Genomic DNA, 72,089 nt, shown 5'->3' with positions numbered 1-72,089 from the left:
AGTCCAAGACCCCGGTGGTCTCTCGAGTAGCACACGCACACGCGAATCTTCGCGACATCATTTGGTGAACCCGACATGAAGAGCAGCAAGGGAGGACGAAGATGGATGGCGAATATCTCATGGAGGCAATGTCAAAAAGGATGATGGAGTTTCTAAGAGAAGGGAAAAGAAGAAATGAAGCCCAACAAGCCGTCGATAGGGTAGTCGAGCGAGTGAGCTATTTCAATGGTGCCGAAGTCCAAAGTTTCCTAAAAGTCTACAATGCGGAGATGGATTCAAGAGGTGTGGACAAAGCTATGAGGCTAGAGTACTTTTGTCAGGTGGTGTCTCAACCGATCTTCTAAGATGTAAAAGAGCTTCTAGAAGCTCATGATTCGTGGGCGACTTTCGAGAAGGCTCTATTGGAGGAATATGGCTATGAGAGACTGAAGGGATGAGATCGACGCAACTTCGACCAATGGGTGACATCGGCGAAGACCCACGAAGGCGCGACACAAGCATTCGTAGACTTCGAGCATCGTTTTTCTCAACTCTCAGAGCGGGAACAAAGATTAGTGGGGGTTGATAAGGTCCTTATGTTCGTGAAGTCAATCGATCGAATGGAAAGGATGTCCATCGGCCTCAAACTCGAAGAAGATGATGGTGCAAATGGCCTCATCGAGGATTGGAGCAAAGTGGAAAGTGTATGCCGACTAGACGATAAGGGGCGAGCGAGAATATCGACGACAACAAGACGGCCCATGAGGGACGATCGAAGAGGGGCGAGATGCAGCAACGCGCCACCAACAAAAGAAATAAAGCTTAAAAGGGAGACAAAACCGAGGCGAATGGTGATCGAGGAAGAAGAGACCTCCCAACAAATGCGGGTTAATGAAGTGGCCGATACAAAGGCTCAAGTTCGGTATGACGGTACCGAGAGAGAAGGTGCAAAACAAGTCACCTTCTTGTCTTACGAAGAAACGACGGCCAAGGAGGAGGCCGATGACTCGAGGACGACGAACACCACTTCGAGGGAGGATAAAAGTTTCGGAACACACATTCTGTACGAAACATTGGGTGATGAAGGTGCAAGCATGAGAAAAACTTGCATGATCGAGGGAGATAAAGTGTTTGAGTCTGAAGAGATTGAGGAGGTAGCCATGACAAACGACTGTTATAGGTTTTAGGGTTAGGGTTAATGGTAATGATGATTATCGATGACGAAGATAGAAATGGTGGAATAGTGAAGATGGTGGAGAGTATGATGGTGAGAGAGATTGAGATGAAGATGTTGACAAGTGATTGAGAAGCATTACGGGGTGGGGGGTGGTGCCTAGAATGGCTCCACCCCCCTCCCAAGGGGGTTCAACGTTAAGGGGAGATAGAAGAGAGAGATGACAAGAGAGAGATTGAGAGAGAGAAAAATGGTTATTCATCATTCATTCCCCATAAGGGGGTTAAATAGTACAAGAGGGGGTAGATACAAAGGGGTGTAAGCCCCCTAGAGCATTCATACTGGACACTCACTCATACCTCCTCGTATCCATCCACATGCACACACGTGTGCATGTGTTCACATACGTATCGACTCACGATTACATTTATGCCCCCTACAAACACACAACAATCATCATGATAACATTTTACCCTCGCTCATCACATTGACTCTCCGTACATCTCGTACGGGGTAACACAATATGGCACGCCCGTGGGAAAGTGCCTTGCACGTCGATCCCACATGCCATGATGATGATATTTCTTCGACCGGAACTTCCATCGGTCCTTTCAACGATCGACTCCCTCGATCGGAATGCTTGACTCGAACATCTTTGTCGGTCAGCAAATCGTCCGCGACACAAACATTCTCGTTTTGTCGACTTACGAACTTCGTCATGGGTCCAAAATCATGTCGTATGTATGTGTGTTCTTCCTTTGTTTTGAGTGTGTGTGAGTAGTCTTGGGGATTTTCAAAATTCTAATGGTGCCCTCGTATTTTTTAAAATTTTGATATGTACCCTTGAGGTTTCACAATTTCATTCAGCACCCTCAAGGTTTCAATATTTGTTACATGCCCCCCCCTTTTTTTTCTTCTTTTTCTCTCTGTTTTCAATTTTATTCTAGGTTTTTCTCTTTATTTCTTCTTCTTGCTCTTGTATCTCTGTCTCTCTCGTGCTCACGTCTGTCTCTGTATACCTTTCTCTTCTTCGATTTTCTTCTTTCTCTTCTTTTTCTCTCTTTCTTCTTCTTTTTCTCTCTTTCTTCTCCGTCTCTCCATGTCTTCCATGACTTCTTCCATTTTTCCTCTCTTTCTTTCTCTTCTTCTCTGTTTGTGCTGCTCCATCCTTTCTTCTCCTTCATTCTTTTTTCTTCCTTTTGCACTATTTCTCCTCGTTCTATGCCTGTTTTTGCTTCCTCTCCTTCTGAAGCTCCATAGTATCCATCCCTCGGCGCCAGTCGCCGTCTGTCTCTGCCTCTGCAACCGTCTCTGTGCGGCCACTGTCCGGCGTCATCGTCTTTATTAGCCCTATCCGGCCTATCTCTATTCCGGCCGTCGATCCGGCCGTTGTTCACCCTTCTATTCGTCCAATGTCTCTGTCCAGCCCTTTCGGTTGCCTCTCCGTCACTTTGGCCATCTCCTAGCTGTTGTTGTCCGTTGTCCGGCCGTTGTTTGGTCGTTATCATCAGACATGTTCGTCGTCCTGCCGGCTCTGTCTGACTCCCGCCACCATTTCCGTTTTCTTCTCCGTCTCCAGCCACCAGTTTCGCCGTCTTTGTCTAGCACTGTCATTCATCTTCCGGTTCATTTGTTTGTCTGGTCCGGTCTGTTTTAGTCCATCCCGCCGTTCTTACTGGCTGTTTCTGGTTATGCGCCCGCCCGCTGCTGCTCTGGCCGACGATCTGTCGTCATCCATCATTCCGGTCGTTTCCGACTCTGTTGTCCTTCCACTCCGGCCGTCGTCAATTTCTGTTGCCTCTTTTGGCCTTCCATCTTTGTCACGGTTTCGGCCTTCCTCCAGTTGTCGGTGTCTTGCGTCGTCGCCATCTGGATGTCGTCATTGTCTTCCCGTCCGCGTCTGCATTTCTATCTCCGTCTCCGGCCATCATTGTTCGGCCGCCTATCCATCTTTGTTACGCTTCTGCCGTTGTTCGGGCGCCTCCGTTCCTACGCCGTTCGGCCACTCCGACTGCTCTTCGGTTGCTCTTCGGCCCGTTCAAGTTCGATCAGGCTGGTTTTCCGGTAGTCAGTTCGGCTGTTATCCGGCTACTCCCATCTCTGGCCATTCCAGTCGGCTCCCGCTCCGGTCACTATTGCTTTTCTCAAGCTTTCCATTGGTTGGTCTCTGTTTGGCCGACTCCATCTTCGTCCAGTGTCTCTCCGATCTTATTTCGGCGTCATCATTGTTCCTGTCGTCGGTTGTCGAGCCGTCGCCATCGCTCCAGTCCCTATTTGGCCATTCCCGCCGTTCTGGATGTTGTCCAACTACTCCAGTCTCTTTACAGCCGTTGTCTGGCTATTCTAGCCGCTTTGACAGTTAGTGTCGTCCTTGTCTTTTTGGTTGTCTCTCGCACCACACTTTCCTGCACACGCACATTGTCGTTAACCACACACTTGAACATACGTTTGTTGCGTATCCTTGTGCGACGTCCTCTCGCACAACATCACTGTGTTGCATTGTGTTGCATTCCTCGACCTCGACGGCTTCTAATCAACATCACCATTTCCCGCACATCATCCATTTGATTTCTCGCACATTTCATCGTTGCCATGTCTTTGCCGCATCCTAGTCTTCGACTTCGTCTCCAAAGGGGGGTCGCCTTAGTGGTCGCCAAAAGGTGTTATAGGTTTTAGGGTTAGGGTTAATGGTAATGATGATTATCGATGACGAAGATAGAAATGGTGGAATAGTGAAGATGGTGGAGAGTATGATGGTGAGAGAGATTGAGATGAAGATGTTGACAAGTGATTGAGAAGCATTACGGGGTGGGGGGTGGTGCCTAGAATGGCTCCACCCCCCTCCCAAGGGGGTTCAACGTTAAGGGGAGATAGAAGAGAGAGATGACAAGAGAGAGATTGAGAGAGAGAAAAATGGTTATTCATCATTCATTCCCCATAAGGGGGTTAAATAGTACAAGAGGGGGTAGATACAAAGGGGTGTAAGCCCCCTAGAGCATTCATACTGGACACTCACTCATACCTCCTCGTATCCATCCACATGCACACACGTGTGCATGTGTTCACATACGTATCGACTCACGATTACATTTATGCCCCCTACAAACACACAACAATCATCATGATAACATTTTACCCTCGCTCATCACATTGACTCTCCGTACATCTCGTACGGGGTAACACAATATGGCACGCCTGTGGGAAAGTGCCTTGCACGTCGATCCCACATGCCATGATGATGATATTTCTTCGACCGGAACTTCCATCGGTCCTTTCAACGATCGACTCCCTCGATCGGAATGCTTGACTCGAACATCTTTGTCGGTCAGCAAATCGTCCGCGACACAAACATTCTCGTTTTGTCGACTTACGAACTTCGTCATGGGTCCAAAATCATGTCGTATGTATGTGTGTTCTTCCTTTGTTTTGAGTGTGTGTGAGTAGTCTTGGGGATTTTCAAAATTCTAATGGTGCCCTCGTATTTTTTAAAATTTTGATATGTACCCTTGAGGTTTCACAATTTCATTCAGCACCCTCAAGGTTTCAATATTTGTTACATGCCCCCCCCTTTTTTTTCTTCTTTTTCTCTCTGTTTTCAATTTTATTCTAGGTTTTTCTCTTTATTTCTTCTTCTTGCTCTTGTATCTCTGTCTCTCTCGTGCTCACGTCTGTCTCTGTATACCTTTCTCTTCTTCGATTTTCTTCTTTCTCTTCTTTTTCTCTCTTTCTTCTTCTTTTTCTCTCTTTCTTCTCCGTCTCTCCATGTCTTCCATGACTTCTTCCATTTTTCCTCTCTTTCTTTCTCTTCTTCTCTGTTTGTGCTGCTCCATCCTTTCTTCTCCTTCATTCTTTTTTCTTCCTTTTGCACTATTTCTCCTCGTTCTATGCCTGTTTTTGCTTCCTCTCCTTCTGAAGCTCCATAGTATCCATCCCTCGGCGCCAGTCGCCGTCTGTCTCTGCCTCTGCAACCGTCTCTGTGCGGCCACTGTCCGGCGTCATCGTCTTTATTAGCCCTATCCGGCCTATCTCTATTTCGGCCGTCGATCCGGCCGTTGTTCACCCTTCTATTCGTCCAATGTCTCTGTCCAGCCCTTTCGGTTGCCTCTCCGTCACTTTGGCCATCTCCTAGCTGTTGTTGTCCGTTGTCCGGCCGTTGTTTGGTCGTTATCGTCAGACATGTTCGTCGTCCTGCCGGCTCTGTCTGACTCCCGCCACCATTTCCGTTTTCTTCTCCGTCTCCAGCCACCAGTTTCGCCGTCTTTGTCTAGCACTGTCATTCATCTTCCGGTTCATTTGTTTGTCTGGTCCGGTCTGTTTTAGTCCATCCCGCCGTTCTTACTGGCTGTTTCTGGTTATGCGCCCGCCCGCTGCTGCTCTGGCCGACGATCTGTCGTCATCCATCATTCCGGTCGTTTCCGACTCTGTTGTCCTTCCACTCCGGCCGTCGTCAATTTCTGTTGCCTCTTTTGGCCTTCCATCTTTGTCACGGTTTCGGCCTTCCTCCAGTTGTCGGTGTCTTGCGTCGTCGCCATCTGGATGTCGTCATTGTCTTCCCGTCCGCGTCTGCATTTCTATCTCCGTCTCCGGCCATCATTGTTCGGCCGCCTATCCATCTTTGTTACGCTTCTGCCGTTGTTCGGGCGCCTCCGTTCCTACGCCGTTCGGCCACTCCGACTGCTCTTCGGTTGCTCTTCGGCCCGTTCAAGTTCGATCAGGCTGGTTTTCCGGTAGTCAGTTCGGCTGTTATCCGGCTACTCCCATCTCTGGCCATTCCAGTCGGCTCCCGCTCCGGTCACTATTGCTTTTCTCAAGCTTTCCATTGGTTGGTCTCTGTTTGGCCGACTCCATCTTCGTCCAGTGTCTCTCCGATCTTATTTCGGCGTCATCATTGTTCCTGTCGTCGGTTGTCGAGCCGTCGCCATCGCTCCAGTCCCTATTTGGCCATTCCCGCCGTTCTGGATGTTGTCCAACTACTCCAGTCTCTTTACAGCCGTTGTCTGGCTATTCTAGCCGCTTTGACAGTTAGTGTCGTCCTTGTCTTTTTGGTTGTCTCTCGCACCACACTTTCCTGCACACGCACATTGTCGTTAACCACACACTTGAACATACGTTTGTTGCGTATCCTTGTGCGACGTCCTCTCGCACAACATCACTGTGTTGCATTGTGTTGCATTCCTCGACCTCGACGGCTTCTAATCAACATCACCATTTCCCGCACATCATCCATTTGATTTCTCGCACATTTCATCGTTGCCATGTCTTTGCCGCATCCTAGTCTTCGACTTCGTCTCCAAAGGGGGGTCGCCTTAGTGGTCGCCAAAAGGTGTTATAGGTTTTAGGGTTAGGGTTAATGGTAATGATGATTATCGATGACGAAGATAGAAATGGTGGAATAGTGAAGATGGTGGAGAGTATGATGGTGAGAGAGATTGAGATGAAGATGTTGACAAGTGATTGAGAAGCATTACGGGGTGGGGGGTGGTGCCTAGAATGGCTCCACCCCCCTCCCAAGGGGGTTCAACGTTAAGGGGAGATAGAAGAGAGAGATGACAAGAGAGAGATTGAGAGAGAGAAAAATGGTTATTCATCATTCATTCCCCATAAGGGGGTTAAATAGTACAAGAGGGGGTAGATACAAAGGGGTGTAAGCCCCCTAGAGCATTCATACTGGACACTCACTCATACCTCCTCGTATCCATCCACATGCACACACGTGTGCATGTGTTCACATACGTATCGACTCACGATTACATTTATGCCCCCTACAAACACACAACAATCATCATGATAACATTTTACCCTCGCTCATCACATTGACTCTCCGTACATCTCGTACGGGGTAACACAATATGGCACGCCCGTGGGAAAGTGCCTTGCACGTCGATCCCACATGCCATGATGATGATATTTCTTCGACCGGAACTTCCATCGGTCCTTTCAACGATCGACTCCCTCGATCGGAATGCTTGACTCGAACATCTTTGTCGGTCAGCAAATCGTCCGCGACACAAACATTCTCGTTTTGTCGACTTACGAACTTCGTCATGGGTCCAAAATCATGTCGTATGTATGTGTGTTCTTCCTTTGTTTTGAGTGTGTGTGAGTAGTCTTGGGGATTTTCAAAATTCTAATGGTGCCCTCGTATTTTTTAAAATTTTGATATGTACCCTTGAGGTTTCACAATTTCATTCAGCACCCTCAAGGTTTCAATATTTGTTACATGCCCCCCCCTTTTTTTTCTTCTTTTTCTCTCTGTTTTCAATTTTATTCTAGGTTTTTCTCTTTATTTCTTCTTCTTGCTCTTGTATCTCTGTCTCTCTCGTGCTCACGTCTGTCTCTGTATACCTTTCTCTTCTTCGATTTTCTTCTTTCTCTTCTTTTTCTCTCTTTCTTCTTCTTTTTCTCTCTTTCTTCTCCGTCTCTCCATGTCTTCCATGACTTCTTCCATTTTTCCTCTCTTTCTTTCTCTTCTTCTCTGTTTGTGCTGCTCCATCCTTTCTTCTCCTTCATTCTTTTTTCTTCCTTTTGCACTATTTCTCCTCGTTCTATGCCTGTTTTTGCTTCCTCTCCTTCTGAAGCTCCATAGTATCCATCCCTCGGCGCCAGTCGCCGTCTGTCTCTGCCTCTGCAACCGTCTCTGTGCGGCCACTGTCCGGCGTCATCGTCTTTATTAGCCCTATCCGGCCTATCTCTATTTCGGCCGTCGATCCGGCCGTTGTTCACCCTTCTATTCGTCCAATGTCTCTGTCCAGCCCTTTCGGTTGCCTCTCCGTCACTTTGGCCATCTCCTAGCTGTTGTTGTCCGTTGTCCGGCCGTTGTTTGGTCGTTATCGTCAGACATGTTCGTCGTCCTGCCGGCTCTGTCTGACTCCCGCCACCATTTCCGTTTTCTTCTCCGTCTCCAGCCACCAGTTTCGCCGTCTTTGTCTAGCACTGTCATTCATCTTCCGGTTCATTTGTTTGTCTGGTCCGGTCTGTTTTAGTCCATCCCGCCGTTCTTACTGGCTGTTTCTGGTTATGCGCCCGCCCGCTGCTGCTCTGGCCGACGATCTGTCGTCATCCATCATTCCGGTCGTTTCCGACTCTGTTGTCCTTCCACTCCGGCCGTCGTCAATTTCTGTTGCCTCTTTTGGCCTTCCATCTTTGTCACGGTTTCGGCCTTCCTCCAGTTGTCGGTGTCTTGCGTCGTCGCCATCTGGATGTCGTCATTGTCTTCCCGTCCGCGTCTGCATTTCTATCTCCGTCTCCGGCCATCATTGTTCGGCCGCCTATCCATCTTTGTTACGCTTCTGCCGTTGTTCGGGCGCCTCCGTTCCTACGCCGTTCGGCCACTCCGACTGCTCTTCGGTTGCTCTTCGGCCCGTTCAAGTTCGATCAGGCTGGTTTTCCGGTAGTCAGTTCGGCTGTTATCCGGCTACTCCCATCTCTGGCCATTCCAGTCGGCTCCCGCTCCGGTCACTATTGCTTTTCTCAAGCTTTCCATTGGTTGGTCTCTGTTTGGCCGACTCCATCTTCGTCCAGTGTCTCTCCGATCTTATTTCGGCGTCATCATTGTTCCTGTCGTCGGTTGTCGAGCCGTCGCCATCGCTCCAGTCCCTATTTGGCCATTCCCGCCGTTCTGGATGTTGTCCAACTACTCCAGTCTCTTTACAGCCGTTGTCTGGCTATTCTAGCCGCTTTGACAGTTAGTGTCGTCCTTGTCTTTTTGGTTGTCTCTCGCACCACACTTTCCTGCACACGCACATTGTCGTTAACCACACACTTGAACATACGTTTGTTGCGTATCCTTGTGCGACGTCCTCTCGCACAACATCACTGTGTTGCATTGTGTTGCATTCCTCGACCTCGACGGCTTCTAATCAACATCACCATTTCCCGCACATCATCCATTTGATTTCTCGCACATTTCATCGTTGCCATGTCTTTGCCGCATCCTAGTCTTCGACTTCGTCTCCAAAGGGGGGTCGCCTTAGTGGTCGCCAAAAGGTGTTATAGGTTTTAGGGTTAGGGTTAATGGTAATGATGATTATCGATGACGAAGATAGAAATGGTGGAATAGTGAAGATGGTGGAGAGTATGATGGTGAGAGAGATTGAGATGAAGATGTTGACAAGTGATTGAGAAGCATTACGGGGTGGGGGGTGGTGCCTAGAATGGCTCCACCCCCCTCCCAAGGGGGTTCAACGTTAAGGGGAGATAGAAGAGAGAGATGACAAGAGAGAGATTGAGAGAGAGAAAAATGGTTATTCATCATTCATTCCCCATAAGGGGGTTAAATAGTACAAGAGGGGGTAGATACAAAGGGGTGTAAGCCCCCTAGAGCATTCATACTGGACACTCACTCATACCTCCTCGTATCCATCCACATGCACACACGTGTGCATGTGTTCACATACGTATCGACTCACGATTACATTTATGCCCCCTACAAACACACAACAATCATCATGATAACATTTTACCCTCGCTCATCACATTGACTCTCCATACATCTCGTACGGGGTAACAACGACATCGAGTCGAAGGTGGCTATGGACGAGTCGACAACAAATAGCCATGTCAAGACTTTCTCCACACTTGTTCCAGAGACTTCGGCGGTTGCGCCTATGTGCCAAAGTGAGACCGGAGAGACAGAAGGTGGTGACGGGAAGACGAAGGCCCAACACAAGGAGGAAGAAGATCGAGGAAGAAAGGATATCCCCACATCTATTCTAGAGACTTCGGCAGTTGTGCACGTGCGCCAACGTGAGACCAGAGAGACGGAATGTGTGGAAGGAAAAGCGGACGACCAGAAGGGCAATGAGGAAGACAAGGTAAATGTGCATGAACGAAGGGATTCCTTCACACTGGTTCCGAAGACTTCGCCAGTCGAGACTGTGTGTCGACATAAGACCGAAGATAAAGGAGGTGGCGGAGAGGAGACAATATGGCTCGAGGCGAGCATACACGGAGGGAAGGATGTGGCCGACGAGGAGGCCAAGGATGAAGTCGTGGTTGAGTTCGATGGAGAGGCAGCATACAGGAAGGAAGGAAGAGTTGAGAACCAGTCGAACCAGAAGACGATCCGGCTGGGATTCCGACCCGAACGAAGGAAGATCCACATGGGAGATGATCGACAAAGGCCGACCCGGCTGAAACTTGATTCAGAGGAAAGCGATCGGATGATCCCGATCCAAAAGGGGCCCGACCTGGCCAGAATCAATCGGTCAAGCCCAACTCGGCGAAATACAAATGCAGACGAAGGCCAACCGAGCCAAGAAGCGATCGGCGGAGACCGATCCGGACAAGGGCAAACCTGGCATAATCGGAGATCGACACGAATGATCCACAACACCCAGTTGAAGACGGTGAGCGCGAGGAGTGGCCAAGAGTCCAATCGAAGGACGAAGGAAGAGCAGTCGGATCGACGACATCGTTTGGTAGATCTACTACAACCGATCGGGGAAGAAGGTGTGAGCGCCGGATATGGTGGATCGGGCGGCTACAGTGGTTTGGTTGGAAAGATTGCGCATACTCGAAGTGGAAGACGAAGTCAGACGAGGTCGACGAGCATGCGGAGGAACTCGGTTGATCACCATTGCCAAAGATCTCACCTCTTTACCTTTCTCGGCACATACCGGAGGATGTGCAGGTTTGGTGGGGGTGGATGTCGTGACGATTTTCAGCTACGGTGTGAAACCGAGTGAGACGAATAAACCAAGGATGTGCAACATTGCACATACACTTAGCAAATGAGCCTCCTAAGGCCTAGTGGCACTTGAGTTCATATAGAGGGGTGCAAGCAAGGTTTGAACCTTGCACCTCTACGATACAAGATAATTGCCTTACCACTAGGACAACTATCATATAATGTAGATTTTATGTATTTACTTTTCATATATGAATTATAGATGAAACAACCATTAGAAAACCATGTGCACAAAACCATGGTTCTAAACCCATGGTTTGTCCATGACATAAGCAAAACCGTGTGCACAAAACCATGGTTTTAGCCCAAGGTTTTGTGCATGTTACAAGCATGGAAAGTACAAGGTCCTATTTAAAGTGTTATAGTCAACACTTCTAACAAGATTCTATCTAGGTAACTACGAAGTTACATGGTTGACTAACTAACTAAACTAAGTTGAGCTTGATCTCTCAACATTTACATAAATACTTATGTAGAAAATGTGGAGTTCCATGTAATGAATCTTCATACCACAGATGTAATACTGGGTTATCCATGGTTCTTTAATAAAAACTCTTCTTTATATACTGATTGGGATCACTATTCAATAACATTTACACTAAACGATTACAGTACCCATTTTATTCAATGTGTTAACAACAATCCCCTTAGATTGTTTCCTCTCCATCACTATCCAAGTTGTCTTTTTATACTTTATGTTATTGTGTACCTGAACCAGACACTCAACTCTATAATATCTTACTTTGAACAAAAACTACTTGATGAAATCTTAAACTATTTTCATGATGTTTTTCCAAGTGAAGTACCACATGAACTACCTCCTAAACATAATATAGAACATCATATAGATCTTTTACTTGGGGTTCACCAATAAGTATACCTCTGTATCGATTGAGCCAATTTGAAGAGGATGAGATCTCTAAGCAACTCAAGGAATATTTATGAATGGGTTATATATGTTATAGTAAATCACCATGGGGTGCACTAGTTCTCTTGCTAAAACCGAATGAGGGCACATGGTGTATGTGTATTAATTACCGATGTTGAATAAAGTGACGATCAAGAATTCATATCCATTGCCTTTTGGTTATAACTTGGAAATTTTGTCGTTATTTTCTTGGATGATATTTTAGCTTATAGTTGTACATTAGAAGAACATGGTAAACATGTCTGCTTTGTTCTACACACATTGAGTGACAAAGAGTTCTATGCGAAGATCTTAAAATGAGAGTTCTTCAAGAAATCAATTACATATCTTGGACATCTCATAACTGAATGAGGTGTCAAAATTGATACTTCTCCCATTGAGAAAGTCAAACTTTGGCCCACGCTTTGGAATATTCGAGAAGTTTGATCATTCATTAGTTTTGTCAGGTTTTTACGAAAATCATTTCACAATTATTCCTAGTTGATGATACGGTTTATTGATTTTCTCAAATGTCACATACGTAAGTCTACAAACCCGATAGTATGGAATGCTACATTAGACCTCACCTTCAAGGAACTCATGGAACATGTCTACAAGTTTCCTTTGCTTCTTTGACCATATCCTTCAAAACCATTCCATGTTGAAACTGATGTTGTTCTATATCAAGATGGTAAACCAATAACATTTAAGAGTAAGAAACTTGATTCTACCTAGTGTCAATATACAGTTCAAGAAAAGCAATTATTCATATTTATCCATGAATTAAACTCATGGCGTTGACCGACCACCTTAAGGGTCATAAAAGACAATGGTTGTATCTTATCCAGGACTTCGATTTTACCATATGATATCGTAAGGGTTCCATGAACACTATCGCTAATGCACTTAATCACATCCATGAAGTTAACATGCTTAGCTGCATTGAAATAACATCATATCTTTATGATTACCATTGAGAAAGTATCCTAATGAAAATACATTGGGCAACTGTTGAGTCTAGAAGAAACATCACCACATTCTCAAAGGGCTCCTTCTACATTGCTAACGGTCTATTCTACCATAACAGATTGTTTGAGGTCGAAAAGGGAATTCTTTTTGAAAGCCACAATGCACCCTCAACAGGGCAACCTGGAATACATCGCACACTCGGTCTCATCTCCACTCAATTCTATTGTCCTAAGATACTTCCTAACATACATAACTATGTGACTGAATGTCACCAATGTCAGGTTAACAAAGTCGCGTGACTCAAGGCCTCTAAACTTTACATTCCTAGTAGTAAATGGGAAAGTAAATCCATGGATTTTATTGTTAGCCTTCCTCGCACCCGAAAAGGCCATGATGCCATTTGAATTATAGTTTATAGACTAACTAAAATGGCCAAGTTTATTGCTACTAAAACCACACAAATCGTTTTTGAATTGGCTTAAGTCATTCTATTGATGAGTTATTTCGCTTTTATGAGTTCTACATGGATATTGTGAGTAATCGAGATTCAAAGTTTACTAGCGACTTTTGGACGCAAATCTTTAAGAAGTTAGAAATTATCTTCAACATGAGCTCCATGGATCATCCTCAAATCCAATGGGCATATGGAACAGGTAAAATCAAATTAATCAAGACATGCTTCGAGTATACATTGCTATGAAGCCAAGAAAATTGGAACGTTATCTCCCAATTTTAGAGTTTGCTTATAATAGTTCCAAGCATATATCGATGTGATATAGTCCTTTTATGTTGATGCATGACTTTTAGCCACGAGCCTCGATTGGTGCTAATATACATCATGATGAGTTGAGAAGTACACAAAAAATTCTAAGGGATATGTTATGTTGCATATTGCATGAGATAAAGTAAATGAGGTTAAGATAGACCTTGTTTTTATGCTGACCATAAAGGCAACCTCGTGCATTCAACCCTAGGTAGAAGGTATTTCTATGTGTGCCTCACGATTCTAAGACATTGTCTACATGTAAATGCACTAAATTAGCCCCACTGTTTTGTGGACCTTTCATAGTCCTCAAAGACCTATCATTGCATTCTCCCTTATCGTGTCGAAATCCATCTAGGTTTTCATGTAAGTCGTTTAAAAGAACTTCTTGATTTTGGCAATCATCACTTGCTGTTACCGGCTGGCAAGAAGGCTTAAGGAGGTCCAAATGAGAGTGTGAAAAGGAATAGCTATTCGGGAACTGTTGTAATTAGTAATCTTATTAATATATGAGAAGATGTGGACGGACGGACCGGAATCGGTATGCCGATCTGGATCCGAACCGATCCCGTAAAGGTGCCGGTTGGCACCGTTTTGTATTTCGCACCAGAGACCTATATAAAGGCCTGGTTATAATGTAATCAAAAGCGGATAATTAATAGAGCTTATTGTCTTAATCTTCCAGTGTTGATTACCGTTCTGTATTCATTGTTATATCTTATGCGTGTTAATTACAGATTGCTAAGTAGCCAATTAAGGTCTAATTAAACGTTGTGCCGTAAGTCATTCTGTCGTACCACCCCATCTCATACCCCTTCTATCCTCTCTACTTTTTATCTCTCCTCTGTCGTACTTTTTACACGAGCTTCTATACCTCCTTTCCACCCTTTCTTTTCCCTTTTCTTCTGCATGTGCACTATTAATTGCCTTTGTGTGCACACACATTGCACATGCACATTTTGACCCCCCCTTTCGCCGGTTTTTCCCACACTCGAGCACGCCACATCATGGCACCGGGACACCTAATCTCCAAGCGGTCAAGGTCAATGAACACAAGGAAGAGGCCACACAAGCGCACAACCATGGATGGAAGACAAGGGGCAAGAAGATTTGAAGGGTGTTACCGAGGATAACATCTCGACAAAGAAGGACTCTAATGTGAGGATTGTCAACTCTAACACAAGATTATACAACGAGAGTGAACGAAGAATATGGTGGATCGGATGGCAATGCTGGTTCGGGTGGAATGAATGGGTGTGCTCAAAATGGAGAGACAAAGTTGACATAGTGAGAGAAACAGAGGGACTACGGGCAAAGGAGAATTATGAGCACCTGCAATTTCGGCACATACCGGAGGATGTGCGAGTTCCGAGGGGGTGAATCTTGTAGTGTATTTCGTATGTTACGTGAAAAACCTATAAAGTACCTAATTCGATAAATATGAAAATATATATTACATGCATAGGGCAAGATTCAAACCTTATACCTCCATGTTAATAATTTATAGCTTTACCATTATACTAACACATCATAAGTGTTAGAAAAGTTGATATCCCACATACAAAGGTTATTTCACATATATTTTTTAGGAGAAGCTACTTTTACATGTCGAGTGCATAAAACTTTAGTTAGAAGAAAAAACACATGATCGAAAAAGCTATCCATGCACATCTCACGTGCATGAACACTATTATTAAAACAAAAAGCATAATAGAAAAAACTAGTCATGCACATCTAGCGTGCATGAACACTTCAAAAAAAGCATGATGCTTTCCATGTGGTTGTCACGAATGGGTGGACTGAGGCTAAGTACTAAGACAGAGCGAGAGCATAAGCAAAATCACAAGATTTTCAAGGACAAGTACATGAGGCTCAATATTAAGAAATAGCAGGAGAGAGAGCATAGACAAGAGAACAAGCAAGAGAGAGGATAGACAAATAAACAAGAATTGTATATGCTTTCGTAACTGGTGTTGTTCACCTTGATTGTAATCAAGGTGCACCCCAGTATTTATACAAGAATGTGGAGGTATGCATGAAAGCTAGAAGACTTCTAGAGAGTGCATGAAGATGCATTCTCTAGAAGGTTCTTGAAAGTTCTAGTGATCAACCTATAATGAAATAAGTTGAGTCCTACACAATACAATAATGTATAGATGAATACGGCTCAATTGGTAAGGTTGCCCAATAAGACCAGAAGTCCATGGGTTCAACCCTCACCATTCCATGTGGCATCCTGTCTATGACATTAGCCTCCCTCTAAGGCCACCTCCTTGGACCCGTGGCCGGTTTTTATGGATAACATTCATGAAATGCTCGAACTATGTCTGGGGCATGCTTGAGATGATGTGCCGGCTCCCATGTTGCTTCGGAGATCGGGTACCCTTTCCAGAGGACAAGGTATTGAAGCTGGCGACGGAAGAGGCGAGAGTCGAGAATTTGGTTGACCTCATATTCTTCTCTAGTTGAGAGCTGGATTGGTGGTGGAGGAGATGGGTGTCGACCAGGGATTTCAGATATATGGCGAGGTTCTAGAAGGGAGACATGGAATACATTATGAATACGAAAGTGGGATGGTAGCTCTAAGCGGATAACCATGGAACCAATTTTCTCAATGATTTGGATAGGGCCTAACTTCTTGTAATCAAGCTTCAGACAAGGACGAGTGGTGTCAATATTGTGATGGAGAAGCCAAACAAAGTCTCCTACCTCAAACTGGGGAGCATCTAAGCGATGATGGTTAGCTTGCTCCTTGTAGCGTTTGCCAGCGAGGGTGAGCTTCAAGGAAAGCTCACAATGTATATCCTCCAAGAGACATGCCCAGTCCTCCGCAAAAGGATTGACAGAGTCAGAGGGAAGCGAAATGTTGAAGCGGGCGCGGAGACCGTAGTTGGCGAAAAATGGAGTAACTCCCGTAGATGCATGCAGAGAGTTGTTGTAGGCAAACTCGGCAAGTGGGAGAAGGTCAACTCAGTTGTCTTGTTGGTAACTAAGAGAACACAGCAAGTATTGTTCCAAGATTTGGTTAACCCACTCTGTTTGTCCATCGGTTTGCGGATGATAAGTGGAAGATAGATTCACAGTACAACCAAAGGTTTGCAGAAGGCGCCGCCAAAAATTGGAAAACAATTGTGGTCCTCGATCAGAAGTGATATCGTTCAAGAGGCCATGTAGTCGAACCACATTTTTGAAAAACAAATCGGTTGTCTCCTCTCCGGTAATTGTTTTGGCACATGGAGCAAAATGAGCCATCTTGGTGAAGCGATCGATCATGACGAATACCAAGCCATAACCACCAACAAAGGGAAGGTCAGTGATGAAGTCCATGGAAAGAGAGGCCCAAGGCCGTTTGGGGATTGGGAGAGGGTGAAGGAGACCATATGGTCGATGATGAGATGCTTTAGAGCGAGCACAAACATCGCATGACTTAACGAACTTGTTGTATATGGGGTAGTTGATTTCTGGGGCCGTGAATTTCCAAGAGTAGTAAGCCACCAGGTGAAGCACATCGACCTCATCTGGCTGGGAGAGGATCGCCCCAATGGCGAAATCGGAAGCATCCATTTTGACTTGGAAAGACTTAGTTGGGTCGGGATGTAAAAGGACTTTCTATGTGTCCATTGTGATTCCCTGTGTCGAAATGACATACCCAAGAAACTCTACAGAAGTACGATCAAATTTACATTTTTCACTTTTAGCATAGAGTCTGTGCTCGCGAAGTTTGGCGAGGACTAACCTGACATGTCTCCTTGATGTTTGACGAGAAGACCAAGATATCATCTAGATAGAGCACAACAAAATGATCTAGATATTCTCGGAATATGTCATTCATCATATGCTGAAATACTACAGGAATATTAGTGAGGCCGAAAGGCATTGCATATAGTCAAAATGTTTGTAGCGCATTTTAAAGGTGGTGTAGGTCAATCTTGGAAAAGATCTTCCCAGTCCGGAGTCGATCCAACAGCTCTAGGATGAGAGGCAGTGGTTAGCGGTTGCGAACAATAATCTTGTTTAGACCTCGATAGTCAACGCAGAGGCATAAGGATCCATCTTTCTTTTTCACGAACAAAATAGCAGCTCCTGCTGGTGATTTTGAGGGTTGAATAAAACCCTTTTCAAGGTTCTCGTCGAGATACATTCGGAGTGCCTAGAGTTCTGGTTCCGACAACCCATAAATTGGGCCAAAGGGAGGACTGGCACCTTCTTGCAGATCAATCAGACAGTCATAGCGTCGATGCTCAAACAAGTGATCAGCATTCTTTTTCTCAAATACGTTGTTAGAGACATAGAATAATGTAAGCATTAGATAAGGATAGAATATAGATAGATAGATAGATAGATAGATAGATAGATAGATAAAAAGGAGAGAGAGAAAGAAGGGTGTCGATCCACCCGACCACCCCCAAGCGAAGGGATCGAGACGGACTCGAGCCTCAATCAGCGTCCCATACCACCGTCGTGGCGTCGAGTCGTACCTGGTGCTAGCGTGCTCGCTACAAGAGTTGACCCACCACAAGACAGAGTCTCGACGTAGTCAACAACAAGATGATGAAATGAGGGTAGCTAGGCCTCTTATTTATAGTGATACCCAAGGCCCCCAGGCAAGTTCACACTTAGCCTAATGGGTTGTCTCAATCCTGAGGATTAAAAGTAATCCTCCCCTTCTTTACACTCTCGATTAAGCCTCACACTTATCCACGTGTATAGAATACTACGGTAAATTCTGACCACGGGATATTATATGGTCATGCCCGTAACATACGTCCTTGAAGTCTTCATACTTGGACGGTAGTGAGTCAGTAGTTGTCCTCATTGGATTGCTCGTTGAGGCACTATGCACTATTTTCCTTGTTGTGACTGGGATGTGAGCATCCTCTTTGAAGTTGATTCCTACATTAATGGGAGGGTGAGCGCCTGCAACAACATGAGATATTTGCTTGCACCTCCGAGTTGGTTTGGGAGAAAGTAATCGAGTGATTGTGCCAATCAAAAAGTAGATTTTGTGCCTTCAGCCAAGACAAACTAAGGATGATTGGATGTCACGGTGAAGTGATAACATAAAATGTTAAGGCCTCCTGGTGGTCCCCGAGCTATAAGATAAGTGGGATAGTGGCTTCAGTGACTGCTCCCGAAGAAAGCATGCGTCCATCGATAGCTTCCACTGGGATTGGCTTGGACAATCGAACAACCGGGAATTTGTGTTTATGAACGAACCTTTCGTCCGTAAAACACGTTTTTGCCCAGGAATCTAGAAGTGCTAAGGATCTAATTCAAATCGGCTTGAAATGGATGCTTACCAAAAAGGAGAAATCTTCTGTCGATGTAGCCGAACTATGGGGGCGACACGAATGCAGATTGTCCAACCACATGCCTCCTACTGTAGTTGGACACCGTTGTTTCCCCGTTGTTGGGGCCATCTTGTCGTATTGTTTGTAGATATTTGTCATTGATTATTCTTGATTGGGAAAAAACGAATGAGATGGGTGGATGCACCACAATATAAACATAGTCTGTTGGTTCGGTGATACCTCTGTTCACCCTCAGTGAGTGGTAGGGTGTGAGCTCGATCAATTTCCATCGGCACGGAGTCATCGTACGATGACGATGGAGAAGATCTCGAAGAGGGTTTCCACCTTGAATTTGCTCGTTCCTCTTGAGGAAGCTCAAACAACCGATTGTCACAACTAACTGCTTGCGTGATGGCTTGCGGCAATTACGTAGGCTCCGGAAAGTTGAGTAGTAAATTTTTAATCTCGCTTTGAAGGCCCCGACGAAAATGGTCGCAAAGAACTTGGCCATCCCACTGAACATCACATGCTAATTGTCTAAATTCAGAGGCATAAACGGATACCAGACGCATATCTTGATGTAATGAATAGAGTTTGGTGATGGCAGTTCGGCATTATTCCGTATCCCCAAATGTTGCCTCAAACTCTGCCAGAAAGGCAGGAAAATTTTGTAGAAGTGGTGATGAAGTTTCGACCAACTGCGCAAACCAGGCTTGTGCAGCTCCGGACAGAAGGGTCCCGATGAGACCAACTTGACGAAAATCATCCACATACTGTTGAGGTTGTAGTTGGATAATAAGCTTGATCTGATTTATGAACCCTCAGAAGTGCTTCCTCATGCCATCGAACTTGTCAGGTAAACTAATATTGGGCTCCAAACTTGTAGTGGGATGGGAAGGAGTTGGAGAAAGCATAGACAAGGAACCATGCTCGATAGGTAGAACATTTGTTGATGTAGGAGGAGAGTTGTTTTCTTCTTCGAGTTCCATCAGTGTTCCAACTTGAAGCTTCCGTAACGATTCCCGAAGGTTGTCATTCTCAAGTTAAAGTTGATGCATGGCTTCCATCAGGTGATTTATTCTCTCGGTAAGATCCGACATGTTGAGGCTTAGAAAATGGAAAGGTTAACAAACTGTCACGAACAGGTGGAATGAGGCTAAGTACTAAGAGAGAGCGAGAGCATAAGCAAGATCACATGATTGTCAAGGACAAGTACACGAGGCTCAATATTAAGAGATAGCGGGAGAGAGAGCATAGACAAGAGAACAAGCAAGAGAGAGGATAGACAAATAAACAAGAATTGTATATGCTTTCGTAATTGGTGTTGTTCACCTTGATTGTAATCAAGGTGCACCCCAGTATTTATACAAGAATGTGAAGGTATGCATGAAAGCTAGAAGACTTCTAGAGAGTGCATGAAGATGCATTCTCTAGAAGGTTCTTGAAAGTTCTAGTGATCAATCTATAGTGAATAAGTTGAGTCTTACACAATACAATAATACATAGATGGATCTAGCTCAATTGGTAAGGTTGCCCAATAAGACCAGAAGATCATGGGTTCAACCCTCACCATTCCATGTGGCATCTTGTCTCTGACAGTGGTAAGATATACTTAGCCTCTTCTGTTACGATATGAAGGGAAGAGAAAGATGTATTGAGATGATGGATTCTTGGGTTTTTTATTACGATCTAAATATTGAGTAATATAATACTTGTGGGATTCACAACTGTTGATCTCTTTTCTCAATCTACTCTAATCTATTCTAAACTATTTCAATTTATTACTGTGATTTTAAATATTAAGTTCAACTAATTCATTATATTTGTGGGATTCACGAATTTCTATCTCTTTCTTAATATCTATTCACATTCGTATCTGTTTTAGAATTCTTTGCCTCCTAGTAGAAAACCCCAACGGTTCCCACCCGACTCATGCAACGATCTGGTGTCGATAGGCACGACAACATAACACAAGATGAGCTCAAAGAATATGTGATTAGGAATAGATTTCACAATATTAAACCTGAAACTATTAGATTAAGAAAGAAATTCCTTTTATAAAATAGGGATTACAAGTTTTTGGGGTAAATGATTACAATAGTGCTAACCTCTCAGAAATAAATCATAAACGAAGAACCCTAAATTTCGTGAAGAAGAAGAAAATAAAACCCTAAGTCAACAAGTATGTTGTAGAGAAGAAGAAGATGATGAAGAAGAAAAGAATAATTCGAGAAGTTAAGTTCGCAATTAGAGCTTCAAGGGGAGATCCTTGAGTTTTGGTGCAACATCCCAACAACAACGGTGACATCACCTCTTGTCGATGTTGGTCTTACACACCCTCTTGATTCGTAACCCTAGCTTCCTCACTTCTTAATCTTGGTAGAGCTTCTATGTCTTTCACTTTCCTTCCACCTTAACAATGAGCTCTCATTTTCCTTTTATAGGATTCAAGAGACTCTCCCCCGAATAAAGTTAGTGGATGTTTCTTTATTTTAGCATGCACCATGCTTTTTCTTTCCCAATTACACGCTCTATTTTTTGACCTATCACTCATATTACGCAATTGAGCTAAGACTTTTTTATCAATTGAGCTTAGACTTTTTTATCAATTGAGCTTAGACTTTTTTTCCCAAACTCTTATCAATTGAGTTAAGACTTTTATTGTTTTTAAATGCAACACGTTACTTTTCCTACATACCACAACCTCAACTTATCATTCAGTCTCTTTGATATTCCTATTTTAACTTATTTCCTTTTATGCATTTCCCACATTATGACATCCACCCCACCGAACGTGCATATCCTTTGATATGTGCAAAGTGTGGTACCAACATTCACTCTTCACCTCCATTTACCACGTCCAGTTCTTCATCACTATCGTTGATCTTAATGTTGGGAGATCGGTCCCTCCGAATCGGATCCGGTTATGAATGAAGTGGACCCGGTGAGAACCGGAAGAAGAAATATTTGTAAATATGTTTTTTGAGTAAGCCTATTGTGTCTATATTTGTAAATAGCCCTAAGTTCATATAAGTATAAATATAACTTAGGGAAATCACTTAATGTGTGTGGTTGTCATATTGTTGTTGATATAACTATTGTATAGTTAGAGAGGACATATAGAGTTATACTTTGTTGTAATCGCCGGTTGGCAAGGATACAAAGCTCGAGGTTGTTGCCTCCAAGTCTCTGATTGTATCTTTCCTATATATAGTGATAGCTTGGAGTATGTGGGCTCCCGTGGTTTTTTCCCATTAGGGTTTTCCACGTCGTCCTCTCTAATGCGCGATGCCTTTCTCATTCCTCTCCCTCTCTTTTATAGCCCAAGGAGGGAGGCCGTTATCACCCATTACATCAACTAGACATCAAGACGGCATTCCTACATGGCGACCTTAAAGATGAGATCTACATGCATCAACCAAAAGGATTTGAAAAGAACGGGAAGGTACTGGAGAAGAGCTTATACGGATTGAAGCAAGACCCCCGGCAATGGTACTGGAAATTTGACTCATTCATGACCAACCAAGGGTACCACAAGACGCAGGCCGATCATTGCGTGTTTGTGAAGAAATTTGACGAAGGAGATTTCCTGATAGTCCTCCTATATGTGGATGATATGTTGATCGTCAGACGAGACCAAGGCAAGATTCAGATGCTGAAGAAGGCTCTGAACCGAACATTCTCAATGAAAGACTTGGGTCCAGCAAGACAGATATTGGGAATGCACATCATTCGGGTCCAGTTGAAGAAGTTGTTGTGGTTGTCACAGGAGAAGTACGTGACAAAGGTGCTCCAATGGTTCAATATGTCGGAGGCGAAACCGGTCGGATCGACACTTTCAACAAATTGCAAGCTATCCGGAAAACAAAGCCCGAGGACAAAGGCGGAGAAGACGGATATGATGAAGATACTATATGCCTCTGCCATCGGGAGCTTGATGTGAGCAATAGTATGTACCCGGCCGGATATCGGATATGCAATCGGACTGGTGAGCGGGTTCATGAGCAATCCCCGAAGAGAGCACTAGAACGCGGTCAAGTGGATACTCTGGTATTTGAAAGGCACCTCGAGTATGATAGGAACTATGTGCTCCCGATGAACAACGCTCGGCCACAACCAAGCTTAGAATCAAACACAGAAAAAAGGATAATGAAATGCACGACACAAAGGAGAGAAGAGTACACAGGATGTTTAACGTGGAAAACCCTGAGAGGGAAAAAACCACGAGAGTCCACAGACTCCAAACTATCACTATATCACAATGATTACAACAGTGAGCTCACGGAGGCAACGACCTCGTGCTCACGATCTTCGCCACAGACGGCGGTTACAATAGAGGCAACGACCTCTTCCTCCCTCTCTCTCTCTCTCTCTCTCTATACACTGTTACGCTCTCTCTAGTCTTGCACCAACAAGAATGACAACAACATTTTCATAAGTTTGCCCTAAGTCTAATTTATACTAATATGACTTTTGGGCTATTTACAAATATAGTCCCGATGGACTCTCAGAAACATATTTACGAATATGTCCCTTCATCCGGTGAGCACTCCTCACCGGGCCTGCATCATCCGGCGCTTGCCGGGCACACGTCATCCGGTTCTCACCGGGTCTTCCATTGCCGGGTACTCCACATCCGGTTCTCACCGAGTCTTCACCATCCGGCTCTTGCCGGGTACTCGTCATCCGGTTCTCACCGGGTCTTCCGTTGCCGGGTACTCCACATCTGGTTTCCTAACAGAGTATATGCCTTACAGAGTTTGCTCATCAGTACTGTTCTTCTCACTTCCCATCCGGAGGGACCTGTTTACTAACAGATTATATGCCTCCGGTTCGGCTCCGGTAATCCCCAACTTGACGGATTCACGCATTCGGATATGTCGGCTTATGCGGATACCAGCTGGTTTACATTCGGATATGTCATGACTTGTGCAGGGGGGGTTGTTTCATGACAGTCGAGGCTGCAGGAGATGGTTGCATTGTCAACCAGAGAGGCGGAGTACATGCCAGAGCTGTAGAAGCCGGCAAGGAGATAATCTGGATGAAGGACTTCATCGGAGAGCTAGGGATCCAACAGGAGAAATATCGGCTCTACTGCGGCAGTCAAAGTGCCATCCACCTTGCAAAGAACGCAACCTACCATTCCCGGACGAAACATATCCAACAGAGATACCACTGGATCCGGGAGAGAGTAGAAGATCAAGAGTTCGTGTTGACGAAGATCCACACAGAGGAGAACGGGTCGGATATGCTGACCAAGGTGTTGACAACCAACAAGTTGGACGTGTGCTAAAAGCGGATCGGGTTGGCAAGACATCCCATGCGGAGTAAAGGCGGCGATTGTCAGGAAATTGGTCCCTCCGAATGGGATCCGGTTATGAATGAAGTGGACCCGGTGAGAACCGGAAGAAGAGTTACCACTGGATCCGGGAGAGAGTAGAAGATCAAGAGTTCGTGTTGACGAAGATCCACACAGAGGAGAACGGGTCGGATATGCTGACCAAGGTGTTGACAACCAACAAGTTGGACGTGTGCTAAAAGAGGATCGGGTTGGCAAGACATCCCATGCGGAGTAAAGGCGGCGATTGTCAGGAAATTGGTCCCTCCGAATGGGATCCGGTTATGAATGAAGTGGACCCGGTGAGAACCGGAAGAAGAAATATTTGTAAATATGTTTTTTGAGTAAGCCTATTGTGGCTATATTTGTAAATAGTCCTAAGTTCATATAAGTATAAATATGACTTAGGGCAATCACTTAATGTGTGTGGTTGTCATATTGTTGTTGATATAACTATTGTATAGTGAGAGAGGAGATATAGAGTTATACTCTGTTGTAACCACCGGTTGGTGAGGATACAGAGCTCGAGGTTGTTGCCTCCGAGTCTCTGATTGTATCTTTCCTATATATAGTAATAGCTTGGAGTCTGTGGGCTCCCATGGTTTTCTCCCATTAGGGTTTTCCACGTAAACATCTTGAGTACTCTCTATTGTGTGTGCGTGTACGTGTGTTCACTCTCTATTTCCCATTTTTGTGTTTCATTCTCATTCAAGTGATTCATTACTCGTTTGTGGCCGAGCTATATTCCGCGCTATTCTCTTCACTTAAGACCTTCAATTTATGGTTCTTTGTCCTCTCGTTCTAGCATGTCTTAATTCTCTTCCCATCTATTCGTATTGTTAACCTCATTCCCTCCAACTTAGTGAGGTGGTAGATAACATTATCATTAACTTTGATTAACATGTACGGCCCAAAGCATTGTTTCACAAACCTCCTCGTTGTACTTTGTTGGTTGTCCAAAATAATGTCAAACGTAGACGATGTGTTCGATCAAACCTCCCCTTATTACGGAGCCTAGCTTCCTTTAGTTTGTTCAATGCCAACGTTAAGTCCTCTAGGCATCTTCCAATTTGTTCACCGGTAGTGTCGGAAGCAACGTTCACTTCTTCTTCCCAGCATACCCAGACGTTCATCAGGTAGAATGTGTTGACTTTCCGGGCCCGAGCCACTATTAGGCTCCCCTTACTAAACTTCATGACTTCGTTCCGGATGCTACCTTTGTTGCCTTCATCATCTAGCCGACCGGCTGATATTAGGTTCAATCGAACCTCCGAAACGTGTCGGACATCCTTCAGTAGCAACTTGCATCCGTTTGGTGTTGTCAACCACACGTCTCCTATGCCGACAATTCGGAATGTACCTTCATTCCCCATTCGGACACAGTCGTGTTCACTGGCTGTGTAGGATGAGAAGCATTTCCGGTCCGGGTTAAGGTGGAACGACGCTCCGGAATCGACAACCCACGTTGTCTCGTCGCCGGCAAGGTTCAACTCACTCTCCTCGGTGATGAGCATTAGTTCCTCTTCACTTGCCGTGATCGTCGTCGTTCCCTTCCGGTTTGGGCCTCGCCAATCCGAACCGTTTCGGTCTTGTGACTTCTTCGAATCGGTACTGTCGGTTCCCTTGTCTTTCCGGAAATGCCGACAGTTCTTCTAGAAGTGCCCCGGCTTGCCGCAATAGAAGCAAGTGGTCCTCCCCCTTGACTTTGACCGTGTCCCCAATTTTCCCAGTTCGGGGCACTCTGATACCTTTGTCTTCCGCGTTCCGATTGGGTAAGGAGGGCTTTGGTGTCGGAGATCACCTCCTTGTCTTTCCGACACGTCTCCTCATCTAGTAAGCTTGACTTGACCCTTGCTAGGGATCGTTGTTTTCCTTCCGGCCCGGCGTTGCCCAACGTGACAACTAACGTCTCCCAACTATCCGGGAGGGAACCGAGCAGGAGTAGAGCAAGTACCTCCTCGGCGAGTGGTACTTCCAACGTGGTTGCCTGATGTATCAGTCCCTGGAAGGCATTCATTTGCTTCGCCATACAGGCTCATGTCAATGAAGCACCGGATGTATGTCATCGTCTTCATGTGCATCACCTCCCACACTGTGGCGTCAATCTTATCCGGTCTCTTGTCCCCGAACTGAACCGGCAACCAAAGATCTTTGACCATCAACATATCCCTCATCTTCGACTTCCACACTGAGTAGTTGGAGCCGATGAGCTTGAACATGTCGTCGAACGATTCTTCCATTTCCTGTGTTGTTCGCTCTGATACCACATTGATGAGAATCGCAGAATGTTACTCGACCACAACCGAGTCTAGAATCACATAAAATTAGGATGGAGAACATAGAAATGGGAACTCAAAAGTGAACACAGGATGTTTTCGTGGAAAACCCAGAATGGGAAAAACCACGGGAGCCCACAGACTCCGAACTATCACTATGGAGAGAAGGGGGTGCAATCAGAGACTCGGAGGCAACGACCTCGAGCTCTGTTTCTTCGCCAACCGGCGGTTACAACAGAGTATTTCTCTGTACCTCACTCTCTCTCTTTGTCGCTCTCTCTATCGCTCTCTCTATACAACAATATGACAACAACTACACTAATAAGTGTTTGCCCTAGGTCATATTTATACTAATATTCCTTTAGGACTATTTACAAATATAGCCTCCATGGGCTTACTTAAAAACATATTTACAAATATGTCTTCTACATCCGGTTCTGAAGATCCCATCCGGAGGGACCGAAATCCCAACATTTTTTCCATGGTGGTTCCCCAAGGATCAACCACTTTTGTATGGTGAGTTGTTCAGGAGCAACGATTCATTAACCTACCACTTTCTATGGTGTACCCTCCATAGTTTCTGATTTTACATTATTTGCTTCATCCCCCTATTATCATCTTTACAAACTCATCATTTTTGCTTTCCACCATCTCTCCTTACGACTCTTTGACATTGTGTTCACGAAAGATTTCGTGAAAATTTGCAAGAAGGGTGTGAAAATTGTGCACATGACAACTAGGAATGAGGGATTTGGTGGTGTTGTTGTAAAGAATTATGTGTGGAAGCGTAAACAACTGGCTCGTCCAGATAACAACAAACAACACAGAAATAGAGATGAAGGTTTAATGGAAACCTTAAACACACCTACACAGGAGAGACAAAGAGAGCAGAACTCAATTCAAAATAATAAAACTCTCTGTTTATATGAATGTCCTACAGAACACTTTTTATACAAGTTCTTAAAACGACTAACTGAAGTACTGACATGTACTTCAATGCTCATACGTAGCAATGGGCCCGGTTTCGGCTCAAACCGAACCGAACCGAACCGTTAAACCGTGGCTTAACGGTTTATTGGTTCAAAAATAAATAAACCATTTGGTTTCAAATGTTATGATCCGGTTTGGTTTTGGTTCGGTTCAGTTTTGAATTTCATGGTTTAGCGGTTTAGCAGTTTCGGTTTTTGTGGTTTGGTTTAAAGGTTTATAGGTTTATAGGTTTATAGGTTAAAAAATATTCCTAAATTTTCACCTCTAGGCTAACTTTTAACTTTTATATACATTATAAGTAGAGTGTCCTTTTGATGTATGATTATCAAATTTATGATAAGTATAATGACCAAATTTATAATATGTATGATGACTAAATTTATGAAAGGTATGATGACCAAATTTATAATAAGTGTGATAACTAAATTTATGATAAGTATGATAACCAAATTTATGATGATTTTCTCACATAAATTCATAATATGTATGATAATCAATATCTCAAAAAAATGATTTGGTTTGGTTTTGATTTATGATAAACCGGTTTGGTTTGGTTCTAAAATTTCCGTAAACAATTTGGTTTCGTTTTTATTATAAATAAATGGTTTGGTTTGGTTTGGTTTCAAGGCCAAGAAACCGAACTGAACCGGGCCCATTGCTACTCATACGGGCGACTGACATTGACTCTGAGGAATATGCCTACGTACTAGGCTCAAACCGTAGGCCTCCAACGGCCTACCGGTTCTCACTATTCCGGAGTACGATCCGGTTCTCCAGTCCGGCTCTAGGTTCTGCATACCGATCTATTCGGACACTGATCCAGGTATCTATTTGGTTCTCCGTTCCGGATACCGATCCGGTTTTGGCTTATTGAGCGGATCCGGATTTGGTTGAGCTTGTCCGCTCAACACTCTCCCTCAAGCTCAACTTGAGGTCGAATCGTTGTGTGTGTGTCCACTGGTCTTTTCCTCCGGCTCCTCCTGGCATCTTCCCACATGGCTCGCGCTCCTCAGTCGGTCTGGTTCCTCTTCTCACGACCCGTCCAGTTCCGCGCACCTCGACCTTCTCGGTCGGTTTGTCTGCTCCTTTGGCCCAAGTCAACTCCCTCGTTGTCGCAACTCTGATGCTTCTCGACCCATCATCGCCTCTGTGTCAATGTCGACTTCCCCTATCCTCTCGATGGCTTGGCCAAATGATTTGGCTCCTCCGAATCGAATATTTTGATTGAATCGGTTGATTCCGATTCGCTTCGACTCATGACCGAATCAGCCATCCCTAATTCATTCCTGTTCTTGTCTGAGTTGGCTATGTCCAACTCTTCCTCAATCTTCAGACCCTTCACGACATCAGACCATGTCCATGGCTTGCTCTTCTTGGCCTTGTTGGCTTTAACTCCCCCTTTTTCGGTTGGCTTTGGCTCTAGCTTCCCTTTGTGGTCGCTCCCCCTGCATCTGACAAGTCTCCACTTGTTCGTTCTATCTACACATGTCTATCCGTCCTTAACTTCTTCAGCCGACTCGAACATTCCGACTTCTTCAGTTGATCCGAAATCGAATTCTTCATCCGATTCGGCTTTCCAGACATCATCATCTCTCTCCTCCTTTTCGGTGTCACCTCTCCCCCTCAAGTTCGGCATATCAAGGTGCTCGAGACCAAGCAGGCCCGAAAATTGCCGCAACTTCTCTAGGCCGAGAGGTTTGGTGAAGATGTCGACAATATGCCGATCTGTCGAAACATATATTAGTTCGACTTCACCGTAGAGGACTCGCTCTCAGACAAAATGGTAATGCACCTCAATGTGCTTAGTCCGGGCGTGGAAGACGGGGTTCTTCTTTAGCTGGATGTTGCTGAGGTTGTCATAGTAGATCGTCATCGGATCAAACACCTCCACCTACAGATCCTTCAATAACCATTTGAGCCAAATGACCTTGCATGTCACGACGGCCACTCCTCTATACTCGGCCTTGGTGCTTGACAGTGCGGCTATCGACTACTTTTTGCTGCTCCAGGCGACCACGACGCTTAGGAAGTGAAAATGCGAATCCAAATGTTGACCTGCAGTTGCCGACATTTCCGGCCCAATCGACATCCGTGTAGCCGACTAATTGTCCGGCTACACTGGCCCGATATCGCAACCCTCTGTCCTTAGTGTCATTGACATACCAGAGTATTCGGTGCGCGCACGGAAGATGCTCCACAATCAGATGTGCCATGAACTAACTAATCAAGCCGACTCGATAGCTGAGGTCCGGCCAGGTGATGGTCAAGTAGATAAGGCTTCCGACAGTCTGTGAGAACCATTTCAGATCGCATGCCATTCCGGAGTCGGGGTGAAGCTTCACATTCCTATCCAACGAAGTCGAGACAAATTTGCATTTTGTCATACCAAATGTGAAGAGCATACTCAACACATAATGACGTTGACTAATTAGTATGCCTTCCGGGGTGCGGATCACTTCAATCCAATGGAAGTAATGAAGGTCCCCAAGATCCTTCATTTCAAATGATGCCGAGTGTTTGGACTTGACGCAGTTGATTCCTTCCTGGTCGGCGTCAGCGATGACTAGATCATCCACATAGAGCAAAATGCTTTCCGGCCCGTTATGACCCTATCAGATGGAGAGTGAAGAATCTGATTTCGACAATGGAAACCCCATCCGACGCAATTGTTGCATGATCTTTGCGTTCCAAGCATGTGGGGCCTACTTCAGTCCGTGTTCATACCGGACTAAAATTCGGGGGGTTGAACCATATATACATGTTCCTCAAGATCACCTTGCAAGAATGCGTTTTTCACATCCATTTTATGTATTCGTCATTGCCACTACAAGCAGGACACGGACAGTCGTCATCTTCGTGACCATCACGAAGGTCTCATCATAATCGAGTGTGTTGTTGCGCGTAGCCCTTCGCCACTAACCGGGCCTTGTACCAATTGATGGAGCCATCGGCATTGTATTTCACTTTATACACCCATCGGAAACCGATCGGCTTCACTCCTTTCAGTACGTCCACCAAGTCCCACGTCTCATTTTCCATGAGCGCGTGGATCTCTTCCTCCATGGCTTGCTGCTAGTTCGGATCCTTAGCCGCCTTGGCGTAGCTCTCCGGCTCACGCATGACTGCCACCTTCACCATGTATGCATAATGATGCGCCATATACTGGTTATATCCGTATCAAACTATGGGGTGCTTTTGGCAGGTAGGTCAGCGCAACTTTTCGCTACCGATTTGATGGCCCTCTTGGCCGACTCTGGCCTCTCCTCCAGAGATCCTTCTTCGTGCTTCCCAAAGTCGGATTCACTACGATCTGATTCATCCCTACCGATGTCATATTCCGGCATCTTCTTCTTCCATTTCTCCTTTCGCGTGAACCGCCTCCTCAATTCCTTGCACAGGGAGAGCACGGTCGAGTCTCCACTACTCGCTGGTTCGTCATCCGGTTGATCGCTCCGACTCAACCAATTCGGAATCAGTCCACTGATCTGGATGGAAGTCGGACTATCTGGTTGCTCGGATTCCACTATGCCTCCCTCTATTCCGGAATCTGTTGCAACATCTTCAGTAATCAGTTCGGGTTCGGGTGATGAGAAGTACAAAGATGTTGATTCATCGAAGACGACATCGCGGCTAACTCGGACTTGCTTTGACCGGGGGTTGTAGCAATTGTACCCCTTCTGCTCATCGGAGTAGCCAACCAAGATACACTTCTCAGCCTTGGCATTTAGCTTCTTTCGCTTCTCATCTAGCACATGCACATATGCAATGCTTCCGAATACCCGTAGGTGCACCAAATTCAGCTTTTGCTCGAAGTACAATTCATGGGACAACACCTTTGTCCCGGAGGCAGATGTTCGATTCTATATGTAGACGACAATCCGAATTGTCTCGGCCCAATAGTTCCAAGGCATGCACTTCTCTTCTAGCATTGCCCTTTCTGCTTCTCCCAACGTCCAATTCCAACATTCGGCCACGCCATTTTGCTCCGACATGTACTTGCAAGAGGACTCTCAATGAATTCCCTTGGTCTGTAGATAACTCGTGAACTAGCCAGAAAAGTATTATTTTCTGTCATCCGAATTCAAGCACTTGACCTTTCTTCCGATTTCTCATTCCACATGAGTCTTTAGGTCCCGGAAGCACGAGAAGACTTTGTTCTTCTTCTTGATCAGATAGATCCAAGTGTGTCGGCTGAAATCATCGATGAAGGAAATGAAATATCAATTCCCGCTGATGCTCACGTTTTGTGTCAGTCCCCACACATCCAAATGAATAAGATCGAGCCGATTCTAGCTCCGATTCTTCTCGTTGGGGAATGGAAGCCTATGCTGCTTCCCGAGCTATCAAGCTTCACATATTTGGTCTTTCCGGCCACTGAATTTTGCCCCAAAAACCACATGTTTCGACTGCATCTCCTGAAGCTTCCAGAAGTTGATGTGGCCTATCCGCTTATGCCACAGGTCGATGTCTGACTCGACCTTCTGCCCTTTTGCGGACATAACGGTGCCCACATCATTGGTTTTGAGGATGAACATTATTCCATCCCGGCACCCTAGCACGATGATACGACCTTCCTCCTCAATGACGCATCCGTGGTGAGTGAATTGGACCTACATTCCTTGATCTACGATCTAGCCGACCAACATTAAGTTCTTGGTGATCGTCAGAATATGCAAGACGTTCCTCATTATTCCTTTTTGGTCAACATGGCTCAGATGGACATCTCCGATGTGCTTGATGGAATCGATTGTGTCGTCTCCGATTTCAACTACCCTCAGCTTCTCCGGCTTCTTGAGAATATAGAACCACTCTTTGTGGTTCGTCATCTGGTTTGAAGCTCCGGAGTCCACATACCAAACTTCTTCTAACTTAGAGTCGCATACTCCCATCCGATTGACCTTATGCTTCATTACGAGGGTTGGTCCTTACCCGACTCTCTCCGGGGCCCCAATGAACTGCGATCGGTGACGCATGTCTGCGTCTTTCTAGGTCGATCCGGCTTTGTCCGAGTCGACTCTTTTCTTCCAGCACTCGCTTTCGTTGTGGCCCTTTCGACCACAATACCAGCATTTTGCGTTAGCCTTTCCTTGTCGATTTCCGGCGCTTTGACTCACCCAATTTCCAGAGGGTCCGGAATTGTTGTCGGCACCATCTTTGTGCCTCCGATTTTGCCCTTGTCAACCGCCTGCATTGCGCATCGATCCGCCTCGACCGTCACGACCATGCGGCCTCTCCGCCTCCATGTACAACAATTTGTTGTCGGTGTGCGTACTCGCCGACGCACCCACGTGGTTCTCCTCTACAAGGAGCATCGACAATAAGTCGAAAAAGAGGGTGTATTCTCCCTTGTACAAATTGTCATTCGGAATGCTCTGAACTTCGATGCCAGGCCCCCGAGACAGACCTGCACCATCTCATCTTCCTCGATGGTCATGTTGATGGAGGCAAGTGAGTCACAAATGTCTTTGATCGTGGCCATGTAGTCGGCAACCGACAGATCCTTCTGTCAGACATTGCTCAACTCCATCAGAGATGCAGCTTCCGGGCCGTGGTGCTTGCGGCGAAGATCTTCTTCAGGTTTGCCCAAGCTTCCTTTGGCATCTTGGTGTCCTAGATACGACTAAGCAGTTGATCTCCGACAATGAACGCAAAGTAGTACATTTCCCTACTTGCCGCTTGTTCCCAAGCCAGAAATTCTCTATGTGCCGCATCAGGTGTTGTATCATTAGCTCCGTCGACATAACTCGAGTAGCTATGCCCGAGTAGGTACTAGTGCATCTTGTACAACCAAGATGCGTAGTTAGATCTGTCGAGCTTCTCTGTTGGGAGCGAGCTAGCCATTCCTCAGTCCATTCTCTCCTTCTTGTTTGTTTCTTTTACCGGAAATTAGGTTTTTGTCTACCTAGCAATTTCTGTCTGCAGCAGAGGATTTGTAACCCTCACACTTTGATGCCATGTAAAGAATTACGTGCAGAAGCGTAGACAACCGGCTCGTCCGGATAACAACTGACAACACAAAAATAGAGATGAAGGTTTAATGGAAACCTTAAACACACATACATAGGACAGGCAAAGAGAGCAGAACTCCATTTCAAAATAATAACACTCTGTGTGTATACGTCCTACAGAACACTTTTTATACAAGTCCTTAAAAGGACTCACCAAAGTACTGACATGTACTTCAATGCTCATACGAGCGACTGCCACTGACTCCTAGGAATATGCCTACGTACTAGGCTCGAACCTCAGGCCTCCAACGGCCTACCGATTCTCACTATTCCAGAGTATGATCCGGTTCTCCGGTCTAGCTTCAAGTTCCAAATACTAATCTAACCATACACCGATTTGGGACCTATCTGGTTCTCCGTTCCAAATACCAACCCGGTTGAGCTTGTCCGCTCAACTGTTGCTAATGAATGTTTCCAAGAGTTGAGTGGGAATGTCACATTTCATAATATGATGATCCCTCCTCTTTAGGTCATGTGATTGCACAAGTTAAGGTGTATGGTCAATGTGTATTTATTACGTTGAATGTGTGGGAAAAAACTTGCGCTCCTCTTTGTGTAATGTGATTTGAAATATAATTATTGAGTTGATATATGTGTTATATAGGGGGAGAAAGGAAGGTAGAGTTTGAGAGTTTAGGGGTCAAAAGGGTATTTTAGCTATATAAAAATTGTGTTGGAGCTAGAGGTTATTTTGGGAACATAATATTCCCCCTCTAGGCGTGTGGGTAAGTAGGGCCTTGTGACCTAGGCCCGATGTCGAAGCTAGGCCAATCTAATCATAGATAAGTTGTGTAACAAGGTCCAATATATTGCCATTGAGCAATACTAGATGCAACCATTTTTGCTTAAGATCACATCGACCATATTTTTTACAAATCTTGTTGCTTAGATATCACCACAACCATATGTTTTACAAATCTCGTCCAATCAAATAAACTCAATGATGATAGATTATATTAAATCACTATGACGGTCATGAATCTCACAAGTTACATAAGTTTCCAAAATGAACAAATCAAAATTCACAGATTTTGGTTACTATACAATTGAACCCTTTTAGGGTGAAAAGACAAAGAATAAAAAAAATGGTGTTGCAGATATATCCTTGAGTTTTGGCATGTCGACATCATCACCTTAGTGGTCGTGGTCCTCTCACACACACCTGCATAATTCAGTTTCCTCATTTTTACTTATAATGATCACTTTTACATTACACAAGATTAGTTAATAAAGTTCAGTCATTGCATGTTTAATTATACATTTGAAGCACATTAAATAGAGAAGTAAAATCTGCACCAAACATGAAAGATTCCTTATTAGACCAATGAATGAGATACCCCGTCCTTATCAAATAAAAATAAATTAAATAATTCCTAATAAAATTCATAACGCAAGTAGTTTTAAGTCTCTTTTGGAATTCTGGGTCCATGAAAAGGATAGCCTTTTTTTTTTTTGCATTATCAAACAGCTAGACACAATGTGCGCCCACCCGTCTCAAAATTCCACTTCACCTCCAATCCTTTGTGACTTTAAAAGTATTGTCTGTAGAAAAGCATTCATAAGCAGCAGAAATAGTAATTTTGGTTTGATTTGGCAACGTGTGCTATACATTATAAATTATAATGAACGAGGGGTTGGGATCTGATTTGAAGTAACCTTTGGTGACAGCCAAGCAAACATTCAGGAGATTAGACCCTTCAATTTGTCTCGATTTTTCTTCTATATCAAACCTATTCCTTTCATTCCAATGAACATCTTTTCATGTAACATATTGGCACAAAAAACATTGCAGACTTCCCTTGTACACCAGGCGATGGTATTTTTATTGTAGTAACCTTTCAGGGAATGCCTGCCACTGGTGAATACCAAGCATAGCATATATTACATCAAAACATTCACTTCGTCCAAAATTTCCTTCTAATGGCTTTATTTTGTAGTGATGAGACCAATGTCCACCTTCAGTGAATGGCAAGCAACAATAACCCTTCCAAGCAATTTCTTTGTAAAGAAAGGAAATTTTTCACATGTGACATTACCATAACTGCCCGACTACAAATTTCCTTTACACCCAGAGTTCTTTCCTTCTTTATCTACTTATCAGATTCAGCTTTATGAACTGTCACACATGAATTATTGGAATCAATCGTATTGAAACAACCTGTTCCTTAGGATTCATGAAAAGCTGAAGATTTTCACACATTCTTGGATGTTACTTACATTGAAGTAAGTAGTTGAGAACCGTCCAGAGTGTCTTTCATTCTCTGTTGACTTCTCATGTTTGACTTCCATACATGAATTACTTGAATCATTCTTATTATAACCGCCTATTCTTTCATGAAAAGCTGAAGATCTTCTCACACATTCTTGGATGTTACTAACATTGGAGTAGCATAGTTGAGAATAAACTGAATTTAAATCAGTCTTATTACAACAGCCTATTCCTTTGGATTCATGAAAAGCTGAAGATCTTCGCACACATTTTTGGGATGTTACTTACATTGCAGTGGCATAGCTGAGTACAATCTGAATTTGAACCAGTCATATTACAACAGCCTATTCCTTTGGATTCATGAAAAGCTGAAGATCTTCTCACACATTCTTGGATGTTACTTACATTGGAGTAGGCATAGTTGAGAACAATCTGAATTATAATCCTTGCATAGCATCAGAAAACACAGGATATTATGAGTTACAGTTAATCTTGTATGCTTTAAAGCATGTTTCAATGCTCCTGCAAGAAACTCTTGTTCTGAGAACATGTGAGTACCAGATCAGGATATGCTTGTGCAGTGGTCTACTGACCACCGGTCCAGATTTCCCCATTGAAGAACTCATTTCTTCTTCTTGCTGAGTAATATCCATGATTTTCAACTCTTGGAGAAGCCATGTTGATGTTGCTATTCCTCGAACATGAATTGGTAGTGTTATGTGCACATTCAAGGTATCGGGAGGTAACTGAAGTAACTTCTACAAGTTCTGAAGTACCACACCTTCCACAAGAACCTAATCTTGAAAGGCCGTTGCTGAAAGGGCTTCCAGCTCTATGGGGTGAACTATTTCTAGATGGCAGTCCCCATTCCTCTATAGTGATCCCTTGCCTCAATGCTAGCTCCAAAACTTGCCTCTGTTGCAATCCTGATCCTTTTAATACAGCCCATAGATTTCCCAGAACTTCCCTTTGATTGTCTATGATTTGATCCCTAATCGCAATTTGAAACTGCAATTCTGTGTTTGACATACCCTGCATCATCAATTTTTGAAGTGTTAAAGATGCTAATCCTTGCAATGAATTTATATATGTTTTCATAGCTTACCAGCAGCCTATATTGACTTAGTATTCTCAAGTATGTGGTGTTACTATTACTGTGTACAGCTTTGTCAATGATCTCCTGCAAATCACTCCGTTGAGCCTCGTTTTGCTCAATTTCCTGGTTTTATTAGAGAATTATTATCACGTGAACTTAAGTTTTACTTTTGAACAATAGTAAATTGTGTCGATTTTTAAAAATCAACATCAGCTACCTGTCGATAGATGGCTCCAGCCTCATCATTATCTCGAATGTTGTCAAGAATTAACTTCCTCCTTTCACATAGAGCCTCCACTATTCTGGTATCTTCATCCCTCTGCTTACAGAAACACATCAGTTATTGAGTTACTAACTACAAACTTGAAATTAAGGATTAGAAATCTCAATGATGCTAAAAAATACAGAATATTTTCCTAGCTGGTGCAATAGTTTTCTTATTTTGTGATGGGATGCAGTATGCTCTGTTACAACCCAAATGATCATCAAATTTTCACTTCAGCTACCCATTTTGTTCCCAGAAACTTCATCTGCGTCAAGCTACCATGTGCAGTCATCAACTGTTAAAATACACTATTTTCCTGGCTGGTGCTATAATTTTCTTATTTTGTGATTGGATGCTGTATGCTTCTGATACAGCCCAAACGATAATAAAAATATTGCTTTAGCTATCCCATCAAACTACCATGTTCAGGGTTAATTTGAGTTAGGATGTAATTGAGAACGTCACATTAGGAGGCTTTTTATATTCTCCAAGGGTTTACTTGATGCTCTTACCAGCATCAAGAGGCTTCAGTATCTTCATAAACACAAACTAAGAGTTTCATCATCTCTGGCCACCTCTAGATGTGTTGGTTACTCTCAACTTCCTCATTAAACATAATCCCTTGATTGCACATTGGTCACATTGGCACCTTCAGATATCACTTTGACTGTTTCATATTATTTATCTTTTCTGTGCTGTGTTTAAATTCATCAATGCATAGTTTATTGCCAAACTTTGGTCCTTATTTAGAAACCCATCACATTTCACTCCCATATAGATCAACCTACCTAGGGCATATGAATAAAATAGTGATATATTAAATTGTGTAATCAGCAAAAATTTCATCAGGGCAATCTAAATGTAAGTTAAGCCGATCTTATAAATGCAGGTACATAGCAAAAATATAATATGAATAAATTTGAGAGGGCAAATACCTGATGTTTTGCAATCTCGTTGTCAAGTTGTTGTAGCTCATAATGGTTGTATGAATTTTTATCTTCCAACTCAAAAAGTGCTTTCTGCAGATTGATCCTTTCTTCCACGTTTTCATTGATATCATGACTAAGCCTATTCAACCAAGAAAGTCCATCATTTTGGTTTCTCCCAGTTGATAGACCATTAAGCTGGACTTCTTTCTCTTCCAACTCTTTTTTCAAGAGACTAACTTCATTCTGCAATTGATATATAAAGTTTGGAAAGCATTTAATTGTGTAACAAGTAGATGACCTTTATTGCATAATTACCTGGAGACTATTAATCATTCGCTGGTAATCTGCAACTCGGGAATCAACTGAGCCAATGTTTTTCTGGAATAATGAATGAGAAAGAATTACAAAGAAATCTAATAAATTCCAGATGCATTCATAGAGAGAATAGTAGACATGAAAGAGAACCTGGACATGGGTCTTTATTTCCTTCGCTCTATTAGCATATTTGAGTGTGTTAATAGTGTGATGGTATTGGTGATCAGCAAATGACACAGTAGCAATCATGCAAGTTCGAGAGTTTCCACTGAGACCGTCTTTCAATATTCTTGTTAATTTACTACCCAATAAAAACCCACTCATCAACATTAACATTGGTACATATATGCGGCATAAATGGATGGAAAAAATTCTTTGTGAATACCTATTCCGATAGGGAACATATGCGAGACCTTTTTTCTGTTGCTTGCCCAAAGCATTTATACAGTTTGCCAAAGCTAGTAAGGATTTATTAATATTGGCACCATCCCTCAATTTCCTTCCTGCATTATTTGTCTCAGAGGCTCTTTCACTGAACATTCCGGAGAGAAGAAAAACTTATTAGACATCTGACAAAAATAAACACCACAAAAAAACTAATGAAACATGTACCAACCTTCCTGCAAGATCAACCAATGCCATCTTTCCTTGCATCATTTGGGACCCGAGATGATTTCGATAGTACTTTGTTACAGTAATTTCTAGAACAGCATGAGAACTGAAAATTGCATTAGCAGATTAGGTTATGGAAATTTATTAACACTACATATTTCTCGGGATTCATCATCCATACAGTTTAATGTGCTCTGAGATGCTGTGTATCATCAAACATACCGTGATGAAATTGCATTCGCATCTGTTTTCTCTGTCTTTCTTCTACTGTTACCAGCATGTAACAGTTCCAGTATCTTGGGAGTAGAATTCACCTGAGTCACCAAAGTAGATGTTATGTGTTTTAGTAAGACTAATAAAACTGCGTAGACACTGAGTAACATAATCCATGTTCGCCCGTGTGTCAATTTTCTTAAGATGACATGACTGATATTTTCATAATAAGAATCATTCTCGACTTTCTTAGCAAGAAATCTAATTAGAACCCATGGATCAGATGGAACATCTTACTTGAACTCTCTTTAAGCCTGGCACGATAATTCCTTGTTCTGGGTCTTCCCGCAATTCCAAGTGTCCAGATGATTTATCTAATAAATCATATATAACCTGCTGAAAAGCAACAGTAATGCTTTTTACCTATATTAAAACATAACCTAAACGAAAATGATCTGGTTTTGTAAATATAATGTGCTCTATATACCTCATTGTAAACTTCCAAGTAAGAGCAAGTGACCTCATATTTATTGTCTTTTTCTTGCTTGGAAACACACCTAAAAATCTCCTGGAGGCTTAGAACCATCAGCCCAGGATCATCTGCCTTTCCCACCATTGTATACGTTTTACCACTGGCATCGCAATCACAATCAATGAATATAAATTAAGCATATTGGCAATTTTTAGATCTAATTTATAAATCTTCCTAGAAATATAGTCATTGCCACATACCTCCCCGTTGCCCCATAAGCAAAAACTGTAGCATTTAAACCTTGAACAACACCTTTTACCATAGGAGCAACAACACGATCATAAAGGTCCTTCAAGCAACACAAACAAGATATAGAAATAGCATTAAAAGAAGAAATGAAAAAGGAGATAGAGAAACAGAAAACAGAGATGTATGCCTCTCTCAAGACTGAGTTATTAGAAGAGATGCGGAAAGACATCATACGCCATGTGAAGAAATCACACTTGGAGCTCAAGGATGACATGACACAATACCTTAAGGATGAAATATCCGCAAGTAATGTTGAGTTTGAAGCTATAAAAGTGGATTTAGAAAAAGGAGAAGAAGCAATGGAAAGATGTATCTCTACAGTGAAAGCCAATGTCACTAAGGAAATGCAAACATGGGTAGACATGGCTAAAGATGCCAAAGATCAAGCTGAGCACGCCCAAAAAGAAATTAAATCAAATGCTCCTTGGATAGAGGTAGTGAAAAAGCAAAAAGAAACATCTATGGATAGGATGGAATTGATGAATGTTACATTAGAAGAAGAAGCCGAGAGGAAAGCTCGTGTGTTGCATGTACGAGTGGTTGGTTGGGCCGAAAAAAAAAGCCCACAAGAATATGCCAAGAATCTCGGAACAAAGATTGGGGCATCAAATATTCCATTTGCTTCAACGTGGAGGGTGGGAAGAGATGAGTCTAGAGCTAAAGCCCTTATCATCCGCTTCATGGATATTGACAAGAAAAAAGCTTTCCTCTCTAAAAGAAAGGCACTCAAGGGTGAAAAAATATACTTACTACTTAGATGATGATCTCACTCCAGCCCAAGTGGCACACCGCAAAGAAAACATGCCACGAGTGCTTAATGCAAGAAAGGAAGGAAAACGGGCCGTATATAGAGATGGCAAGGTCATTATTGCAAAGAAGATAGCCGCATGACGATATATGGCCTATGAGACCCTACGCATGACCATATGGAATTGCAACGACTCTCCACGGACAGATGTCGGATATTTTGAAGATACCTTGAAAAACAGAAAAATTGCTATGTATACAGAGACCCACCAATGCATGGCTTGCAAACTCTCCGAGGTACAAGGATATAGATGGGAGTCAATATGTTGCCCCCAACCTCGGACACCAAGAAGCACTAGAGGTTCGGGAGGAGTGACTGTGGTATACAAAAAGGAGCTCCATGATAAGAGTGCATGTTGTCCATAAGGATGTAGATGCACACTACATGTGGATACGAATCAAAAGAGGGGATCTTAGGGAGGTATATATTGCAATTTGCTACTTTCCACCTGCCTACTCAAGGTTTGCACCACTAGGTGAATCACCATATCTACCATTATATGATGATACCATAAGATTTGCTACTATGGGGGACATAATACTATTAGGAGATTTTAATGCACGAACCAAGGATGAGCAAACAACTATGTTTAACACCAACGAGGCTGTTTATGGAGAAGTTATGGCAGAAGAGGTTGGTCTACAGCGACAAGCTCAAGATATGAGTGTTATAATTGAATATGGAAAACACTTTCTAGCCTTGGGAAGTGCGCATGGATTCGTGATAGATAATGGCTTGTCCCAATGGCCGAGATCAGATACTTTGACATGTTGGAACCCAAAAGGAGGTGCAAGCACAGTCGATTATCTAATGGGCGCTCCATCTCTCATACTTGAAATAAAAGAGTTTCCTATATCGGGTAGACCTATTGGCTTGGCAGCAAATCATGCATATCTACGCTTCGCGGTAAAGGATGGATGCACAAAGGATGTATATGCTAAGGAGAGTGGGCTGGCTAAGTATCTATTTACTTGCGAGACAATTGATGTGTATAGTTGTGGTGTATACAATGGCATGCTAGATTTGGATCCTTTCGCACCCGTTGAAGAACTTACCCAAGGATTGTCCAAATCATTGCATAAAGCAGCCACAAATGCCTTCCCTCACACAACAGCCAATCCCCCCAAACTTGGTAGAGTATGATGAGGAATGTCATGATACAAGGAGATGCTTGCAGCGTGATGTAACTTGGGGCATTTATATACACAAACAAGCGAGAGCAACCTTCCAACGCCTCATAAGGAAGAAGAAGAGATTGTATTTAGCTAAATTTGAAGATCATTTGTATCACTTGTTTCTAGGACAAGAAAGTAAAAGAGCATGGAAAATGTTTAATGAGTGTCAACCCACCACACAACTGACCTCACCTCAAGTGTGGCATGAATATGCAAAGGTTCTATATGATATCCCGGGGCAACCTCCTCTTCCCCACCTGAATGGTTCACGCCCACATGAATCAACCTTTTTTATACCACAAAATGTAAGAAATGTCATTGATTGGCAACAATTTGGGAAGGCCCAAGATCATGATGGATTGGTTGGTGAGCACTTTATCTATGCCCATGACACCTCTTTGGTCTCTATATAGATGAGGTATCACATTACATAGAGAGATTCGCAGGTTCAGGAGCATGCATAGTAAGTATAGCTATACAAATATTACTCTATGCTGATGATATGGTGCTGATTTCGAACTCTCCAGAGGGACTACAAAGACATCTAAATGCCTTAAAACTATTTTGTACGGACAAAGGTTTGTCAATCAACATCGATAAAACTAAAGAAGCATGGGTAACAAGATCAGAACCAGAATTCGTCTCGGGAGAGGAAAAGGTGGAATATACACGTTCCTACACATACCTAGGAGTAACATTACAGGGCCTAAGTTCTCCTTACAAAAGGCTGCTTGTGCCCGAATTTCTCGTGGATATGCAGCCCTTAGTGCTCTTGAGAGACAATGTGCACATTTGCAGTTCCAAGAGCCACAAACTAAGTTGTGGTTATTTGATACACTTGTCACACCAACTCTTCTCTATGGAGTAGAAATATGGGGACCGAGTCTTAACAAGGCAAATCATTGGAAAGATTTAGAGAGACCTTTAGTGTCAATGATTGCTCGCACGATAAGGAGCAAAGCATCGGTGCCCCACGATATAATCCGGGCAGAGATGGGAGCAGCACCTATAATCACCAAGGCATTGTTCCGATCAATGACATTTATCCAACGTCTTTGGGAGCTCCCTAAACGAAGGTACCCAAGGTTGGCACTTATGTCATCAAGAAAATTGGCTCAAAATGGAGACACTCATTGTTGGTATGCTGAAATGCAGCAATGGTTTGAGTCACATGGCATGAGTATAAATGCACTACCCCCGTTCCAATATAGCTTGGACTGTCCTCATCTAAATATGACCAAAGTGGAAAAGAATAGAGTGATTCGAACTGATATGATTAACTTGGAAAACAAGATAACATGGATCAGCCCCAACATACCACTTGGTACGAAGATGGCCCACTATACGACACACTTCTTACACACATCGGAGGACGGATTCATCATCAGGCCACCTTATATGGACATACATCTATCCTATGCATTGTGTAGTGTGATAGGGCGGATGCGAACTTCATCACATCAGTTACAAATTGAGGTAGGCAGATATACACGACTATCTCTAGAAGAGAGAATTTGCCAATTGTGTCATCAAGGAGTGGAATCCGAAGAACACTATGTTTGTCACTGTAGTGTCTTTTGTGAAATCAGAGGGAGATACCATTGCCTCTTTAAACAAGGCTTTGGCCCACTACGCAAGGTAATGGAATATGAGGACCAGCGGTGCCTAGAACTTTTCTTGCTAAAGCTCAAGCGACATTGGGAAAAGTTGTTGAAGAATACAGCCACACAAGCTCATCCACAAAGAACAATCACAACTTTCTTTAGCCCCATCACTCCTACTAATGCTACAGTTCAATCACGGGATACACAAATGGGCTCCCGACCAGGACATAACAAAGGGGTTACAATTGATCGGGCAATAGCAATTTGCCGTGCACGTAGGCCCCGACCCCATGGACCACGACCTCGTCACCCTTGTTATCAACAAATAAAAGCCATTATCTCCCGCCATCGCAAGTGCTTCCCTCGCTTCGGAGACAAAAGATACAATATATCTAACATGAGAATCTGACATTTGCCGAAAACCAAATTCCCTCATCTCTTTTTATTTTATATACTTTTATATTTACGAAGTATTACTTACTTTTTTTATTTATTTATTGTTCTCAAAGACAAGACAACACTTAAGATGTAATCTCTTGTTTGGTCTTATAGGCCATTTTGGCCTCGTAAAAGACATTAATATATCTTTCTTTCTTCTCTCTCTCTCTCTCTCTACATGGCTGTCTCTCTCTCTCGTCAACCACACATTTAAATTACATGTATGTAGAAACCACCATTATAATATTGTTGCCCTCCCTTTATAGGTAGAGGAGCATTCCAATAGTGCCATGAAAAAAGTTCAGTAACCGCAACATGATGTTGGGAATAAAGGGCCATCGTGCCTTTTATTAGTGCACGAGTGTGAACGCATTCGTAGCACATTTTGACTTGTATATACATATATATATATATATACATAGATTGACATATTCGCATTCGTGGGGGTTACCATACGAATACATACGAATACGCATAAGAATACATGGAAAAATATTCGTTAAAAAAAAAAGAAAAAAAAAGAGTTCCTACTTTTTAGTTTCTAATATATATATATATCATATAACAAAGAGACTTTCACATTAAATATGGGATATTTAACTTGACATTAAAAAGGAGGCTTGCACTAAATAATATTTTTATATAATAAATGGAAAACTTAAAAGTTAAAAGTATTTGTTTTATTTTTAATAAATATAAAAAAATAATAAATAATAAATAAAAGGTTCATTAATTTCTCACTTTACTCTCCCACAAAAATTGATATTTTTATCTATTATTAAAAGAGGACCTCGTACTAATAGTATTTTTATAATATATATAAAACTTAAATGTATTTGTTTTATTTTTTAATAAAACGAAAAATAAATAAATATTTGTAAATAAATTAACTAAATAAAAGGTTCCCATAAATTTCATATTTTTATTTCACATTAAAAAGGGGAACTCACACTAATAATATTTTATAATATTTATCAAACTTAGATGTATATGTTTTAATTTTTAATGAAACAAAATATATATATATATATATGTAAAATAAATAGAATAAATAAAAGGTTCTCACAAAATTTTATATTTTTATATCACATTAAAAAGGGGACCTGACACTAATAATATTCTTATAATAGATGAAAAACTTTAAAGTATTTGTTTTATTTTTAATAAATAAATAAATAATAAATAAAAGATTCATTAATTCCCCACTTTTTACTCTCTTGACATTAAAAAGGGGACCTTAGACTAATAATATTTTTATATATAATATATAAAATTATTTTTTGAAATAATAAATAAATAAACAAATGGTTCTGTAATATTCTTGGGGTCATTTTGTATTCTCGAATTTTACGAATATTACGGATGTCAAATATTACGAATTTCACGCATGGGTCAATCTATGTATATATATAAAAACTAAAAAAAATGGTACACTCTTTGTACCCAAGACAACGTGCATCTCTCTCTCTCTCTCCCTTTGTCTCTCACTCAGACTCTCTCCCTCTCTAGTTAACCTAAACTCTAATCCTCATGCTGCCTTTCAAACTGGTCATGTCTTTTTTTTTCGCGAAGCATGTCATGTTTTTCTAAAGAGCAAGTTAAAGCAGGTCTTCTTTTCTTTTGCAAAGCAATTCACATTTTGACCGTGTACAGCAGAAACATCTTGTAGGCTTTGTCAATGCATGTACAACAGATATTGCCTCTAAAAATTTATCTAGAGATCTGAAATTTAAAGCATGTCATGTTTTTCTACAGAGCAAGTTAAAGCAGGTCACGTTTTTCTGCAAAGCAAGCCTTCTTTTCTTTTGCAGAGCAAGTCACATTTTGACCGTGTACTGCAGAAACATCTTGTAGGCTTTGTCAATGCATGTACAACAGATATTGCCTCTAAAAATTTATTTAGAGATCTAAAATTTTATGTTTTCAGTGTGGCTATATATTGTTGGTTGGTACTTGTTTGTATCTTAGTTCACTTGTGTGAGAGTCTAGGCTTGGTTTTTTTTGTTTAAGTTTTGGTCCTTTTGGGCTATGAGATCAAGACAGTAGCCATCTTATGCACATCAAGAAGCTTGAGGGTGCACATCAAGAAACATCTTGTAGGCTTTAACAATGCATGTACAACAGATATTGCCTCTGAAAATTTATCTATAGATCTGAAATTTTCTATTTTCAGTGTGGCTATATATTGTTGGTTCACTTGCGTGAGAGTTTAGGCTTGGGTTTTTTTGCTTAAGTTGTAGTCCTCCTTTTGGGCTAGGAAATCATCATGACTGGCAGCAATGACAGTAGCTATCTTATGCACATCAAGAAGCTTGTGGGTGCACATAACTTTGTGGTATGGAAAAAGCAGTGTTACAACATCCTGCTGCAGAAGAAGCATGCAAAGCTTATTAAAGTCAAAGGGGTAAAGCCTACAGATATAGACCAAGATCATTGGCAAGAGTTGAATGAGCTTGCACACTCGACTATTCAGTTGTCAATTTTTGATGCCTTGCTGTTTAATATTGAAGGTTTGGACATTGCCTATTCTATATGGACTACAATAGAGGAACTGTATGCCCAGAAGACGGCAGCTCGCAAAGTTTATTGGCTTAAGAAACTTATGGATTTGAGCATGACAGAGGGCACATGCATGTCAACTCACCTGAGTGAGTTCAATTCCATTTTCAGCCAACTGGTTGACTTGAAATTCATCATTGATGATGAGTTTAAGGCCACGTTTTTACTTTGCACCTTGCTAGAAAGTTGGGATACTTTCAAGACTGCTATGACCAATTCAAATGCGATGCTTCTTTATGCCGATGTAGAGAGTTCGCTACTCATGGAAGAGATAAGTTGGCAGAACAATGCATCCAATAAGTCCTCTAGTGTGTTGCATACTAGGGGTAGGTCACAGCAAACAAGCAAATTTGATAGTTATGGCCGCAGTAAATCACATGGTAAAGATGTAGAATGCCATCACTGTGGCAAAAAGGGTCACTTTAAACGTGATTGTTTCAAATGGAAGAAAGAGAAAGGAAAGGGCAAGAAGGTAGATGATTGCATAGAAGAGAAGAGGGCTAAAGAAAAGTAATGTTGAAATTGAAGAGGTGAATGTAGTCACTCATGACAATGATAGTGGAAATGTACTCTTTGTCTCTTCATGCCATAGAGAACATGCTTTACTTGCATATACGGATGGTGACATGCAGACTTGGATACTCGATTCCGGTGCTTCTTTTCACGTCACCCCTCATCGTGAGTGGTTTTCAAATTACACAAGGGGTCGACATGGTAGTGGAAATGTACTCTTTGTCTCTTCATGCCATAGAGAACATGCTTTACTTGCATATACGGATGGTGACATGCAAACTTGGATACTCGATTCCAGTGCTTCTTTTCACGTCACCCCTCATCGTGAGTGGTTTTCAAATTACACAAGGGGTCGACATGGTGTTGTCCATCTTGGGGACAACAATGCATGTGAAATTGTAGGTATTGGCACTGTGCAATTACAGTTTTAGCATGGTTCTACTTTCACACTTCAGCATGTATGGCATGTACCTCAGGTCAAGAAGAGCTTGATTAGCACAAGACAGCTAGATGCCGATGGATTTCACACCACCTTTGGTGATGGGAAATGGAAGATTTGTAAGGGATCTTGAGTTTTTGCCAAGGGTAGTAAAAGTGATACTTTGTATCCTCTCCATGTATCAAGTGTGAGTGACCATGTTTCCGTAACCGAGCAGCCAAGCATCTCTCTGTGGCATGGCCGGTTGGGACACATGAGTGAAACTGGTATGAAAGTACTTTCTCATTTGGGTTACTTGCCTTTTCTTCGTTATGCTGATTTTGAGAATTTTTATCATTGTACTTATGGTAAACATATGCAAACATCTCATAAAAAGTCTCTTTCACTGAAGTCTTCCCCGCTTGAGTTAGCACATTCAGTTGTATGTTAGATTAGTCACTTTTGTCAATCATGCTACACGGAAGGTATGGGTTTACCCTATTCATAGCAAGGATGAAGTGCTAAACAAGTTTTGAACATGCTTGGCATTAGTTGAGAATCAAATTGATATGTGGAATATGTGTCCAAGGCCTTTCAAGCATTTTGTGACCGCAAAGGGATAAAGAGGGAACTCACTACCCCTTATAATCCACCCCAAAATGGAGTTGTAGAGTGTATGAATCGGACTATTCAAGATAGGGTTCATACTATGCTATCTCATATTGCATTACTCCATGGTTTTTGGACAGAGGCTGTTATGACAGCTGTTCACTTGATTAATTGGTCACCTAACAGGTCTTTGGGAGGGGGAATACCTCAAGAAGCGTGACCTTCATATGCTCACTTGAGAGTGTTTGGCTGTGAGGCTTTTGTGCACATCTGTAAAGAAGAACGCCACAAACTTGAGCCAACAAAATCCTGCAAATGCATTTTCCTAGGATACGGTGATGAGGGTGAAATGGGGTATAGATTGTGGGACCCCGAGAAAAGAAAAATAGTATGCAACAATGATGTTATCTTCTGGGAAAATCGCATGCATAAACAACCCGAAAAGACCGAGGAAGTATGTAGGGTTGTATTCCGAGAAGAAATACCTTTTAGACAGAAAAATGTGCCCATTGTACAGCAGCAAACACCTGCTGTAAACTTGCCTGCAAATGCAGAAGATGAGGTTGGAAATTATCAGCCAGCCTTTGGCCATAATGATGAGCCACCAAATGTGCAGGAACGGCTAGAACAGCAAGCTGTTAATGCTGATTTGCAAGCTCAACAGCTACCAAACAATGAGCATTGGGTTAAGAGATCATCTAGAGTTACTAGACAGCCTGACAGATTTGTTCCTGATGCAAACAGTGTGGCTGATTATGTCATGGTGACTGATTGTGGCGAACCGTCTTGCTTCAAGGAGGCAATGGACAGACAGGACAACCAGAAATGGTATAAAGCCATGTTGTCAGAGATGGAATCTCTTGAGAAAAATGACACTTGGATTTGGTTCAGTTGCCTAAAGGGCAGGAAACACTTCCATGCAAATGGGTTTATAAAATGAAGGTCATTTCTGATTCCTCGCCAAAGTACAAAGCAAGATTGGTTGCAAAAGGATACAAGCAGGAATATGGAGTTGATTTTGATGAGATCTTCTCCCCTATAGTCAAAATGACTACATTAAGAACCATTTTGGGCCTAGTCGCAGCTGAAGATATGGAACTCATACAGATGGATGTGAAGACCGCTTTTTTACATGGCGATCTGCATGAAGACATATATATGCAGCAGCCTAAAGGTTTTGTGGCTAAAGGCAAAGAGAAGATGGTTTGTAAGCTCAAAAGTAGTTTGTATGGGTTGAAACGAGCACCGTGAGAATGGTATTATAAATTTGATACATTTATGCAATCTCAAGGTTTTCGTAGAAGCTAAGTGGACCACTGCTTGTACACCAAGAAGGCAGGAGATGGCGGCCTGATTATCTTGTTTTTGTATGTTGATTGCTGGCAAGGATATTCATGCCTTGGATTCATTGAAGCAAAGCCTTCATGGCAGCTTTGATATGAAGTATCTTGGTGATGCAAATCACATCGTTGGCATGCGAATACTCCGAAACTGGTTGAAAGGGGTACTCTTTCTATCTCAGCAGGAGTATATCTCTAAGATTTTGCAGCGTTTCAATATGGAGGGGGGGAAACCAATTGGGGTTCCATTGCCTCCATATTTGAAACTCGGTGCAGAAGACAGCCCTACTTCTGATGATGAGAAGGCTGAAATGGCTAAGGTTCCATATGCCTCAACCGTTGGCAGTTTGATATATGCGATGGTTGCTACATGCCCTGATATTGCTTTTGCAGTGGGAGTGGTTAGTAGGTACATGGCAAATCCTGGCAAAAAGCATTGGGAAGCGGTGACAGGTATTATGAGCATAGAACGTAATAAACGTGCTCGTACAAGCATTCAAACGTTTGAAAACGAACACGTTTGAAAATGGAAAAATGTGTGCTCCTTTTTATTTATTTTTTTCATTTATCATCATTACAAATCAGCTCACCCCAGTGGCAAGTTGTCATCCTACTGCTGTCTATGTCTTGGGTTCAATTCCCAAATTTCTCATCTCTCTCTTGTTAGTGTCATGTCATAGAAAAAATTTATGTTAGTGTCATTTTTCTTTTTTTCTTTTTTTTCTTTCCTTATTGTTAGAAATTAGCTCAAGCTAGTGGTAAGTTGCCATGCTACTATTGCCTATGTCTTGGGTTCAATTCCCAATTTTCTTATATCCTCTCATTAGTGTCATCTCGTGGCAAAATTTTATGTTAGTGTCATGTTCCTTTTTTTTTCTCTCTTTGTTATTAGAAATTAGCTCACCCTAGCGGTAAGTGGTTATGCTACTACTGCCTATGTCATGTTTTCTTCATATTCTCAAATATACGTTTTATGAGTTTTTGAACGTTTGATTATAATTTATAATGACATATTTTGATTCAATCTCTATAGTTCATACTCTCTTTTTTTTTAAGTTGTAAAGTGAGGAGGATAGAGATGTCTTGATTCTTAAGAAGCATCCCAAAGGTATGCATGTGATACAATGCAAATATTGCAACCATACTTATGTTGGTGGTTCACAATGGATTAGAATCCACTTATTGGAATTGAGAGTGAATCAATATATAATATAGAGCATAGTCAATCCAAACCAACTTTGAGATGATTTACCATATACATTTGATTGAATCATTCTTGAATGTGAATGCACGTATGATACATATGGTTCATTATGAGATACCTCAAAGGCACAAAGGACTTGTGCATTTGCTTTGGAAAGCAAAAGGCATCTGTCATTGGTTTTACGGATGCGGACTATGCTGGTCACACGGACTGCAGAAAGTCTACTTCTGGGTATGTGTTTATGTTCACAAGAGATGCAGTCTCTTGGATCTCCAGGCTACAAAAGTGTCGCATTGTCTACTACAGGGGCAGAGTATGTTGCTGCCACTGAGGCATGCAAGGAGGATTTATGGCTTTCATATCTAGTGAGAGATATTGGCATTACAAAGTTACCTATTCTTAATTGTGACAATCAGAGTGCTATCATGCTAGCTCGGAATACCGTCTTTCATGCAAAGACGAAGCACATATAGGTGAAGTATCACTTCATCAGAGATGTACTTGACAGTAAGAACATTGAGCTTGACAAAATGTATACAAATGATAATCCTGCAGATCTTCTCACGAAGGGTCTTCCAACTGAACAATTTGCTCATTGCCGACAGATGATGGGAGTTGGATAGATGTATGTAGTTCAGCTTTGTACATACTTGGACTTAGCTAGCTTTCTTCTTCTTCTTCTTTTTCTCCTCAAGGCACATTGCCTTTAGGTGGGAGGTTGTTGGGAATAAAGGGCCATCATGCCTTTTATTAGTGCACGAGTGTGACCGCACTCGTAGCACATTTTGACTTGTATATACATATATATATCTAAAAACCAAAAAAAAGTGGTACACCCTTTGTACCCAAGACAGCGTGCATCTCTCTCTCTCTCTCTCTCTCTCTCTCTCTCTCTCTCTCTCTCCCTTTGTCTCTCACTCAGACTCTCACTCAGACTCTCTCCCTCTCTGGTTGACCTAAACCCTAATCCTCGTGCTGCCTTTCACATGAAACAATCCCGCATGATGTATCATCTACACTTGCCACAAAAGCATGTCTTTGAACTTTCTAATGCATATATTTACCCCATGTCTATCATCAAATGTAAAATCATTTCTCATATTTCAATTATGTTGCAACCCCCAATACCTTGAGAATTGGAACAAGATTTCCATCTCAACAAGGAAAATTGTCAAACCAATATGTCTTTCAATTATCAAATGTGTCTTTGAACCCCATAAATGAGCATAAAAAACAAAAGGCATTCTAGATATGCCAATTATGCAATAATCCCCAATACATTAGATATTGAAAGGCTATCTAAAAATGCAGAGAACCGTATTCCCGACTCCGCCTTACCAAACACCCATTGGAAAGGGGATTTTGACTATCCTCTTATAGAAGCCCACACAGTAGATATAAATTTCCAAATAGCCCTTGTTGCTAGACAACTGATAAATCAATGTCGAGAATGTCCTCTCAAACTGACCAAAACAAATATTCTAGAAACGACACTTCGCCTTCACATAGCAGCTCCTAGATAGAGGTAATCCACCCACCATGAACCTCCAAACAAACACCTGAGCTCTGAAAGGAAGATGAGATTGCTACCTCATTTGTATCACTTTGCCACCACCTATTGGATCTTCTGATTCCCCATTTTTTATTAACCCATTCTACCATCCATACATACCTATCAATTAGTTTATGATATTCACCATTTTTTTTACTTGGGTTAGGCTTTTATGACCTACAAATGCGCAATCTACCTCAAGCGTAACTCAAGTCAAATCTTGAATTGGATATTGCCAATTAACATTTCTTGCAACTGAGACCATATAATATAGTAATTTCTAGGAATACGAATCCTTACCCTAGTTGTCTGAAAAGCCATTATTGTTTTGGGTTCCCAACATAGCATCTTGTACTTTTAGTCTAACATGAAACAACCAGGTTTGTGATTTCCAATATATAAATTCATTTGCAATTCGTCCGGATATCCAATCTAGGATTTTGACATTAGACACATACCAATCAATAGGATAAACTAAATGATGACAAATCAAACCATGTTGTACTACCACCCTTATCCAGCCAGGATCTTCCAAATTTCTCTACGTACATGCAATGAGAATTGATTTGTGCATGTTAATCTTCAATCCTGAAGCTATAGTAAACAATTCCCACACTTGTATAGCCTTTGCAATGTTTTCTTGCAAGGCTCCCAAAAACATAAGTTAATCATCTACTGATGTTCACACAATGCACGATTTGCCCAATAGTAAAGAAAGTTCTGTCTACTCTCAATCTCTAGATATATTATGTAAGATTACTAAAAGTGATTATAATAGCAAAGTGTAACGAATTTAATGAGCATCCTTATCTAACTGATTTCAGGGGTTGAATGGGTTTGATGATTCCTCCATTAATAATGACATGAGCAATAGAACCCACCTCCAATATTTATTTATTTTAACATACGCTCATCAAATCCCATATAAGCCATTAACTACCTCACAAATGACCAATTCACATTGTTATAAGTCTTTTCTAGATCTATTTGTGCCATGATCAACTCTTGTTTGGTCTCCTTAGCATTAGTCATCAATACATTTAGAATTCTATGTAGAATATTCCTTCTTCACATAGAACTGTGTTCTGTGAATAATGGTGGGCAAATATTTCTGAAACCTATTACCAATGACATTGGCAAATAACTTGTATATTTCCCCATTAAAGAAATAGGTTGCCATTAAGTAAAAGATGATGGACATGGAGCCTCAAGCAACAAATTTATCAAACCAATCTTGCTGAAACATAATCAATGATTGGTTCCTTCAGCTTTTGTACATGATTCTTATGGAATTCATTTTGTAAGTACATCCCAACCATGGCTTTTATCATTTGAAAACTGAAACATCACTTTCTCCACCTCATCCTCAATAAAATTTGCCTCAAGGATTTCTCCCATCTCCTGAGACACATGACCCCTCAATCCACTCAAAACAATATTACAACCATGTGTAACATTATCAGCAATATAGGTATATGAATCAAATAACTGTGTGAAATATGCCTCACATTGTTGCAATGAACTGTGGATTCATATACATTTGTCAATTTACTTCTGGCCATACTACATTGTATCTAGCATGTGATTCATGTAGGGAATGAAAACATTTATGCCACTGGTAATTTTATCCTCTAGCTCATGTCTCATTTCATACATCTGACCTTGTTGATAATTGTGCATTTGTAGACCCTGCAATGAGCTCACACGAATGCTTTGAATCTCCTGAAGTACCTCATCCCTTGGCCAATAATTTGCATTGCCACAATGAATTGTTGATCCATATACATTTGTCGATTTACTTCTAGCTTTACTACATTGTATCTAGCATGTGATTCATGTAAAGCATGAAAACATCTATGCCATTAGTAATTATTATCCCCTGGCTCATGTCTCATCTCATACATCTGAGCTTGTTGATAATTGTGCATTTATAAACCCTGCAGTGAGCTCACCAGAATGCTTCGACTATTCTGAAGTACCTCATCCCTTGGCCAATAATTCAACAAATTATTAATCCACGATCTATCCATCAAATATATCATGGCAAATAATTTTTATCTTTTGATTGGAGCATGTTTTATCTCATAATGTCTAGATACTTTTTGCAAATTACTAACAAACACATCCCATGCAACACATCATTCAACTTGAACAATTGTTACATATATCTATGGAATACTTCATGATGGAAAAAACATGTGTTACATCTCAAAGGGGATTTTCGCAAAATGCCATAAAAACAAGCCACTAACTATTGAGTAAATTCAAATACAAGTGTAAAATGATCAACTATGATATACCCATGATAAATTGTAACATCCAATATCTCTAGCAAGAAATTCGAATTATGCACTGTGTACATTAAATCCATCTTGTTCCCTATAGACCTATAATGCACAAATTGAAATGTTTATCTAGGAATCATCCCTTGAATCCACTTACTCATATCACCTTTGAGGACTTCAACCTGAAATTGTTCCCATGCTTGTAATTCAAGGGCATCCATCAAAGAGTGTGGAGATGTGGATTGGTCTGCCTTGCCACATACATTAAAATTCCCCATTAGAATCATTGATGATCCATGCCCAAGGACGAAAGCCTAAGACTATACCTCTACTCTTGAGATACATTCAATGCATACGTTCAAACCAACCATATTTATTCTCCTTCATATAAAATTTCTACCATTCCATTGACATCTCTTGGTATAACCTCTGGTTAGAATCTATCCCCTACAAGCATCAAAACACTTGAATAATCACCTCGCTTTATCCCACCATAAAATGTCTTATAACCATGTAAATTAATAGAGGACCTTGCTCTTTTATGGTCCTTATGCTCCACTACACATAATACATCCCATTGATTTTGTAACGAAGTACATCATAACTCATGCATCTTAAATTGGGATCAAGCTCCCTCTTATATTCCATGTAGTTACTCTTATTTCTTGATGTTTACTTTTGACCTTATCATTTCTCTTGCTTTCACTACTAAAATTCTACCAAATCTTGAGAGAAACCTCCCAGAACTGCACAAGGATTGCTTTGATTATGCAATTTTGTTAAAGTAAATGAGAATCACATGACTGTTGTCTTTGCTTTCATTTATCCAAGGAATATTCACCCTGCCCTTATTGTAAAATGTTAACCTTGGGAATCATTCAAATCAGTGGTTGTTGTAATGTAAACATGAAAACAAGGAAACATATAAGAAATAAAGAGACAAAGAGAGAAAGAAGGGTACCGTTCCACCTAATCACCCTCGAGCGGAGGGATCGAGACAAACCCAAACCTTGAATGGCATCCCATACCACCAGTACGGGCTTCGAGATGTATCTGGTATTGGGGTGTGACAACCACAAGACTCTATTCACCACAAGATTACAATCTCTATGTAGTCAAATAAAACCCCAATGAGGATAGGTAGGTCTTATATTTATAGCCAAACCCAAGGCCCCCAAGCAAGTTCACTCTTTACCCTTAAGGGTTGGTTGTCCCAATCCCTAGGATTAAAAATAATCCTCCCTTCTATACATTCTAGATCAACCCTCACAATCTTATCCTCATGTGTGGAAAAAACCACAGAACAAACTACCATGGAATAAGTTATGGTTATGCCCATAACATACTCCACCTCTTTAAACCATTTACTCTTGCATTGAAAAGTTAGGGAAGTTAGTTTTAATGGTGTTTTCGCGTTCCCATGTAGCATCTTTAATAGACTTACCCATCCATTTAAATTTTAGATTCTCAAATTGTTTTAGAACCTAGATGTTTTGTTTTAACATCAAGAATTTTCTCTAGTACATGTGGTTTAGAAACTAAACCCTCAGAAGTAACCAAAGTTTCCGTTGTAGCTATATTATTGTCAGAACAAGGCGATAGGATCGTGAAAGGTCCACAAAGTCATGGGGCTAATTTAGCGTACTTACTCATTGACGATGTCTTACAATTTTAAGGCATGCGCACAAATAACTTTTGTCTATGGTTGAATACATGAGGTTGCCTATTATGGCCGGCAAAAAAATATGCTCTATCTTGAGCCATACACATCTTTCTTTTTTTACATTGGGCAACGGGATTTCAATAGGATTATGTTATGCAAATATTCTCTCAAGATAGAAATCAATCTCTACATAGGTGAGAACCTATGCACGGCAAGAGGATTTCAATAGGATCATGTTGTGCAAATATTATCTCAAGATAGAAATCAATCTCTACAGAGGTGAGAATCTATGCACTTAGGCTTTCACATTTATCCAAACAGTGGCTTCAATTTTAATCATTTCTGACAGCTTGATGATGTTACCAACTTCGACATTCGAGGTAACCAAGCTCCATTTAATGTATGGAGCTAGGCATATTTATGATGGAACTAGTGGACACAATAGAACTCGGTAACCAATTTCCTATTCACAAATGAAATTTAATTGGATTTGACGTTTTCCTTGCACAACAAATATTTTATAAAAATGGCAAATTTGAGCACCTGATTCTTGAATTCCGGCCCCAAGGCATAATCAAAGGTATATCTTTTCTCTTGATTTCTGGTTCCATCAATATCTGAAACCACGACAATCTGGAGGGAGATCACATGCCATATATAATGTTTATTATAGAATGTTTAAAACACTAGTTATCTTTAGCAAGAGAAGGATAGAGTTATCCTAAAGCACCTGATCATCATCAATGTGGATAATTCCTCTGTATCGAGATCTTTCCGCAGGTGTTAATGGGCGACACCTCACAGCAACCTGTTATCAGAAAAACCTCATTTGGTTCAAATATATGCCATGGGGGAAAGTTGTATCAACGTCTGTCAAATAGGGGACAGGTCTATACAGAGAATCGTCAAGCTACAACAGCAGAAAATTAGTCTCTCTTCTATGATAACGAAAGAAATAGATGAGATTCAACAGAATATCACAATTGAAAAACTTCGATGAGAGGAAGATTTGAAATGAGCTATATATGGCTATTTTGAAGTATGCACTAAGATGTTGGTGCACACACACACACCCACACCCACAATGAAAGAACCCTTTATATGAGCACTGCTTCTTGAAGCATGTAGTCAGATGTTTATACGAGAGAAAATGCTGATAAGAACAGAGAGTACCCAACCTGTAACGTTGTGGCTTGTTTGTTCTGGGGGGCTCGTATGGTTCTGATCATAGCTGTCATGAAGCATTGCCAAGATCTCAATGAAGAAGATTGGCTAGTCACTGTGTTAAACCTAAAGGTGAAGACGAAATGTGATCATTGAAGAAGAAACACACGAAAAAGAAGATCGTGAGTTAATTTTCCTGTGTTAAACTAAAGATGCAGAGGAAAGTGTTTGGAGGGACAAATTCCGAAGTATTTGCACAGAGATGTAAAAATATGTACTTGGGCGTAGAAAAAATTGGTTTCTGATCAGGGATGTCCTAGCTTTGGAGAAGAGAATTTAATACTGTTATTTATTCTCAGGAATATAATAGAGATCGTTTTTTATCTGCCTGATGTAAATCATGCGATTTTCTGGCTATGGGGGAGAGAAAAACTAATAAGGGAATAATCAAACGAAGCTGTCTTCTGTCTTTAGTTTTCTGTTTCTTCTTTTCTTGAAGCTTTCTCTCATAAGAGACTTTTTTCAAGTTCTTTTGCAGTTCTTCATCGCCTACTAGAAGATGGAAGAAAACACGGAGTGCGAAAGTAAATTTGATCTCCTTCCTTTCGGCTAATATGCCGAGGGAGATGAAACTTGTAATGTGTGTGTGTGTGTGTGTAACGATCATTTGTTTGCGCTAAGCTTCATCTGTTCTCAGAAATAGTACTTAGCACAAATCTGATCCAAGAGTATGTAAGAAAAGGGCAAATATGTCAGTGATTCCATGGATGGCTATGGCGGAGATGAAAATTACAGCCGAAATTGGAACCCTGAAATATCCACCGCCAGAGAGCAACAGATATATGGAAGGATTCTTATGAAGCGATTTTCAGGAAACACCCAGAGTTTCAACGACATGTTCCGGTTCAAAGAGGAGCTGAGCTTATGTTATGTACATACATACATATTAATGTTGCTGCTGCTGCTTCTGCTTCTGCTCAGGAAAGTTTGGAAATTGGTTCGAGTACATACATACTGTTTGTTGTAAAGAAAGGGTTTTTTGTTTCTCTTTAGGATGATGACTGAACAACAGCAGGAGAGAGAGAGAGAGAGAGAGAGAGAGAGAGAGAAATCTAAAGCAGACCAGATTAGGGTTTCTCGTTATAGAAGATTAGAATGCGCTGAACAGAGATATAAATTAGGGGTATCTCCGCTAAGCAAAGAGATAATAAAATAAGTAAGTAACGTAGAATGCGGTGAGCAAAGATATGTATGTATGTATGTATGTATTAAAAATTAGGCATTCTTCTGCTGGCTGAGAGAAAAGAAAGTAGAGTGCGCTGAGAGAAGAGGTAAAAAATTTGGCATTCTTCTGTGCTCTGATCTGATTGATCTGCTCTGCTCCGAGGAAAGCAGAACGGCGGGAGGGAGCAAAAATAAGGAAGGCGGCTGAGAGGGAGATATGTATGTATGTATGTATGTATGTATGTATGTATGTATATATGTATAGGTGCTCATAACTTCATTCATTTATTCATTCATTCAGGACGTACGCTGCTGAGAGGGGGAGGGGGAGGGGGAGGGGGAGGGGATTTACAAGTTTTAGGGTTCCCGCTGAATGGAGACGCCAAATTGATTCTTAGGGTTGTATGTATGTATGTATGTATGTATGTATTACCATTACATATATATGTATTTACCATAGCCTATACATATTGATTGATATACATACATATTATATGTATAGCTATAATAGCTAGCTGGTCTGGCTGACGCCATGCGGCAGGCGCCTAGGCAGTCTGTCCGTCAGTCTGTCGGTCGGTCAAAAGTCAGCCAGCATTGCATTCCGTCAGTCACTTCGTCCGTCCGTCAGTCAGTCACGTCTCTCTTTCCAAAGAAATAAAGAAGACCTCGTATACATAGATACACATGTATACATACTTCCTTCCTTCCTTCAATACATATACATATATAGCTTCTTTTTTTTATATGAAATGGTACCTCTCGTGAGCTGAGCTGAGAGAGCCTTTAGATATATACATACATACATATATATATATATAGATATATATAGATATATATATATATATGTACATGCATGGAAGACCTCGAGGTACATACCGAGTGTCGATATGCTTGCAACTTTTCCCCTAATCTAAGAGTAGGCTATGCGTGTGTTTGGGCAAAAGGAAGTTCTAGATTCCTTCTATACCACAATTTGGTGTTCAACAAAGAAGGATGCCCACTCTCCCCAAATATTTGTTGTGTATATGCATTGATGGATCAAAACAAATGGTTGTCCAAGTTTGGAAAGGAATAAGTTGTCATTGAGAATGTTGTCTTTTGGTACATAGAGCATGTGGTGGTTTTTACAAGTACTTGTTGAGATGCACGTAAGTTTATGAGGGCATTCAAAGAGGTTTGCATGTATACCAAGTTCAGGGCATTCAAAGATAATGCTTGTGAAGAGACAATAATCCATCAATTATATACAATAATGAGCCACTATATAACCATAGAAGGCTTTCAATACCTTGGCCTTGAAGTTCCCTCACGTCGTAGATGGAATGAATGTGTTGATTGGTGCATGGCACTTAGAGAGCCAGGAAATACCACATGCAATGGTAGATAAATTAAATATTAGGTCCTCAAGAAGTACCTTTTCAACACTTTGGTGGCACGCACTAGTGTGGGGTTGTAGCATCCGTAAGTCCTCTTGGGAAAAAATTGAAAATGTCCAAAAGTGTTTTCATATAAAGTTTGTCTAAATCAAGAAACAAATATCATACCATGAACCCTCCTATTTCTCTAGACAATGTCACTTCCAATTGGGACCGTGACCATGGAATAATAGGTTCTTAAGTACACTCTTTAGGTTCAAAAAGACCCTCATATGAACTACTTCGAATCACATGGGAATCAAGAAAAAATATCAAATGACACAAAAACAATTTTTTACGCTTTACTTGGATCTAAGGTGTGAAAAATGGTTAGGAATATGGAAGTGCAACATAGTTGAGATTCCTTTGTAAACGGTGTCATTTCGCAACATCAATGTACCATGACATGGAAAAAAATGTAGGCTTACACTTTCACATATTATATTACATATGTTGCTAACTACAAAATTATATTATTTGTCAAACAGGGAAACCGCACACATCGGTACATGTTGCAGCCCGTCTTTATTTTTCTATTTGGTATCAAATATTAAGCAAGGAAAATAGCAACGATGCAAGGAATACTTCGAGATTTTGGTGAAATATACATGGTTGAATCATTATCCAATAAAAGCGCACAAATTGAGCATTGCCATTTCTAGCCCAACTATATCTTCTTCTATGACATTTCTAACCACTCTAACATGGTTTACCTTTTCTAACTTGACTACTGCAATTTTTTGCACTATTTCTAACCCAACCCATGTTTTCCATCATGGCTATAAACACAGCTACAATATTTCTAATGCGGCTAATATTTTCTAACCTGGTAATATTTTCTGTCTCGACTAATATTTTTTTAACTCAACCATATTTCAAACATGATTAATATTTTCCAGCCTAACCATATTTTCCAACCTAGCCAATATTTTCTAACATGGCCATAAAATTTCCTAACCCAGTAGAAATTTGAACCTAGTCAATATATTCTAAGCTAGTCCACACTTTGATATTCATTTGAAATGTGAACTGTTGGATCAATGTAGACCTGAAATTTGAAATTTGATTTATGTGGTGAGTGAGGATGGGGAAAACATAGAAGACAATTATGTTCTAATATGGGACCATATTTACGAGTTGAAGCATGAATTGATTCAAGCAATACATGATAATCTAATTCTAGTTGTTATCGGTGAAACAGGTTCAGGTAAAACCACTCAAGTTACTCCATACCTTGCAGAAGCAGGATACACAACTAGAGGCAAGATCAGTTGATCACAACCATGAATGATGGTAGTGTGTTTGTAGCGCAAAGGGTTGCGAAGGGATTTGGTTGTAGGTTAGGGGAAGAGGTTGGATATGCAATCTATTCAATGATGGTACAAGGCCTAATAATGTTATCATGCTCTGTGGGGGGGAGGGGGGGGTCACTTAAGTGGAACTGACAACTATAAAGGTAGGGATTATTTGTGTAATTTCAACACTACTCTTTTACTTGTTCTTTATATGCAACATCTGAGGGGTAACGTAGAAAAATAACAAAAAAGAAACAAAACCAAAAAAGAGGAAAATTAGAAAATAGAGATCGAAAATTAGAGAAAAGAAACACACAAACAGAATACAAGAGACAGAAAGGTAAGGAGGAAGCTTGAGATATCGTTCATCTCGATCAACACCAAAGCCCTACTTATGTCATCTGTGGAAGAGTTCTTATTCCATTGATATCACACACAACTCACATATACAAGTAAACCTTCCTACATTCTTCTTAACATTATGTCAAAGTAGGTGTAGGCAGAAGTAGTGTTGGATGCAGTCGTCAGATGTGCAGAACAATATCTCAGCACTCCTCGTGATAAAGATCGTCAGAGAATAGATAGAAAATTCGACAAGTAGGACAAGAAACAATGATATTGAGTCTTGACGATGGTTTGATTTAGATGTAATCTAAAGGAGATGTGCTCTAGACATACACCAATGCCCATTTCTTTTTGCTTCCATGTGTATGGTGATAATGTTTTTTCACTTGGTACCAAGTTTGTTGTAAACTTGATGGTTCAATGATTCCACAATGACGATGATGAAATTTTGGACATCGTCATTGTATTTGTAAGATTGGTATGCTCTAAATGCAACAGGGACTTCTTTGTATTTGCATTTCCATATTTATAATTGTTGGGTGTCAAACCCAACTTCCCCAACGTAATGGCTTTCACACTAGCAATGGACACACTAGGTTCTGGCTAGTTTTGTAAGTAGTAGAAAGGGCAGTTGCCCTAAGTTAGTTGGTATTTAAACCAACTATTTTGTAACCTAGTAAACAGTTGGATGTATGTTTGGTTGTAACCATTTTCTTGCTAATACAACTTCTTGTTCTCTGTCTCTAAGTTCTCTCTCTCTCTCTCTCTCTCTCTCTCTTACTCACACACACACACACACACACACACAATTTCCTTCCGCTGCACGAGATCATCTAGACTCTCCATTTCTTTATATGGTATCAGAGCGTGTGGTAGTTTGATAAAAACTCACTCAAGTATGTTGTGTCACACGCTGATGATCAAACAAAACCAACTTAACAACAGGGAAGAAAAATGACACCATGAACACTCAGATGGGAAACACTCTTCCTATCGAGAAACTCGACAGATCAAACTTCGCATCTTGGGAATACAAGATGCACCAATACCTTTGTTGGTGTCATGAAGACATACATTTTGGCTTACAAGGATTCAAACCCACAACGTCTTGTTCTACATATTAGAACTTTAACCATTATAATAACATATATAATATATAATCATAATAATTATAATATAGAGTATTCTACAACATTTTAGAATACTCCATAAGGACCTATAAATAGGTGTCTATTCATTCATCACAACTCATTTGGTTCAACACCAGTCTTCAGCCCCTTAGCCTACTCTTTGTAACCTTTGTTCTCTTATAATATAAACTCTTTTCCATTTCTAGTGTTCTCTCTCTCCTACTCTCAAGTCACGATAGTTTGAACCAAAACTCTATTTTCTTCTTCTCCAACTTGTTCTTCTCTTAAACTTATTCAAGCAAATCTAGCAATTTTCTGTCATAACACTATGGAGTCTGTCGGCAAGCAAGAATATGTGTGCGTTCTCTCCGAGCTCAACATGCTAATAACCAAATTCCTGGCATTGGAGCAAGAAAATCAAAGATTGTTGGGAGACCTACGACAAGTAAGCGGTGAGAAAGTACAATAATATGAAGAATGATCTCAACGGGTGCATCAATTGAAGACTACTCTATTGCAACGACAAGCGGTGGAAGTTCAAACCTCGCCGAAAGAACCAAACATTAGTCTTCCGGCCAAGTTTGATGGTACGAGGTCTCAATTTTGTGGATTTTTAAATCAGGTACGACCTGTGATTAAATTGCATCCTAGCCATTACCCAATTGATGTTGCTTGAGTGGGACTAGTTGGTACATTGTTAACCGGTACTGAGTTAGCATGGTTTGTACCACTCCTAGAGAAGCACTCACCATTGTTAGAGGATTTTGAAGGATTTATAAAAGAATTCCAAGCCAACTTTGGAGACACCGATAGTATGAGGACAACAATAAACAAAATTTGATGATTACGACAAGGAGATCGTCCTGCTTCCACTTACGCTGTAGATTTTTGTTTCCTAGCATGTGATATTCCATGGTGTTAGGCGGCGTTAATGGACCAATTTCGTCAAGGTCTACGCAACGATGTGAAGGATTTGTTGGAAAATATAAGGAAAAGAATAAAATTGTAAATAATTAAAATAAATAGTTATGACTCTTGATACGAAGAGTCACATGTATCCTATATGAAAACATCACACGCTTCTCTCTAATTGAGAGAGAAGAGAAACAGGAAATCAAAAAAATCATAATTCATCCTTCTCTCTTTCTCTATCTCCCTGTCTCTGTTTCTCTACATGGTATCAGAGCAAGATTTCATATACAATTATAGAGAAACAGAGAACAGAATCAACAAATCACTCAAGAATTCTTCCCCTCCTCAAAGACCTCATAGATAAACAGCAAACAGAGTCAACAAAACGCTATGTGGACCAGAATTCTTAATTTTTTAAAAGACCTGTACATTCCTGGTTCTGAATTTTTTTATTCAACCATGGCTTAGGCAACTCCTTCATCATCCCAAAACCTCCTGTATAGAAAAACAACAATTACCAAATTGAATGGCACCAACTATAGAGTCTGGAGTAGCAAAATGACCCTCATATTCAAACAACTAAAATTATGGGCAGTTGTTGAGGGCAGCGAGACGCAACCCACAACGTCAGACCCGAACTACGCTGCATGCGAAGAAAAAGATCTAGCAGCAAAGCTAGAAATTATGTCGAATCTCGAGGACCAACAAGTCGACGCGCTCAGAAATTGTTGCACTGCAAACGCCATGTGGATCGACTTGAAAAACGAATTCGAACCAACTACAGATGGAAATCAGGTCATGACTCTAAACTCATTAGTAATTTTAAAGATGCAAGAAGAAGAGGATATGTGTGCACTTATAAACTCATGGAAATGCAAACTAGATGAGTGTCGTACGTCTAGAGTTGAATTAGAGTCAAAGTTGCAAAGACTTCTCCTATTAGGTGCATAGCCACCATCATGGAGCACTTTCGTCACCACCCAAAATTTCAACACAAACACAACTCTCATTGACCTCATAAATTGTATAAGACAAGAAGAGGCAATGAAAAAGGCACGCTGGCCGGAACAAACACAACACACATTAGTAATGATAGCATACCATAACAAACTACCCTCTCAAAATCAAAGAACAGAATACAAGCCCAAATATTACCCAGAAAATTTTAGATCACAAACCGGAGGCCTTAGGTTCTCACAAATTTTCGGCACCATTTGCAAGAAACCTGGACATACAAACAATCAATGTAGGTTTAGAAAAACCAGAATTAAACAACCATATCAAAGATCTAGATCTCGAGTAGAAGCCCACTTAGCTGAAGAAATTTCAGAAGATGAATCATACCCAACTAAAACAAATAATGAAAAATTTGACGATGGTTATGACGACCTCATGCAAGCATTCCTTGCCGAAGCTTTAATAGTAGGAATCGATACAAAACAGAAATCTGACAACACCTAGTATTTCGTTACCGGTGCCACCCATCACATGACAAATAATAGACAATCCATAAAAAATTATAACCCCTTACCATCACCAATCCCCGTCGTGTTTGGTAATAATGGTAGGCTAAATGCTTTAGGAAAAGGAGACGTAAACCTCTTCCTAGAAAACAACCAAGTTCTTATAGTAGACAATGTTTATTTTGTTCCTGGAATAACAAAAAACCTACTATCCGTTTGTCAAGCAACCAAAAATGGCACCTCCATAAAGTTCGAAGAAACATATGCACAAATTAAACATAAAACCCCGAATGGACAGATAACTAAATACATCTGTAAACATCTAGACGACGGACTCTATCGCATCCCATGCACACCCACAACCATCACATTAGAAGCACACTATACATCAACAAATGAACAATCTACTTTAACGAATTTGTGGCACCATCGACTCGCACACACTCATCTACAAGCCATAAAAAATATGCAATTTCATAATATGGCATTAGGCCTTCCTAAAGCCCACCTCACAAACTTGAAAATCTGTGAAGGGTGCATTCTTGGAAAAATGCCCCAACATCCTTTTTCCACGTTGACAAACCACAAGTAGTCAACCCCTACAACTTTTCCACAGTGATCTCTGCGGCCCTTTTCCTACAAAATCAATTAGTGGATCAGTATACTTCATAAGCTTTATCGACGACTATAGTAAATTCACCGTTATTACTTTCTTAAAAACAAAAAATCAAGCTCTATCTGCATTCAAAAATTACCTTCACCTCGCTGAAAATCTAACTAACCACAAACTAAAATCCCTACAAATCGAAGGAGGAGGGGAATACCACTCAAAGGAATTCATAAATTTTTGCAAATCATAAGGAATCCACCATCAGAGGTCTGTTCCACACACACCTCAACAAAATGGCACTGTAGAAAGAAAAAATAGAAGCTTGTTAAATGCTACTCGCAGCATGCTACATGCTGCAAAACTAGATTCGAAATTCTGGGAAGAAGCTATTGCGACAACTTGCTATATCAAAAATCGAATCTACCATCACTCCCTAGGCTTCCTCACTCCATTCGAACTCTGGTATGAACATAAACCACACCTCCAAAATCTTAAAACAATCACGACCTCATGCGACCGACATAGACATACCATCGCGACTGTTCTGAACTGTCCATTGTTGACTTACACAGCCGACAATTGAAGACCACGTCACCCAACCCTCATCCTTCACTCAGTTCCCATAACAGAACTGACCACTCAAACATTGGGCATCCATATGTCTTGTCACACCCAAAGACTTTGAACAATTTCAACTCTCCAAATACCCCACAAACTAAACACTTGCCCATCTCTAACATCGACACTACACCTCCTAGATGCCTTAGAAAACTATCAAACATCTACCAAGAATTAGACGAACTAGAGTGTCATTTTAGCGATCTTGACACGGGGCATACATCCAACCTCGACGTAGACAGTCCACATATCGATTTCGAGGAACCTACCAACGTCGAAGAAGCACTTCAAAGCCAAAATGCAGATAATTGGATAAATGCAATGAAAGATGAAATGCATTCCCTCACCAAAAATAAAACATGAGACCTAGTGGAAAAGCCCACCGATCGTAAGATCGTCACTTGCAAGTGGGTACTCCGAGTAAAGTATGACCCCCAAGGACAACCTGTTCGTTTCAAAGCAAGACTAGTTGCTCGAGGTTTCACACAAGTACCCGGAATAGACTTCACAGATACTTTCAGTCCCACACTACAAATAACATCCTTTCGACTACTTGTGGCCATCGTTGCGGTTCAAAAGCTTGAGCTTCATCACTTGGACATTCAAACCGCATTTCTACATGGTGACCTCGAAGAAGAAGTTTATATGGCGCAACCCCCCTATTTTTAAAATATACAATTTCCCACACACGTCTGCAATCTTCGGAAGTCCATCTACGGCCTACGACAATCACCTCGAGCCTGATACTATCGTCTCCACACTTTCTTAATAAAATGTGGCTATAGTAGACTTAAAAGTGAACCTAACATCTATCTTAGAAAATGGGCATCCAACTTCATCATATTAGGAGTATATGTAGATGATTTTCCCTTATTATCAAATTCTCTATCTTATTTAAGTTTTTGTAAACAAGAGTTGAAATCAGTTTTTCCTATCACCGATCTTGGACCCATGACCTATTTTCTAGGAATAGAAGTAAAAAGAAATACAAGTCTAGGACAAATATCACTCTCACAATCTCGATACATTGATAATATTCTAAAACGTTTTAACATGGAACATTGCAAACCCATATCTACCCCACTTCCTACCACACTTAAGTTGTCCATTGAAGATAGCTCAAAATCACTCATAGAAGAAACTGAAATGGAAAACATTCCCTATAGACAAGTAATAGGCTCCATACGATATCTAGTTAGTAGCACAAGACTAGATTTATGCTTTAGTACAGGATTACTATCACGCTTTATGACGAACCCTGGCCCCAAACATTGGCAAGCACTTAAGAGAATTCTTCGATATCTTAAACATACTAAACACTTGTGTCTTATTTTTCAATCCATGCATTCGGAGTCGATCCAACCAAAATTGTGTGGATGGGCAAACCCCTCAACTGCTCTTCATGGATGGACCGACACCGACTGGGGAGGAGATGTGGATGACCGAAAATCCACAAGTGGCTATGTGTACACCTTTGCCAGAGGAGCGATTGCGTGGAGATCGAAAAAAAACAAGCTACGGTTTCACTATCTTCGACAGAAGCGGAATATGTTGCTGCTACCCTAGCTGCAAAAGAAGGAATTTGGCTAAAAGCCATATTAGAAGAAATTTTGCTAAAGAAGAACCAATAGAAATCTACTGCGACAATCAAGCATGCTTAAAGTTGGCAAGCAACCCAAGAATTAGTGACAATATACGTCACATATCTTTCAAGCACCACTTCTTAAGAGACATGATTGAAAAAAAGAAGATCAACATAAAGTTTATGCCATCAACTTTGATGTGGGCAGATTTCTTAACAAAGCCAGTAGCAAGTCATAAACATCTACAATGTTGCAAAAACATCGGACTACTCAATCATACAAAAACCAAAGATAAAAGCTTAGAATTTTGATTATTTTCCTTAGGGAGGAGTGGTGGAAAATATAAGGAAAGGAATAAAATTGTAAAATAATTAAAATAAATAGTTATGACTCTTGATACGAAGAGTCACATGTATCCTATATGAAAACATCACACGCTTCTCTCTAATTGAGAGAGAAGAGAAACAGGAAATAAAAAAAATCAGAATTCATCCTTCTCTCTTTCTCTATCTCCCTGTCTCTGTTTCTCTACAGGATTTACCTCTTACCTTCCATGATGATCCAAAATCTATTATTGAAGCAATAAGTCGGGCCGTGCGATGTGACAATCGCTTATTTGAGCGGCGTTCTAAACGCCCGAAAAATTTTATGCTTCCGACTAGCAGAAACATATGCTTCGGTGGTCACAACTCCACCCCAAGTGTCAAAGCCAAGTTTGGTGGAAGGCCCTACTCCAATGGAAATCGAGACAACACGACGTCGAGGACCATTATCGGATGCTGAAAAGCAACGACGTCGAGTGAATTGTCTATGCCTCTATTGCCGTGGTCTAGGACATATTGCTGTGAATTGTCCACATAAACCATGATGACAAGTTTACCAAGTAAGTGCCCATGACAACCCCATTTCAATTTCCGTCCCACCTTCTTGTAACCCAAGTAGGCCTAGTTGTCTCTGTCCTAAAAATACATTTGATGTCTTAGCCAATTAGATGATGTGTTAAACAAGTAAGCCAGGCCAAAATCGGAGCCATTTTGTTGGACAACCCTAGGCATATAGCGTTCGTCCCTAGTCATGGTTCCATTTCATCCGGTCAAGTTAGTTGAGTTTTCTCTACACAAGTCAAGCTTAACACATCTAGGTGCCATTGAGTCCCAACTTCTGCCCTCTTAGACTCTGGAGCCAACTCATGTTTCATGGATTGTGAGTTTACTGTAATGCATAATATTCAGTTGCATAAGCTCCCAAGCCCAGTGTCTATCGGAGTCATTGATGTACGCTCCATAGCATCAGGTGATATAGTTGAATGGTCTGAACCAATTCGTGTAGTCCTAGGCAATTTGGCCAGTGTCATTTCGTTCAACATCATTAGTAGTCCAGAGCACTCCCTAGTTCTTGGTCTTCCACGGTTTGAGCTACATAACCTAACTATTGATTGGAGAAAAAGAACCATGACGACAAGTTAACCACGTAAGTGCCCATGACAACCCCATTTCAATTTCTATCCCGCTTCTCGTAACCCAAGTAGGCCTAGTAGCCCCTGTCATAAAAATACATTTGATGTCTTGAGCCAATTAGACGATGTGTTAAACGAGTAAGCTCAGCCAAAATCGGAGCCATTTGGTTAGACAAACACCATAGGCATATAACATTTGTCCCTAGTCGTGGTTCCATTTCATCCGGTCAAGTTGGTCGACTTTTCTCTGCACAAGTTGAGCTTAACACATATAGGTTCCATCGAGTCCCAACTTCTACCCTCTTAGACTCTGGAGCCAACACTTGTTTCATGGATCTTGAGTTTGTTGTAATGCATAATATTAAGTTGCATAAGCTCCCAAGCCCAGTGTCTGTTGGAGTCATTGATGGATGCCCCATAGCATCAAGTGATATAGTTGAAGAGTCGGAACCAATTCGTGTAGTCCTAGGAAATTTGGCTAGTGTCATCTTGTTCAACATCATTAGTAGTCCATAACACTCCCTAGTTCTTGGTCTTCCATGGTTTGAGCTACATAACCCAAGTATTGATTGGAGAAAAAGAACCATTGAAGAGGTCACATTATAGTTTGAGTCTCTTAAAACTCCAACAAGGGATATGAGACCCAAAACATTTCAACAATATCTATACATCGGTTACGTGAGGAAGGACGAAAGGAAAACATGTTTGTGTTCATAGTTTTAGCAACTCCCACATCGAGCTCACAAGAATTGGGGGTCCAACTACCAAAGAAGTATACAGAATTCTCCGATGTGTTCGATAACGTGAATGCCAATAGACTACCAGAGCATCGACCATATGATTGCCTGATTGATTTGCAGGCCAAAAAAGAGCCTCCATGGGGGCCAATTTATAACCTTTCGCCCACAGAGCTAGAGGTTCTTTGAGAATATATTGACGAGAACTTGGCAAATGGGTTTATCCAATATTCAAGATCTCCTGCCTGTGCACCCATATTTTTGTGAAGAATAGTGCGGAATACTGCTCGGCCACAACCGAGTCTTTAGATCACTTCGTTTAAGGATCAAACACAGAAATGGGAATAGAGATGAATACTCGTACACACACGAATAAATAGAGAGTACACAAGATGTTTACGTGGAAAACCCTAATAGGGAAAAACCACGGGAGCCCACAGACTCCGAACTAACACTAATGAGAAAGGTACAATCAGAGACTCAGAGGCAACGACCTCAAGCTCTGTTTCTTCGCCAAGCGGCGGTTACAACTGAAACCGTTTTGTATCTCACTCTCACTTTCTCTCTCTCTGTCACTCACTCTATACAACAGTTATACATAAAATAATATGACAACAACACTATCACAACACACCTAAAGTGATTGCCCTAAGTCATATTTATACTTATATGAACTTAGGGCTATTTACAAATATAGCCTCAATAGGCTTACTCAAAACATATTTACAAATATGTCTTCTCTTCCGGTTCTCACCGGGTCCACCGATCCGGTTTCCGGTGTCATGGAGAAAACCGGCCATAGGAGGAAACAAGAGAAAAGATGCAAGAACCGACCCTTGCGCGTGGCCGCACTATTTACATAACTAGGTCTGATTCAGCTGATGTAAATATATTAGGTAGTGCGCGTTAATTGTCTAGGGAATCCAAGCGTATCTCTGTCCGACGGGACAGAGGATAAATGTATGTAACCGAGGGTGTAACGGTCTTCCCCGACGGCCTATAACAGGGAGGGGAGAAGACTGATACAAGAATCGTGCATTTTTTAGGACGAAGTGCTGTCGGACTGGGAACCGAGCTCTCTCCTCCACTATCGCTGTTGCTTCTGTAGGGATTTGGTTTCGGTTGGTTGCCTTTGTTGCGTGAAAGCCCGTGTGCTTCCGGTAGAGGCTCCACTGCGTATTTCAACGCGTGTGTTCGTTTGTCACTGGCTTGCCGTTTGTAACATTGCAAGCTCTGTAATCTATATTGTTATTGGAATTGATTCTTTTGTTTCTGTCTCTTTGCGTTTCTGCGAATCTCTCTTCCTCTTCTCTCTCACACTCCTCGGTTTAGGGCCTCTATGGTCCCGCCTTATTTCATACGTGAGAGCGTAACAACACGACATTAATTTGGTGAACCTGACGTGAAACAATGCGGCAGAGGAGTTGAAGATGAGGGTATCGGAGCTCGCCGAATCCATGGCGGCAACGGTTGATAAGATAGTAAGTGCTCACGAGGGCACAGGCGCCCTCGACAGGGCCATCGAAGTGATTGTCGACATGATAGGCCAGTTCAATGGAAAGAACGCCACGAGTTATTTGGAGGCCTATCGGGCTGACATGGTGATGAGGGACATTCCGGAAGAAATACGGGCTCGATGACTCGCTTCGGCTATTAAAGCGAGATTTCATGGAGTGGGTGGAGACTCCCGGAAAAGGTAGGAATGTGTCGGCACTTCTCCGGGAGTTTGAGGAACGATTCGTGCGGCTCTCGCCGCTGGACAAGACAGTACTAGACACGAGACGTGTCCTACTGTTCGTTAAAACAGTGGATGTGCGGGATTGGGAGCAAGTGGGTCTCCTACTGGAGACAGAAGATGGGTTGACAACTGACTGGGCTGTGGTGAAAAGAGTCTGCGCCCGTTTTGACAAACGGCGTGAGTGGGGCGGCGAGGATTCGTCGCCGGCTAGACCTGTCCTGGCAAGGAAGTTCGACGAACTTTCGCCAGCACGGAAGGAGGGAACCCGAGACTGGCTTGATAGAGGCTCACCCTCAACCGACGCACCCAAGGGTCCGTTTGGAGGAGCGGCTCTGGAAGAACTGACGCAGATGGTGCGTGATCTCCAGATCGCACAGGCCCGGAGAGACAGCGGGGAGCAATTGCACAATCGGCGACCTCCGGCAGGG

The 72,089-nt window shown here is 41.6% G+C and overlaps 2 protein-coding genes and 1 long non-coding RNA gene across 5 annotated transcripts; 1 reads left to right on the top strand and 2 right to left on the bottom strand.

The window, feature by feature from the left end:
• Window positions 1-34,315: 34,315 nt before the first annotated feature.
• LOC147867364 (kinesin-like protein KIN-8B) lies at window positions 34,316-57,373 on the bottom strand. 3 transcript variants are annotated; one of them, XM_087315151.1, is made up of 15 exons: window positions 57,150-57,373; window positions 56,702-56,779; window positions 56,515-56,604; window positions 39,755-39,843; window positions 39,510-39,654; window positions 39,320-39,418; window positions 39,032-39,123; window positions 38,814-38,915; window positions 38,583-38,729; window positions 38,348-38,498; window positions 38,198-38,260; window positions 37,889-38,125; window positions 36,906-37,007; window positions 36,698-36,811; window positions 34,316-36,624 (listed from the first exon to the last, which is right to left on the bottom strand). In XM_087315151.1, exons 1-15 carry the CDS (start codon window positions 57,207-57,209, stop codon window positions 36,178-36,180), a joined length of 2,016 nt encoding a protein of 671 aa, XP_087171277.1. In that variant the 5' UTR covers window positions 57,210-57,373; the 3' UTR covers window positions 34,316-36,177. The 3 variants fall into 3 exon arrangements, with proteins under 3 accessions (XP_087171277.1, XP_087171278.1, XP_087171279.1); XM_087315152.1 differs by having other exon boundaries at window positions 39,320-39,415; XM_087315153.1 differs by lacking the exons at window positions 56,515-56,604; window positions 56,702-56,779; window positions 57,150-57,373 and adding an exon at window positions 52,482-52,502.
• On the top strand, window positions 42,479-43,799 carry LOC147867365 (uncharacterized). Its single transcript, XM_087339634.1, has one exon. It carries the CDS (start codon window positions 42,720-42,722, stop codon window positions 43,797-43,799), a length of 1,080 nt encoding a protein of 359 aa, XP_087195760.1. The 5' UTR covers window positions 42,479-42,719.
• Window positions 57,374-64,105: 6,732 nt separating the features above from the next.
• LOC147867363 (uncharacterized) lies at window positions 64,106-65,632 on the bottom strand. Its single transcript, XR_015532392.1, has 5 exons — window positions 65,507-65,632; window positions 65,160-65,268; window positions 64,988-65,061; window positions 64,353-64,804; window positions 64,106-64,234 (listed from the first exon to the last, which is right to left on the bottom strand). It is a non-coding gene; the product is annotated as an uncharacterized LOC147867363 (long non-coding RNA).
• Window positions 65,633-72,089: the final 6,457 nt, after the last annotated feature.

This window comes from Azolla caroliniana, unplaced genomic scaffold (genome assembly GCF_043228905.1).
Source record: "Azolla caroliniana isolate FFs.n. ecotype wild unplaced genomic scaffold, voAzoCaro1.0.p SCAF_2, whole genome shotgun sequence".
NCBI classification, from domain to species: Eukaryota; Viridiplantae; Streptophyta; class Polypodiopsida; order Salviniales; family Salviniaceae; genus Azolla; species Azolla caroliniana.
Note: the sequence above shows the minus strand (reverse complement) of the source record. Positions and strands in the feature narration are given on the sequence as shown.

Coding starts and splice junctions, on each gene's coding strand:
- LOC147867365 (XM_087339634.1), top strand. CDS start 42,720: ATGATTGCTCGCACGATAAGGAGCAAAGCATCGGTGCCCCACGATATA.
- LOC147867364 (XM_087315151.1), bottom strand. CDS start 57,209: ATGACAGCTATGATCAGAACCATACGAGCCCCCCAGAACAAACAAGCC. Junction 56,780..57,149: donor AACAAGCCACAACGTTACAG/GTTGGGTACTCT, acceptor TTCTGATAACAG/GTTGCTGTGAGGTGTCGCCC. Junction 56,605..56,701: donor TCCACATTGATGATGATCAG/GTGCTTTAGGAT, acceptor ATCTCCCTCCAG/ATTGTCGTGGTTTCAGATAT.